A 70966-nucleotide genomic window follows, 5' to 3' on the forward strand; every position below is an offset into this window, starting at 1 on the left:
TGCTATGATGGTATTGATGTGATCTATTCCTCCTACATAGTGTGAAGGTGACAGTGTGCTTGCTATGTTAGTACTTGGTTTAGTCGTATTGATCTTTCTTACACTCTAAGGTTATTTACATATGAACATTGAATTGTGGAGCTTGTTAACTCCGGCATTGAGGGTTTGTGTAATCCTACGCAATGTGTTCATCATCCAACAAGAGAGTGTAGAGTATGCATTTATCTATTCTGTTATGTGATCAAAGTTGAGAGTGTCCACTAGTGAAACTCTGATCCCTAGGCCTTGTTCCTAAATACTGCTATCGTTGCTTGTTTACTGTTTTACTGCGTTACTACTGCTGCGTTACTACTGCTTGTTTACTGTCCTGGGCAAAGCACTCTTCTGGTGCCGTTGCTACTACTCATATATATTTATACCACCTGTATTTCACTATCTCTTCGCCGAACTAGTGCACCTATTAGGTGTGTTGGGGACACAAGAGACTTCTTGCTTTGTGGTTGCAGGGTTGCATGAGAGGGATATCTTTGACCTCTTCCTCCCTGAGTTCGATAAACCTTGGGTGATCCACTTAAGGGAAACTTGCTGCTGTTCTATAAACCTCTGCTCTTGGAGGCCCAACACTGTCTACAGGAAAAGGAGGGGGCGTAGACATCATAGCGCATGACGCCCTGTCGGAGGAACAAGACAAAGCAGAAGTGGTGTCGTGCTTATAAAAGAAGCATCGATACACCTTGGGAAGCAGACCAACAAGCCAACCTAGCAGGTAGTGAGAGTTTCATCCCCATGGATGGAGGAAAGGGTTGGGAAATCTCCCGTGGCGCAGCTTCTTGAAGATGTCGTTGGTGCACACGCCCTACGATATCTTCGGAAGTTGCGCCTCGGGACAATTTTCCTGCAAGCCCGTGAAAGACGCCATCTCCTCTAACAGTGTTGGGGAAAGGATTGGGAAATCTCCCGTGGCGCAACTTCTCGAATTTGTCGTTGGTGCACACGCCCTACATCATCTTCAGAAGTTGCGCCTCGATAAAATTTTCCTGCAAGCCCGTCAAAGACTCCATCTCCTTTAACAGTGTTGGGGAAAGGGTTGGGAAATCTCCCGTGGCGCAACTTCTCGAAGATGTCGTTGGTGCACACGCCCTACGACATCTTCTCCCTATATATATGGTACAAAAGCCAACCATCTCCACTTTTAATATCTTACATACACTTATATGATTACACAAAAACCAGTAGCTCAGGGTAAAAGAGGAGGGATCTCATTATTACATAAATGTAGAGATTGTCTTGGGAACTATTAAGAATACATTATTACATTACCGTGAAGGGTTTTCTTCTGCGCTGTAGCCATGGAGAATCTTCATCATTTAGCAAGATGCTTGGGTAAATTTTCACCGTGAAGGGTGGAATTTCTTTAAACTTATTATAATCTTCTGACATGTCTGTCTTGTCATCCACTCCCACGATGTTTCTCTTCCCCGAAAGAACTATGTGGCGCTTTGGCTCCTTGGTTGATATATTCTTTTGTTGATTTCTTTTTCTCGGTCTGCTAGACATGTCCTTCACGTAGAAAACTTGAGCCACCTCGTTGGCTAGGACGAATGGCTCGTCCATGTACGCAAGATTGTTGAGATCCACTGTTGTCATACCGTACTTATCGTCTACATGTACATTGCTGAGCTTCACCCATTTGTACCGAAACAAAGGGACCTTAAAAGTAGGTCCATAGTCAAGTTCCCATATCTCCTCTATGTACCCATAATATGTGGTGGTCTGCCCATTCTCGTCTTTTGCATCAAAGCGGACACCACTGTTTTGGTTGGCGCTCTTTTTATCTTTTGGGCGATCGTGTAAAATGTATTCCCATTTATCTCGTACCCTTGGAATGTACATATGTTTGAAGATGGTAACCTGGCCAACAATTACAGCCGCTCTACAATAGTGGTGTCATTCATGAGATGTCTTTGCAACCAATTGCCGAAGGTATTCACGTGTTGACGTGTAATCAAGGACTCGGGCTGGCCCGGGTTTATTTCTCGTACAACATTCTTGTATTTCTCGATGTACGGACACACCAAGCTGGAATTGTATAGAACTGTGTAGTGTGCTTGATTCAAACAAAGCTTGTCCCTGCACACTGTTGCTTTCCTTCCTAGTGTGCCTTTTCCAGTCAGCCTCCCCTCACACCGAGATTCAGGAACACCAATCGGCTTAAGGTCAGGAAGAAAGTCAACACAAAACTTAATGACCTCCTCTGTTCCATAACCCTTTGAGATACTTCCTTCTGGCCTAGCGCGGTTATGAACATATTTCTTTAAGACTCCCATGAACCTCTCGAAGGGGAAAATATTGTCTAGAAATACAGGACCGAGAATTCTAATCTCTTCAACTAGGTGAACGAGGATGTGCGTCATAATATTGAAGAAGGATGGTGGGAACAACAAATCGAAGCTGACAAGACATTAGACCACATCAATCTGTAACCCTGACAAAGTTTCTGTATCCATTACCTTCTGAGAAATTGCGTTGAGGAATGCACATATCTTCACAATGGCTAGTCGAACATTTTCTGGTAGAAGTCCCCTCAATGCAACCGGAAGCAATTGTGTCATAAGCACATGGCAGTCATGAGACTTTAGGTTCTGGAATTTTTTCTCCTTCATATTTACTATTCCCTTTATATTCGACAAGAAACTATACGAAACCTTGATACTGAATAGGGCTCCAAAAAATATTTCCTTCTCTTATTTGGTAAGAGCGTAGCTACCAGGCCCTTCAAACTCCCTGGATGATTGCCGTCTCGTCCTTTATGATGTTGCTGGTCCTCTCGTGCTTCTGTTGTATCTTTTGTCTTCCCATACACGCCCAGGAAACCTAGAATATTCACACAAAGATTCTTGGTCAGGTGCATCACGTCGATTGCAGAGCGGACTTCCAGGACTTTCCAATATTCTAGCTCCCCCAAAAATAGATTTCTTCTTCCACATGGGCGTGTGTCCGTCAGCGTCTTTCAGAACAGGTCGACTTCTTGGACCCTTTCCAAAGATAACATTTAAATCCTTGACCATGTCAAATACATCAGCACCACTACGGGAGACAGGCTTCAGACGGTTTCTGCCTCGCCATTGAAATGCTTGCCTTTTTTCCTTAAGGCATGCCTCGCCATTGAAACTCTTGTTCGGTGTGCTCATCCCACACACATACACCTGGTTCGGCCCACAACTCCAAAAGTTCATCAACTAATGGCCTTAGGTACACATCAATGTCGTTGCCGGGTTGCTTTGGGCCTTGGATAAGCACTTGCATCATAATGAACTTCCGCTTCATGCAGAACCAAGGAGGAAGGTTGTAGATACATAGAGTCACGGGCCAGGTGATGTGACTGCAGCTCTGCTCCCCAAAAGGATCCATGTCATCCGTACTTAGACCAAACCATAAGTTCCTTGCCTCACCTGCAAAATCCGAGAACTCTTTCTTGATGTTTCTCCACTGCCAACCATCAGCGGGTGCCTCAACATCGCGTCTTTCTTACGTTCTTCCATGTTCCATCGCAAAAACTTGGCATGCTCTTTGTTTCTGAACAAATGTTTCCACCGTGGTATTATGGGAGCATACCACATCACCTTCGCAGGAACCCTCTTCCTGGGTGGCTCGCCCTCAACATCACCAGGGTCATCTCTTCTATTCTTATACCGCAATGCACCGCATATCGGGCATTTATTCAGATTCTCGTATTTCTCACCGTGGTAGAGGATACAGTCATTAATGCATGCATGTATCTTCTGCACATCTAATCCTAGAGGGCAGACAAACATCTTTGCTTCATACGTACTGGCGGGCAATTCGTTCTTTCTTGGAAGCAACTTCTTTAATATTATCAGCAATTTTTCAAATCCCGAGTCAGTCACACCGGCCTCTGCCTTCCATTTCAGCAATTCCAATATGCTACCCAGCTTTTTCTGCCCATCTTCACAACCTGGGTACAACAATTTTGGTGGTCCTCTAACATCTTGTCGAACTGCAACCTCTCCTTATCTGCGCCACAGTCTCTCCTTGCATCAGAAATGGCCCGACGAAGATCATCATCCACAGGATCATCTGGTGCCCGTTCTTCACCTCCTTCTTCTTTATTGCCTTCCATTGCGGTATCATCGTATTCAGAGAACATAGATCGGTACTGGTCATCGTTATCTTCTTCTTCATCGCTGTCTTCCATCATAACCCCTTATTCTCCGTGCTTTGGTCCAAACATTATAGTCGGACATGAATCCGAACCGAAGTAGGTGGCTCTTAATGTCTCTTGAGAAAGAGTAATCCATCTCATTCTTACATTTCAGACATGGACAACAAATAAAACCTTGCTTCGACTTGTTGGCCTCGGCCACAAGCAGGAAAGATTTCACGCTCTCTCTGAAAGAGGGATTGCATCGGTTACCGTACATTCATGGATGACTCATCTGCACCATAAGTACAATTATGTATCAGATGCAATCACCATGCTAAAATTAGTATTGTGTGTACTATGTATACGAGATAATAGTTGCTAACCTTTTAGGATCAAAAAGAGGAGAAATGTTATCAAATAAAATCAAGTGGCATCCTCACAAACATTTCATCAAACACCTGTTGTGCACATGAAGAGAAAAAGAGCTAGCACATCCACCTTTCACCACCAAGGAAAAAATGTAGGGAGGTGGGGGCTGGCTGTGTATATATAGGCCTGGACCTTTTTCCCTGCCCGTGGCACGACCCGCGACAAAAGGGGTGCCAGCAGGCCCACAGAAAGCCTCAGACCCTTTTGTCGCGGGTCGTGACCTGCGACAAAAGGGTCCTAACAGACCGCGACAAAAGGCCCCGTGCCTCCAGCTGGTTTCGGGGCGATGTGGCCAGGCCATTTGTCCCGGCTCCAGACTGGGCTGGGACAAAAGGCCTGGACGGAAGCCCTATTTTCTACTAGTTTAGTGCCCGCGCATTGTGAGTAGGGTAGGTGACACTGTCGTATAGATCGGCGAAGACCTCCTCGCTATTGGTGGAGTTGAATGTGTTCGTGAATTCAAAGTTGGTGAAGTTTCCGAAAACGCTATCTTGATATAGATCGGTTTCCGTGACCGACCCAAAAGTCATCCCACCGAAGAGATCGGCGAGTTTTCCTCTGTCAACGGGCTTGGTGAAGCGTGATGGCGAAACGTCCTTGTCGCCTGATTCAACGGATGATGTTGACGATCCCGAGTGATCAAGCTCAACCGCCAATGGTCCCGAAAAATTGGTGCCAAAAAACAATGTGATCCTTCTCTCCCGACCGTCATCTCCATTGCTTTTTCCAGGTTGGCATATGCATGCAAACGGGCGGGAGGGTGAGGAACAAAATCGATAGGACCAGATTGGATCTATTTACCTCCGCCCATCGCGTTGCTTGCTACTGATGATGATGATCTTGATGATGCCATCGAGATCAGGACCTTTCAACCTCCAATCCCCACTATCGGCGCCAATTGACGAGGGATTAACTCGTCAATGCCTACTAGCTGTAGGCTTGGGTTTTCGTCGAGAGTTGAGGGCAATTAGATCTCGAAGGTTGTTAGACGAACAAAGGTGTCCAACTCTACAAAACACGGTGGCTAGGTTACACAATGCTTCGATCCCTTTCTTTACCCTCGACTTCCCCTTTACATAGGAGGTGAAGCCGAGGTCTTTCCGTGTCATACAAGTACAAGTTTATCGGGCCGCATTGGGACTTTCCTATATTGATTACAAGTTTCCTGTAATAACCTTACTTTCCTAATCCGAACGTTTTCATCCTTCTGGGTTTCCGAAACTTCGAGTCCATGGGCCTTCCGCTCTAATAATAAACCAGGGGTGTGTATGGGACATGCCCCTTAGGCATGCCTATGTCATCTTGTGCATCAAAGATAATCAACCAAAGCACTACATAGGGCAGTTAGCCGAAGGGCGGCCTAAACCTGGGTAAAAAATGATCATGTGTGCTTTGTGTATGTTTTTGCTTTGCCTGAGAATGATCCTAAGGCGGTGTTGACGCCGAAACGCCTCTATGCCCAATAACCATTAAGAAATGGGGGTGTGTTCATCCCCGGTGTCCGCATATGCGAGACACGACATCTGGTGCGCCAGGTAGGGGGCACTCGTGTTTCGGCATCAATAATCTTCATCATCTTCAACAACACTCGTGAACACCGTCGGCTTCACCACCGTGGTCCTCTTTGGCTGCCTCGACATCAGCCATGGCGCCAGGGAGGAACGCCATGGTAGGGCCCGGTACCACCGCGGCTGGCACGCCCACAGACGGGACTCGATCTCATGGTCCTGCTATGGCAGTAGGCCTGGGAGCTGAGCCCCGCGCTCGGCGCGCTAACACCGTGGGGGATGCCGACCCGCACGCCGGACCAAGTGATGTGGATCCACCTCCACCTCCGCCGCATCCTGCGGCCGAGGCTGGCGCTCGGGTCGGAGGAGGCTCTACCGAGCACGAGGTCCCTCCACCCGACGATGCAAGAGGCGTCGGCAACAATGATCAACTTCCTGGAGGCGCAGGAGGCGCCACCAACCCTGATGCTCCGTCCGGTGGGGCAGGAGGCACCGCCGGCGAGGGTGTCCCTTGTGGAGATGTACCCTCTAGGGCAGCGGGAGGAAGTCCCGTGCCGGGGTCCCGGGCGCGCCCGCAACCATCGGCCGCCCCGGATCCCGCCAGGGGTCGCCAGACCGCTCCTAGTGCTAGCCGCTCGTCCCAGCCCCACCGTTCAGGGAACCGTACTTTGGCGGAGGCCTTGGCTGCCGCTAGTGCCATGACGCGGTACCCTCCACCTCTGGGGACTCAAGAGTACGAGGCCTGGAGGGAGGAGCTACACACTCACTTAGAGTTCGCTAGAGGAGCCGGAGGAGGCTCATATCCGCAGGAGCCACAATGGCGGCGGAGGCGTCATCATCCGTGAGCGGCGCCAGCCATCTCCGCCGCGCCAGCGCGAGTGGACGCCCCCACCGGAGTACAAGGAGGCGGCCTCCATCGTCAAGGCGGAGGATGACCCGGAGGAATTCCCTGGACTGCACCAAGCCCAGCTGGAATCCTTCGCGCCGACGTACGAGTTTGTCGAGGCGTGGAGCGCAGCCAACCACCACCGCATGGAGGAGGAGCGCCGCCGTTTCCTCGGCCTCATCATCAACCTCTGGACGACGACGATGACGTTGGCTAGTCCAGCAGGCCACACGGGAGGCACGGGGACACCGGGCAGGGCTGCGGCTACATGCCACAACCGAAGAAGGAGGATCCCGACGACGACGACGAGGACTACGCGGCAGCGATGTACGCCGCCTAGGGCTAGGCCTGGCAGCGGTTATTAGTTTTAGGGTTTTTTACTATGTTTTTAAATTTGCAAAACTTGGCCAAGGTATGGCCGAACTATCTATGAATATATTTTTTCTTCGAATTTTGTTATATTTGTTTAAATTTGTTTGATATAGGAGCCACGACTGGCTGCAATCCGGCCCTTATTTTAGTTTTACCGTTTTACCGCTGGCGTCTCATGTGGGTCCTAAAAAAACCTATATGGGCGGGGAGATGCTCTCAGACCTAAGGAGTCCAGCTACATCTTCTCGTAGGCTCATCGTGTAACCACACAGGTTGATGGCTACGAGGGTCGAACTCGAGTATGGTGCAGCTGAAAGTAGCATGAAAACCTATTGTATTTGGGCGATTACAGCACTGTTTTTACATGTCAAAGAACTTCTGTGTTTCGGGATTTCTAATCCGGCCTGCAACTTTTTGTCCAGCTATTTTTTTCACTACTAGACAGATCAGACTTTCTAGTCAGATCAGATCAGACTTAGCCCTTATCTTACGCCCTCGTCTAGTCCCGTTCTCAAATACTTAAGTTTTGGACACATAGGTCTTTTAGTTCTACTTAATTAAATTTGATAAACTTTTCTATTACAGAAGAGTAATAAAATTGATTTTGTTATGAAAGTATTTTGGCACAGATCTAGACACATGACTTCCTTACATGCATTAGTGGTCACAGTTTGAAGAGTATGGTGCCTTGGCGATCGTAATAGTATTTGCAGAGCAACACCATAATTAAATAAACCCAATCATAATATCATGAAAATCGTATATAGACAAGAATAATAATAAGGACCAAAGACAGGTACGCCTATGAATTAACTGAAGACTAACACCACCAGTTAAAAGTAGAAGATACTAATATGTCTGAACTATGGAAGAACTGGCTAGTAGTATACGAGTATATATAAGTCTAACATATGCATGTAGCTGAAACTAGAGGACGGACGGCCTTGCGCAGGAGGGTGCGCTAGACGTTGGTGCTGAGGGTTTTGTCGGCGATGGTTGGCAGCTCGACGTTCTTGGCCTTCTTTGGGGTGGACTTGTAGTAGCATCCGTATAGGATGAGCTGGGCGATGCTGAAGAGCACACCGAGGCCATTGGGGATGGTGATGTAGAGGTCGAACTTGATGAGGGCGTAGGCCGTCCAGCAGCCTCCGTTGAGCAATCCGACCAAGGAGAGGTAGAAGGGCATGTACTCGACGCTCTTGGTTTTGATAACTTTGCCCATGACGCTGAGCGGGGCTGCGTACATGCAGGTGTTGGCGATGACGCAGAGGATTCCGACGATCATGGAGCGGCTGTCGTGCGTGTGGGCGCCGAGGAGCACGCCGGTCACGAGGGCGGCCATGAGGACGGCCTCGGCGGCGAGCACGGCGAGCACCCAGAGGCGCTTCCTGTTTGGCGCGTACAGCAAGAAGGTGACGAGGTAGGCGGCCTCGATGGCGAGGCCGATGCCGTTGATGGTGATGACGAGCGTGCTGTTGGGGTGGACCAAGGGGAGGCCGTAGAAGACCCAGAGCATGCAGTTGAAGATGGTGGCGAGGTACGGCACCGGGCTGAACTCCTCCACGTCCTTCTTCTTGATGATCCCCCAGAACGTCGGCACCGGCGACAGGAAGAGCCCGAAGGAGATGACGTTGCCGACGATGCCGACGACGCTCCGGGCCACGTCCGCGGACACCATCTTCAAAGCTTGATTCCGGCGAGTTGCACACGTACGTAGGTGGCTGGCTTGATTTGTGGATAGATCGATCTATCGACTTTTGTGATTTTTGTGATCGCTAGCCCAGCCCTTTATACGCACCCACCCACCTACCCTGAACCCTACCAGGACACACGCACGTACACGCAACGGATTCCTCCTCTTGTTGTCTACGTACAAATACAATTACAAACGGATAGATAGAGATACCGGATCGACTTGCCGCGGCGCTTTGAACACCAACTTCTTGTTGAGTTCGTATATATCCCTAAAATTAACTTGTTCTGTACGTAATTTTCATGAAGATTCGAACTTTGTTTGCGTTGCCAAATCTCGCTTCGTCTGCCGGGGTCACGTACGGCCGCATCCAAGTTACAATGGGTTATCTGGTCACCGGATTCGTTTTGATTTTGAAACAAACATGGATATTATAATGGATATATCCGGATATGAACACAAACTTGTTGAGCACGTACATAATTTCCATGCACATCTTAATGTTTTTTTGGGGGAAACGTTTCGCATCCGGCGACCGATGATCGGTCGTCTGGATCGCTCCCTTGCTTGCCCCATTTTAGACCACCATCCATGCACGTTACAGCCCACCACCATCATGGCTTGCTACGCTGAAGCCTACCACCACTAAAGCTAGCTACGCTGAAGCCCACCACCACCCAGGCACCAAAAATATGTATCCACGTATCTATTATGAAATGATATGGAAAATGCCAGATTTTTCTCGATGTTGCATACCTTTTTTTTTTGTAAATTACGCGCACTAGTTTTGCAGAAAAAGCACATGCAAAATGTTGTAATGTATGTATGGGTGTTTGCCACAAGTTTGTGGATTTTGTTGTAATTGTTTGAGTTTTTCGTTCAAATAGATGGTGACTTTTATTGTCATTCAATTTGTACCAAAATAAAATGTTGTTAACCACTTTTCCATCGCTACAAAAACATATGATTTTTTTGTTGTAAATATCCAAAAAATATTGATATTGCAGTTAACTATTGTTGTAAACATCTAATTTTTTTTCTTTATTTAATTGTTAATAATAATTGCTAATAACTTAATTATTTATTTTTGTTGTAATCAATTGTAATTTTTGTAGAAAGACTTGATAATTTTTTTGTTGTAAATCAATCTGGATAAAAAATATTGTTGGTTAGCTACATTTTTAGTTGCTACAAAATATGTGGTATTTTTGTTGTAAATATTTCTTATTTTTGTAGATTTTACAAGATTTATTTTGTTGTTATCAATCTACAGCAAAATAATTTTTTGTTAAATCATTTTTATAACACTCCCTTTTTTGAAATTTATTGTATTAATTTATTGTAATAGTATATTTTTTTGTATGTAGAGAAACTGATTTTGTTGCAATACTCTGTAGCCTCAGGTATGTCCTTCGCTGTAAATATCTCGAAGGTTCGGGACAAAAAAGATACATACTTTCGGTCATGTGGAGAAGACTAGGACCGCGGGTTGATTCATCAAAATAGAAAGGGGCCAAATGTAAAAGTTTTGTTGTGGCTGATTCTAAGCGTCGGATCGCGATCGATTGGAGAACGACCGATTTTTGCCCAGAAATCCGGCGATCGACGCCTAGCGCTTCCCTTTGTTTTGCATTGCCAAATCTACCCGACAACATCCAGACCGGAACGCACGCAGCACGGGCTTCGCCGGCCGGGTGCAACCAAGGTACAACAGGATTCTCTCTCAGGGTTACGCCATCTCCTGCTGTCCGATGTAAAACTGTCAGTTTTGATACGTTTGGTAGGGCCATAGTCGACAATAAATCATCCGCGCCACCTCTCTTGTCCATTTCTGTCGGTGTTGTAGAAGGGATTGTAACACACGTTGTATTACTTGGGTGCAACGCACACATATATAGGTACAATGGGAGGTCTCCACATCCTCAGAAATAAAAGAGAGGAGGGCTCTAAGCGCTAATGTACTAGACACAATATATATACTCATAGGAGGGCTTAGGGCTCTAAGCGCTAATTTATTGTAATAGTATATTTTTTTGTACGTAGAGAGACTGATTTTGTTGCAATACTCTGTAGCCCAGGTATGTCCTTCGCTGTAAATATCTCGAAGGTTCAGGATAAAAAGGATACATACTTTCGGTCATGTGGAGAAGACTAGGACCGCGGGTTGATTCATCAAAATAGAAAGGGGCCAAATGTAAAAGTTCTGTTGTGGCTGATTCTAAGCGTCGGATCGCGATCGAATGGTCCGGAGAAGGACCGATTTTTGCCCAGAAATCCGGCGATCGACGCCTAGCGCTTCCCTTTGTTTTGCATTGCCAAATCTACCCGACAACATCCAGACCGGAACGCACGCTGCCCGGGCTTCGCCGGCTGGGGTGCAACCAAGGTACAATACGATTCTCGGTTATGCCATCTCCAGCTGCCCGATGTAAAACTATCAGTTTTGATACGTTTGGTAGGGCCCAGTCGACAATAAATCAGCCGCGCCACCTCTCTTGTCCGTTTGTGTCGGCGTTGTAGAAGGGATTGTAACACACGTTGTATTACTTGGGTGCAACGCGCACACATGTAGGTACAATGGGAGGTCTCCACATCCTCAGAAATAAAAGAGAGGAGGGCTCTAAGCGCTAATGTACTAGACACAATATATATACTCATCAACCCCCCCCCCCCCCCCAGTCCAAGCGTCGGCAGAACGGATGCAAAGACTGGATCGAAACTCCTCGAAGGACGTCGTAGGCAGTCCTTTAGTCATGATATCCGCGAACTGCTAAGAGGTGGATACGTGTAGCACATGTATGCGACCAAGAGCCACCTATTCGTCGAGCTCGATATGCTTCGTCCGGCGGTGATGAACGGGGTTGGCGGATAGGTACACAGCGGAGACGTTGTCGCAGTATACCACGATGGACTTGTTGACGGGACAGGAGAGCTCCTGAAGAAGCTGTCGAAGCCAGGAGCACTCGGCGACAGCGTTGGCAAGAACTCGATACTCCGCATCGGCGCTGGAGCGGGAGACCGTGGGCTGCCGCTTGGACGACCATGATATGAGCGAGGGTCCAAGGTAGACGCAATACCCCGAAGTGGAGCGTCGCGTGTGATACGTCTCAAACGTATCTATAATTTCTTATGTTCCATGCTACTTTTATGATGATACTCACATGTTTTATACACATTATATGTCATATTTATGCGTTTTCCGGAACTAACCTATTGACGAGATGCTGAAGGGCCAGTTGCTGTTTTCTGCAGTTTTTGGTTTCAGAAATCCTAGTAAGGAAATATTCTCGGAATCGGACGAAATCAACACCCAGCATCTTAGAATTCCACGAAGCTTCCAGAACACCCGAGAGCCACCAAAGGGGGGCCACAGGGCCACCAGATGATAGGGCGGCGCGGCCCAGGGGGAGCGCGCCCCCCTACTGTGTGGTGGCCCCGTCAGCCTTCCGACTCCGCCTCTTCGCCTATTTAAAGGTCTCTGACCTAAATCTTCGATACGGAAAAGCCACGGTACGAAAAACCTTCCAGAGCCGCCGCCATCGCGAAGCCAAGATCTGGGGGACAGGAGTCTCTGTTCCGGCACGCCGCCGGGATGGGGAAGTGCCCCCGGAAGGCATCTCCATCGACACCACCGCCATCTTCATCAACGCTGCTGTCTCCCATGAGGAGGGAGTAGTTCTCCATCGAGGCTAAGGGCTGTACCGGTAGCTATGTGGTTCATCTCTCTCTCTATGTACTTCAATACAATGATCTCATGAGCTGCCTTACATGATTGAGATCCATATGATGAGCTTGTAATCTAGATGTCATTATGCTATTCAAGTGGATTTTACTTATGTGATCTCCGGAGACTCCTTGTCCCACGTGTGTAAAGGTGACAGTGTGTGCACCGTGTGGGTCTCTTAGGCTATATTTCACAGAATACTTATTCACTGACTTATGATTTGAGTTGGATGTCTCTATGAAATTGTGGTGTGTTAGTACCTCCTATGAATGCTCAAAGTGACAGCGTGGGGTGTTCATTAGTACTTGGGAATACATCTTTAAGGTTTGCCTACATGATGAATTAGTGTTCGTTATCTTGCCAGAGAGTAATTCAGAATAGCATAGTGAAGTGCTTATTTATATTCAATTATGATTGCAATGTTGAGAGTGTCCACTAGTGAAAGTATGATCCCTAGGCCTTGTTTCTAAGCATCGAAACTCCGTTTATTTACTGTTCTGTTGCATGTTTACTCGCTGCCATATTTTATTCAGATTGCTATTACCACTCATATACATCCATACTACTTGTATTTCACTATCTCTTCGCCGAACTAGTGCACCTATACATCTGACAAGTGTATTAGGTGTGTTGGGGACACAAGAGACTTCTTGTATCGTGATTGCAGGGTTACTTGAGAGGGATATCTTTGACCTCTTCCTCCCTGAGTTCGATAAACCTTGGATGATCCACTTAAGGGAAAACTTGCTGCTGTTCTACAAACCTCTGCTCTTGGAGGCCCAACACTGTTTACAGGAATAGAAGCGTGCGTAGACATCAGCATGTCGGGGTAGCCGGCCCAGTCAGCGTCCAAGTAGGCGATGATGTCCGTGTCGGCAGAAGCATGTAGCAAGAGACCAAGGTCCAAAGTGCCACAGATGTAGCCGAGAATCCGCTTCACCGAAGTCCAATGGGCATCACGGGAGCATGCATATGAATGCACGCCTGCTGAACAACGTACTGTAGCTCCGGCCTGGTAAGAGTGAGGTTCTGGAGAGCACCAACAATAGACCGTTAGAGTGAAGCATCAGGGGCCGGAGAACCATCCTTGGCGGAGAGCGTGGTCTTCGTGTAGACAGACGTGGCCACGGGGCTGCAGTTAAGCATCCCAGCGCGGTGGAGGAGCTCATGAGCATACTTCTTCTGATGAAGGAAGAAGCCATCCGATCGACGCACGACCTCAATGCCGAGGAAGTAGTGTAGGGGCCCCAAATCCTTGAGAGCAAACTCAGCACGAAGACGATCGGTAACCCAGAAGCGCATAAGTGCTTGCCGTCAGGATGATGTCGTCGACATAGAGCAGCAGGTACGCTGTGGCGTCTCCCATACGGTAGACGAACAGCGAGGCATCCGAGCGTGTGGAGCGGAAGCCGAGTTGGTGAAGAAATGTTGTGATGCGTTGGTACCACGCGCGGGGCGTCTTCTTGAGCCCATACAATGAGCGCGAGAGCATGCACACATGATCTGGATGAGCGGAGTCGACGAAGCCGGTGGGCTGCTGGCAGAACACTTGCTCCTCAAGATGACCATAGAGGAAGGCGTTGGAGACGTCCATCTAGTGAACGGGCCAGCGGCGAGACACGGCGAGATGGAGCACGGTGCGAATGGTCACGGGCTTGACAATCGGAGCGAACGTGTCAGTGAAGTCGACACCGGCACGCTGATGAAAGCCACGAACGACCCAACGCGCCTTATGTCAGTCGAGGGAGCCATCCGGATGGAACTTGTGCTTAAAGACCCACTTCCCAGTGATGACGTTGGCGTGGCGGGGTCGTGGAACAAGCTGCCATGTCTTGTTGTTATGCTGCAGTGCGTCGAACTCGTCCTACATGGCCGCGAGCCACATCAGCGCTAATGTGCTATACACAATATATATACGCAACAGGCGCTACCCCAGTAGCCCGATGCAAATGTTTTTCATGGCAACTTTTATTGATAGAAAACATAATTTACATAGATTAGAAACTGAAAAACATTGAAATTAGAAAAAAAAAAAAATGTTTGGCTTTAAGGGGAAGAAACCCAAAGCGCTGTGATTTTACTAGAAGTGATTGTGTGTACGACACCAAATTGCGAGTGCGGAGACTCGAACCTGGGCGGGCGGGGATGCATCAGCCCATCCCAACCACCGGGCTATGCCTCGGTTCACAAAAAAAAAAAAAAAAAAAAAAAAAAAAAAAAAAACATTGAAATTAGTGGGCCAAAACCCAGACCTACTCTATTGTAGTCGCCTTCGTCCTAGATGATGTCCACGTCAACATGCAGCTCCCACGGCCAGTTGGGTGCACTGGTTCTATCTACAAATGGCGTGTGTCCTTACCACCAGCCATAGCACCACCACGATCACCGGCTGAAAGACCATCACCACTACTGGCCGTAGCACCACCACCGGCCATAGCACCATTAAACTCATGGCTTCTAAATTTAATCATCATAATGGAAGAACAAGGGAAAAAGTACCTCTATGCAGTTATCCTCGAAAACATTGTGGCCTCCAGTGTAGTTGATGGTAGCATTGGGCACCCCGTCCGGTGTAGGGGGGGTGGAGAAGGCACCAATCCACAAGCCTCGTTTGCCTTATTTGGTTTCTTTAGGCCAATGGAGACCGATTTTGGCCAAGGAGTCCATGAGGTGGCACCGCTGTTGCCGAGTCGTTCCCCGAGACAATATTGGCGGTAGGGAGCCTGGAGGACACGGTCACAAGTGGGCATGCTCCTTGGATGAGGTGGTTGCCCTGCCGCTTCTTTTTTGACATTACGACCGAAGGACTGGGTTGCGCGAGGGGAGCATCGTCCACTGGAGGTGTGGAAATTCGGGGAGGCACGGATTGGGGCAACGCTACCTGGAAGTCGACGGGCGGCTGCTGCAGGAACTCCATGGCAGCCATTAAGCGGTGCATGGAGGTTAGAAGGCATAGCGGAGATCGGTTGCGGCGGCGCTTGAGCGGGAAGGAAGGAGTTGATATGTCCCTCCCTCTAACGAGCGCAATGGGATCCGGGGTACTTAAAATCTAGGTGAGCAGAGGCTCTCTTGGCCTATCCTCCAACTCGCCCCCATACTTCTTGAGAGTCCACCGTCGGTATCACCTCCGCCCGGCGCCTCTGTCCCCCTCCTCCGGCGGCTCGTTCGTTGTGAGCGAGCATGGGCGAGGTAGCCAGGTCTCCTCCGTGTATAGTAGGATTATAAGTTGGTCTTTATGTAGGTTTTCCCTAGTGGAGTCTGGCGTCATGCCGGTTGGGGATTGGTCGCTGGAGCATGCAGGCTGCGTCCGGTGGCTAGCGGTGATGTTCATCCTCGTCATGGTGCTTCGGAGGTTGAAGCTGAAGTTGGGGATGGAAGAAATTGTTGTATTCCCGTTCAATAAGCATGTAGTAAGAGTCCTTGGTGCCCCAGTTCAACTGCTGCTTGATGGGTGCTGGTTGCTCATCAAATCTTCTTGCCGTCGCCATGGTGGTGGAGGTGAGGTGGGAGATGAGCAGCTTTTTGGTAGATCTAAAGGAGATCAGGCAAGTTTTCAATTTCTTGGTTCAACAACATCCACGCCTAATGAAGATCTCTGGCCTTATGTTTCTGAGATTGCGCTCGGGAGAGCTCATCAGCAGCAACGTTTCATCGGAAGCTACGCCGCCCATTGTGGAGGTCGAAGGGCGGCCTTCTCTGGAGGCTACGTCGCCCTCTGCTCTGGTCGATTAGCGGTCTTCCCGCCGTTGTTGCCTCTTCTGGTCGAATGGCGGCCATTCTATTTCCTCCCGGCCAACGAGCCTGAAGGGAGGCAGTGGCTCTTCATCGCGACGTCCATGGTTCTCCATGGAAGCTTCGTCGTCCCAAGTGATGCAGTTCCCGGCGGCGGCAAGGTGCTCGTGAGGGAGAAGCTTTGGACCCGACTGCTTTCTCCATTAGGTTTTAGGGGTCCTCTTTGCAAAAGACAGGGACCATTTTGTAATGTCCTATTTTCTTTGGGTCTTTCTGTAAGATGTACTGAGCTTGTCCTAATAAAGTGTGTTCAGGGCCCTTCGAGGCCCTTCTTATGTTCAAAAAAAAATCTAGGCGTCAACCTTGACTATATCTAGAATTCTGCGGATCATGTCTCGCACCACTTAAATACTCTTGGTCGGGACATTTTAGGGTATATGCGTGAGTCATTTTTTTAGGCCGAAAACTTCTGAAGAATGGTTAGCTTTAAGGGCCAAGCATTTTAAAGGATCTTCTAGAGATGCTATTATCCTCACCGTGTTGTCCATATAGGATATATGGTACAATATACCAATCCTATACGGACTCTCTCTCTAAGCCACGACAGGCCGGGCTTTTCCTGCCTTCTATGAACACGTAACCGAAGCCCCTGATTGGGGCATCGTTCTATCAAACATTGACATGGTATCGAGCCTACCTTTTCAAATCATCTAGCTCCCGATTCTCAGAAAATCGAGATTGATTCGCTACCCCTGATCGATCTGAAACAAGGACGGTGTAGATTTTTCCATACCTTTCGTAAGCGGGACATGATGGTAAAATCACCAAATCTGACATGTACGTACAACCCTATAGAGGCATGTATGGCCCGCATTGTCTTACACGAGCAAATCCCGTACGTATGGCGTGCTTATACCGTCATATGCATTCGTGACGCAATGTTTACTGAAAAGGCACCACATATAAAAAGGTATAGATACCGCATCTATGTAGATAGGTATACATGGGCTGGATATGGGTTTCGGCGGACCTAAAGTAGAAAAAAAAAACAAATATGACCTCTCAACTTCTGTTAGGGGGAGCACTGGAGCAGGGTTCGAGAAGAAGAAAACTCGCTCGCTGATTCCCGATCGGCGCAAAGAGAAAGCAAAGTTTCCTAGCTGATTCCCGATTGGCGACAAGACGAAGAAGTTGCTCACTGGTTCCGATCGGTGAGAGAAGAAAAAGAAGAAAACGTGGAACCTGATTTTGATCGACGTCCTCGACAACCCGCCCTCCTCCCAACGATCATGTCCTCATCATCAGCGACTGCCATGGCGGCTGCCCTCACTAGTAGAAAATGGGGCAACTGTCTAAGCCTTTAGTACCGGTTCCCTTACGAACCGGTACTAAAGGGGTCATTTGTACCGGTTCGGGCACTTAGGCGGGCGAGGAGCTTTCGTACTGGTTCGTTAGGGGCTTTCATACCGGTTCGTGTTAGGAACCGGTACGAAAGGTCTTCGGCCGAATTTCAGACGCGGGGTAGGGCTAGGGCTAGACCTTTGGTAGCGGTTCATCTAAAGAACCGGTACTAAAGGGTGCCTCTATATGATCCCTGCCCCCCACCCGATCCTTTCTCATTTTTTCCTCTCTCTCTCACATTTCTAAAAATTTTGCACCTCTCACACTCCAACAAATCTTCATTTTTTCTCCACCATTTTAACAAGATTAACGACATCTATCTATCCAAGGGTTAGCAATATCATCCTTTCTTCCGGCGTTCCTAATTGAGCTCATTTCTTTGCCAGTTTAACTGGTATTATTTTTCTAGTGCTAGCAAGGTGTTCGATGAAATGCCTAAGTTAGGGATTTTATTTTTTTATATGCAATTTGAGCTGAAATTATAGTATGTTTTGTAGGTTTTAGTATCATCCCCGTCCTCACCGCCGTCGATTGCCAGCGTCGTCCCCTAGCCGGCACCATACCACCTCGGTGAGCCTCTTCTTTTTTATAAAAAAAAACTTAGTTTTATGCGATGAACTTGAATATTAATTAAGTTGGTCACTCATATATCCATGATGTTGTGTAATTATTGATTTTTGATATACATATATAATGCAGATGAGTCGATAATGGATATACGGTGACCGGTGCCATCCCGACTTCATTAATGGCATGCATTATTTTCTCAACGTGGCTGAGGCAAACAGGCGGTCGAATGGTTTCATCTATTGTCCATGTAGTTCCTATAAGAATATGAAGGATTACTCTACCTCAAAGACCCTTCACGTCCACCTGCTGGAGAACGGTTTCATGCCCAGCTATTATTGTTATCTGTTTCGAGAATGAGCTTGTTACCCGTACGTGGGGGAATGGTACCCTCATCACTTACTACCTTTACTCGACTCTATTTAGCGGCAGCCACAACCTTGGTTTTATTTTCTCATATGCACGATTTACTGCATGTTGCCTTCATGTGTTTATATTTTGTACTGCACTGGACCTCCTCGTGAGACGCTTTATCCCTAGCCAATTTTTCACTGCCATCTAGGACGCCAACACAAACCTCTCGGTATGTTTCGGAGCCCCGGCCGGACTCCATCAGGGGTAGTTTAGTGGGGTGGCTCCCCTTAAAACTGGTTGCAGCATTGAAAACGGTGTTGTTGTAAGAATCCGTCTTTCTAAAGCAGGGTTGACCATGCATATGGTTACATCTAGCCAACCTCTGCAGGATATACATCTTGTCGATAAGCACTGTCCGCGATTATGGATGAACCAGAGCACCTATGGCTTGATCATAGAACAAATTACACCTTTATATTGTTGCGAATAATTTGCATAGTAAAATAGCATTACTACAAGAATTATCTAATAAAGTTTATCGATGGTTGAATGCCTTACATTGCTTCTTAGCTATGAGAGTGAAGGGGAGTTGTGTATTTGACTGAGTTATGCATGTATAGTGTCCAGTTGTTACCTTTATGCGCTCTTTTATATTCTCTGACGGATGTTGTAACATCTCTATTGGGTTTTAGTACAAGTTTTGTTGCCGCTAAGTCCACCATATATCCCATCGAGCACAGTTTAGTTCTGGTCTCGCTGAGTACGTGCCTTGGTACTCACTCTGCCTTCTCCCTCTTTTCACAGATATGAGAGGTACGACGGTTAGCAAGGTTACCCTTTTGGCTTGGTCTAGATAAGGTTATGGATGCCACTTGGTTACCTTTAGGACTCTTAGTCCAATTTGTACTTTCGTCCATACTCAAACACATTAATATAGTTTTAGGTATGATTCGAATCTTTGTATTGTATATTTCTACTCTTGAACATTAGAGTCGTTGCTGTAATATATGTTTCTTGTAGGTTCTATTTTAAATCGATAATGTGTGGATTTTAGCGAGATCCCTGGAAACCGAAAAGTAGTGGTGTTGCGACATTACACCAATAACCTTTGAATGTAAAAATAAAATGATGGAGGGTTATAGAGCACATTGTACGGTTGTGGAGACCGTGTGGTGACTTATTGTATGTTCCTCCCCCTCGTTGCTCAGTGTTGTCCTTCGGGTTTAGGCGCTTGGTACGAGCATATGCCCGCACGTCACCTTGTCTTCTTCTCTCTTCTTTTTTTTGCTCAATTTCGAGATGGTACGGGCGTACGGTATGGCGGCGGCCTACCATACTACTGCTCGTTAAACTTGCAGAACATCGAGAAAATATTTCTCGCCCATCGGTACGGGTAGAAGAAATGGGCAGCTCCGCCCATACCGCAGGTCCTTCAACCAATGGTAGGACTTCGAATTTCTGATTATCTTCGTAAGAACGGTATGGCAAGCCATATGGTCAGGGCCAGCCGATACTAGTTAGTTTGTTTAGGTAAGTTAACTCGAATAAGAGAAAGTTACATTAGACCACCTTGTTAGTTTTTTAGGTTAGTTATATAATTGGCATATCGAGTTAGAGTTACTTAAACTCAGAACATGATCCATTGCTTATTAACCTTGAGATTTTTCCGGAATGAAGCATTGCCTCGGCCTCTGCATCCAAAGGATGCACACCGTTTTTCTTTATTAGATTATCCACAAAACCTTACAAGAGGAATACAAAGATCAGTTCAAACCACCTTCCTAGAGACAACTCGCTAAACCTATAAGAACGATGAAGGGGGTGTCCAAGAAAAGAGGCAGTACCCTGACCTCACACCAACACACATCATCTAAAAACCGAGTGTTTGTCCAAGCCGTCCATTGGCGTGTGAGAAGCACAATTAGTCTAGCAGACTCTCACCGCACACCATTGCATACGCCATAGAATCGCCAGCGTCGTCTTCCGCGTACCCATCTCCAAGAGAGATCAACACATTGACCTTGACAGGCCTTCCATAGACGTTGCCACAACGCTAGACGACACCACCATCCTGCGCGCGTCCATCACACTGCGTCCGTCTCTGAGACTCCGCTGCACCATGCTGCAGAGAGTCGACGACACCGGCACAACAGAAACACACCGCTCCACCTCAGCACCACCACCGTCCGTTCTCTTCCCCCAAAAAAATGCCCCCAACAGGTAGAATCATCCTGCGCGTCCATCACACTGTGTCCATCTCCGAGACTCCGCTGCACCATGCTGCAGAGAGTCGATGACGCCAGCACAGCAGAAACACACCGCTCCACCTCAGCACCACCACCGTCCGTTCTCTGCTCCAAAAAACAATGCCCCGACAGGTAGAACGATGATGCGCGCCGCCATCATTCGATTCGGGATACCCGGATCTGGGTTTTCCCCCGAAGTAGCCCAGGGGAGCAGAAAACACAGACTTTAGAGACAATGCCTTCAACAAGGTAGTGACAAACAGGCGCCGCCATTGTCGGCCATGACCGAAGTCAGGGTCGGCTTTCACCGGCAGCCACGCCTCGTCGTCGGGACTAGATGATGGATCGCGAAACCCGCCAAAATAGCCACAAACTAGCCGATCCCCTCCGGTGAAAGAGAAGACCACCACAACCATGGATTCCTCATGTCTCAAGCCAACCACCTCCGGCGGAGGAGATGACACCGCCGCTTCAGAACTCGGCCGTCCTCAGTGATGCGGAGGTAGCCATGGGAAACTCCGCACCGCCGATGGAGAAAGAGGGAGAAAAGCCCGCCCATCCAGGCCTAAACGGACCCATTTAGGGAACCGTCATTAGGAAGTTATTCCCCCGGAGCGACGCCTCCCAGGGAACCGACCTGATCACATCTGTTCCCTCCCTATATATATGTAAAATCTTCATCAATCAATACAAGTGATTCAATCATTGTCTCTCTCGCTCGATCCTCTCTCGATACCTTCAAACATACACAATGGTTTCAAGTCCAATTTGAGAAATTTACGTTTTGTTATTTTTTTTAGGTTGGGTAAATATATTTGGCATATCGGAGAAGAAATAATAAAAGTTGGCTAACATAATATATCCGGATACGGATCTATATCCATTATAATATCCATGTTTGTTTCAAAATCAAAACGAATCCGGTGACCATATAACCCATTGTAACTTGGATGCGGCCGTACGTGACCCCGGCAGACGAAGCGAGATTTGGCAACGCAAACAAAGTTCGAATCTTCATGAAAATTACGTACAGAACAAGTTAATTTTAGGGATATATACGAACTCAACAAGAAGTTGGTGTTCAAAGCGCCGCGGCAAGTCGATCCGGTATCTCTATCTATCCGTTTGTAATTGTATTTGTACGTAGACAACAAGAGGAGGAATCCGTTGCGTGTACGTGCGTGTGTCCTGGTAGGGTTCAAGGTAGGTGGGTGGGTGCGTATAAAGGGCTGGGCTAGCGATCACAAAAATCACAAAAGTCGATAGATCGATCTATCCACAAATCAAGCCAGCCACCTACGTACGTGTGCAACTCGCCGGAATCAAGCTTTGAAGATGGTGTCCGCGGACGTGGCCCGGAGCGTCGTCGGCATCGTCGGCAACGTCATCTCCTTCGGGCTCTTCCTGTCGCCGGTGCCGACGTTCTGGGGGATCATCAAGAAGAAGGACGTGGAGGAGTTCAGCCCGGTGCCGTACCTCGCCACCATCTTCAACTGCATGCTCTGGGTCTTCTACGGCCTTCCCTTGGTCCACCCCAACAGCACGCTCGTCATCACCATCAACGGCATCGGCCTCGCCATCGAGGCCGCCTACCTCGTCACCTTCTTGCTGTACGCGCCAAACAGGAAGCGCCTCTGGGTGCTCGCCGTGCTCGCCGCCGAGGCCGTCCTCATGGCCGCCCTCGTGACCGGCGTGCTCCTCGGCGCCCACACGCACGATAGGAGGTCCATGATCGTCGGAATCCTCTGCGTCATCGCCAACACCTGCATGTACTTAGCCCCGCTCAGCGTCATGGGCAAAGTTATCAAAACCAAGAGCGTCGAGTACATGCCCTTCTACCTCTCCTTCGTCGGATTGCTCAACGGAGGCTGCTGGACGGCCTACGCCCTCATCAAGTTCGACCTCTACATCACCATCCCCAATGGCCTCGGTGTGCTCTTCAGCATCGCCCAGCTCATCCTATACGGATGCTACTACAAGTCCACCCCAAAGAAGGCCAAGAACGTCGAGCTGCCAACCATCGCCGACAAAACCCTCAGCACCAACGTCTAGCGCACCCTCCTGCGCAAGGCCGTCCGTCCTCTAGTTTCAGCTACATGCATATGTTAGACTTATATATACTCGTATACTACTAGCCAGTTCTTCCATAGTTCAGACATATTAGTATCTTCTACTTTTAACTGGTGGTGTTAGTCTTCAGTTAATTCATAGGCGTACCTGTCTTTGGTCCTTATTATTATTCTTGTCTATATACGATTTTCATGATATTATGATTGGGTTTATTTAATTATGGTGTTGCTCTGCAAATACTATTACGATCGCCAAGGCACCATACTCTTCAAACTGTGACCACTAATGCATGTAAGGAAGTCATGTGTCTAGATCTGTGCCAAAATACTTTCATAACAAAATCAATTTTATTATGCTTGGAAATTATTCTGTAATAGAAAGGGTTTGTCAAATTTAAGTAGTACTAGAAGACCTTGGTGTCCAAATCTTCAAGTATTTGAGAACGGGATTAGAGGAGGGCGTAAGATAAGGACTAAAGCCGATTTAATCTGACAAAAAAATCTGAACAATACCTCCTGAGCATAGTGGTGAAAAAAATAAGCTGGACAAAAAATTGCAGGCCGGATTAGAAACCCAAAAACTGGCAAACACAGAGAAGTTCTTTGACATGTAAACCCATTGCTGTAATCGACCAAATACACACATAATATAGTTTTGATGCTACTTTCAGCTGCGCCATATTCGACGTTCTACTCTGGTAGCCATCAACCTGTGTGGTTACACGATGAGCTTCATCCGGAAGATTTAGCTGGAACTCCTTATCATACCAGCACAAACATTCGATTTAATGATATTCATGCATATTTACCAATCTGTGAAATTTACAAATCATACCCAGCACAACAGCTTCATCCTCAACTGTATTCTTAACAGATCTTAGACCATCTCTAACAGCATCCTTAAATTGTGCAATGGTATTGGAAAAGATCCAATTGTTTCTTGAGAATGAGCTAACTTTTAATCAATATAGTACATGAGTGGGGATTTTTTAAAATTCTCCACAAACGTGTACTTCTCTTCTCCGAGAGCATGATTATAGACCAGCCCAGCCAAGACAGTCTTCAGGAAAGTCAGTTGAGTTCATGCGGGTATATGATCCAACAACACACGCTTACATTGATGGGGAAGAGATGGCAGCTAACTACTCATTTCACGCCGTGTATAAAGGGACCTTACTTAGATCTTCTCTAGATAAGAAATTAAGCATGTACCCGGCTACTGTTTGACCGGCCATGATACAATCAAATTGTACTATCATGATTTCACATATTTGCATGCTTATTATCATGTGTCCATTAGTTACACCGTATCACACGTTTTTATTTTATTGTTCAACATTTTCCGAAGAAAGAAATTGGTGATTCTAATCATACAGGAGCGTGACCAAAAGAACAGGGGGGCTGAAGTTTTTTTCGGCCCAAATCAAATCTTTATGCCGGACAGATATAGAGGGCGAATGTCACGCCGCTTCTAGGAGCCGCACAATCTAGCGACGGTGAGGCATTTTTTGCAAAACAAAGTAAAAAAAAAATCGAAGTTGCCAGGGCCTAGGTGAATTTTAACCTCGCAACTTTTATTTTGCATCGCGCCGAGATTTTTTTGAGCAAACTTTTCCCCAACAGAATTTTCCATAGTTTTTACAGTTTCATGCTAATTTTGCTGTAATTTCATTTGTAACATTAGGAGATGATTTTCAAGCTTAAAAATGCACTTAATTTTTTGATTACACGGAAATTTACATAGAGGAAAAATATCTTTTTGGCCGTCGCGGGATTCTTGAATTCGTATGACTGCTTCCTCGAGCGCCGCCGTTCGCCTGCTCCACCACCGCCGTTCTCCACCACGAGATCGAGCGCAGCCGGGCAACTACTCCCCGCGCGGCCAGTGCTCCTCCATCGCGAGTGTGAGCGATATCGGGCCCCTGCCGATCTCCATCGCCAGCTAAAGCGCCGCCGGCCCTTGCCTCCGCACGCGCCGCCGACAGCCTCCATCCCCGTCGCACGACAGACCACGTGCTCCGCGGCGAAGCCCCGTCGCAGGAACGGGGCCGTCGAGGCGGTCGGACCGTCGTCGTGACTCGTGAAAGGTGGAAATTTTTCGGGGAGAGAAAAAGGGGCGTCATGGCGGCCGCGCCGCGCGACCGGCGGCGAAGGGGCCGCGCTCCCGGGCTGCCTCCGCGGCGGCCGCCGAAGACGACGGGGAGGAGCACCACCTCAACCCCTTCCTCTCCGACGAGGCGCCCTCGTCCTCGAGAATCCAGTTCAGGTGCGTGCTCACGTCCCGCGATTTGGTCTGTTCGTGCTGCTGCTGGTGCGCCTGTGGATAGTTTCATCGGGTTCTGTATGGCTTGGGCGCAGGAACGTGGCGTCGCGGGCGCGGTGGGTGGAGGACGCCGGCGAGGCGGAGGTGCTCGACAGCAAGGGGAAGCTCTGGCTGACCACCGGTGTCACCAGGGGCGGCAAGCTCTACTACAACGTCGAGGAGATCGGGTACGCCACCTGTTCGATCAAATGCCGTACCAACGTAGAAAATGCAGCATTTCCCGGATTACTCATACTTGAATAATTTGATTGTGCCTTCCTATAACCTCCACTCTGTACTAGTTAAATGATGCCCCACTAAAAAACTTGAGAACTCATTGCTTGGTGGTTATGCATGAATCGCGTGACATGGCTTATGTTTTCAAATACTTCAACTTTCAGTTTGAGGCTTACTGGCTGATCAAACTATGCAGCTTCTTGGCAGAAAGAGGGGCACTGGTTCTTCTCGACGACGAGGATGAAACGATAGGACTGGAGGAAATCTATAAAAAGATTGCTGGCGGAAATTACGGGTGCTCCTGGGATGCCTTTCAAGCTTACAAGCACTTGAAGGTGCTTGGCTACATCGTTGGACGCTATGGTGTTCCCTGGACAGTGAAGCATAGCGGCACTTGTGAAGTCACCGATCCTCCCAAGAGTATGGCTGACACTGAGCGTTGCTCTGATAGAGCCAATGGTGCCTGCAATGACATCACCAAATTTCTCAAACAAATGCATATAGATGGGATATATCCATCCTTTGAAGTTCATCTACCAAACAGCAAATTTAAAAAGTCATGCCCGGGAGTTCCTACTTTCCTCCTATGTCTGCTAAGGTAATGTTACTTTTCTCAACACTTACAAACCTGTGCATTTACTCTTATAAACCTGTGCATTCATACAGTAGTTCATTGTCCTGTGAACTGTTTAGTACTAGTGTACAGTAGGGCCACATGGTTTAACTTTGTTTAGGATGTACTAGTTGAATCACTAAATTAGTTATCTTTTGACACAAGTGCATAAATTGTTTGTTGGGTGTTTGATATGATTTTAGTTATCTCTTGTTTGAAATGTTTGCTGGATTACTCATATATATTCTGAAACATTTGTACATTTAGGCTTGGTGGATTTATCTATGTGGTGCTATAGGTTGTCTTTCTGTACACATGGATGTCTGTTTTGTGTTGTTAATTGTTTTTCTGTGCACATGGATTTATTTTTGCTTTGTTATATCAGTGGTTATGGTGTTCAAACTATATGAATGGAAGTAATTCAGGGTTGGTAAAGAAGCTGATGGGAAATTGTATTTCTAAGCGGATTTACAGTTAGTTGAGCCCTGTCTTGCAATCAAAATGTACGATCATGATTTCAAATGTTTGCATGCTTATCATGTGTCCATTACTCACTTCTTATCGTATGTTCTCATTTTGTTAACAACATTTTCCCAAAGGAACTAAGGAAGGAATTGTTGATTCTGATCATACAGTAGGTAATGAGATACACCAAGCCACAAAATGTGGAACAAAACTATCATAGAAGTTATATAAGTACCTAAGGAGATTCACACAAGGCTACATTTTTTGGATAAACTTGACAGCACATAAGGCTTAGGTTCGGCAATTTATGGTTTAATTAATGTGCAGAGACAAGCCACCCTCAAGGGATGAACTGGAAACCGTGGAGAACAAGTTTGAAGGCATTCCTCTTAAATTCTGTCAAGTTGATAATGGACGTATCAGCTTTCTCTCCTTCGACAATGTTACACTTCCTAGTTTGCCCTGATAGGTAGCAGTAGGAATGATTGTTAGTTTTCGCCTGTTCTGATACTGTAAGCTATCAGTTCGGTCTACTTCTGTTCTGTTTGTAGTGAACTAATCCTTAATAAGGCTTGTTTGTTTCTTGTTCTGAACCACTACCATAGTGATTAGTGAACCGTCAACTATCTGGATGATGTTCATACGGTGCCACAAATATCACTCGCTCCTACATGACTGGCCAGAAACCACACTCAGTTTTGATTCTCACTATAGTGGCTACCGGAGACGACAAGAAAGGAAGAAGGTGTGGAGGAATACTTCACCACGCAATTTATATGGCATAGAAAGTGCAGGTTAAATCGTGCGCTGATCATGTTAATACCCAAGAGACTGGATGCCATAGAAGTTGGAGATTACAGACCAATAAGCTTGGTGCGCAGTTTGTCCTAGCTGTTCTAAAAAAAAAACTCGTGAACAGTCTGCAATCAAATGTGTGAACTATTCAGCTCTAACCATGCTCTAACCATCCGGCTTTATCAAATTTCTTGCGAGCAAAGGCAGGTGGCGAGGCAGATCAACTCCAGAAGGTGCAACGGTTTGTTTATCAGAATTGATATATCCACCTTTGATTTGCTGTCTTGCCTTATCTTTTTGAAACTCTTTGTTTGCTGGGTTTCTCGGAGCGATGGCTAAGTATGATTGCTGCCCTAAAATTATTGCCAATGGTGTACCGGGCAGCAGGATTCGCCATGTTAGAGCATCTCCACCGGTAGCCTCCAAATAGGCGCCGGCAGGGGCGCCGGCACCTCCGTTTGGGGACGCCGGCACAGCGTCCTCCATTTGGGGGAGCTGCTCCCACACCGGCGCCCCCAAACAGGCGGTCCCGATAGATAATTTGAATTTGAAATCTCAAACACAACCATAGAAATTTGAATAAGTCTACGAATATGAAGTTTGGGCCAACACACGGCCACCAAATACGAATAGGTTTTGGAATAAGAAGTTTGGGCCAACACATGGCCACCAGATCGCCGTTTCCGGCGCAAAAAAAAGGGCTTCCAAGCCATATGATCGCATGATCAAATAAAGGAGGTCACGGGCGGCGCAACCTCGATGACTTCCTCATCGGCGGCCGGCGGTAGCTCCGTCGCTGCAACAGGATCCACGGTCACCGGGGGAGGCATGAACGTCGACGGTGCCTGGGGAGACATGAACGGGGACGGTGACAGTGTAGACATGAACGTGGACGGTGCCGGGGGAGACGCCGACGCAGCTCGCGCCACCATCACCTCTTGGCCGATGCGCTCGCGGTACATCTCGTGCCACGCCCGCGCCAAGGGGTACATCTTCTCCATGTCGGCCATCAAGATCTTCGATTCTTGAGACATTTTGGCCAACGATAGCCGCGTCGCTTCGTTGGTGGCCTTCATGGCAGCGGCGTGAGCTTCCATCTTTGCCGCCTCCACCCTCTCCCTCTCCAACTGGTACTATCGCTTGTTAAACCGGTACTATCGCTTGTTAAAGCGGTACTACCGTTTGCGTCAAAACTGTGTAGAAATCAGGCAAAAATCGAGCCCCGAACCGGCGGTAGTACCGCTGTGTCAAAAACCAAATCAAATCAGAGAGAGAGAGAGGAGAAAGCATGCAGCAGCGGCGGCACAGCAAATGGCAGAGCAGCAGCAGCGCAGGACAGCAGGCATACAAGCGGCAGCGCGCGTGTGTGTGAAAAGGGGGCGAGCGGGAAGTGGGCGTCTGGGCGCAGCATGTGAGGCTGTCGCCTGTCGGGCGCGCGTGGCAGGGGTCAACGACCCAGCGATCGATCTCCCCGCACCACCGACGCGATTTGCACAAAAATAACCCAAAAGTGAAAGAAAAGCACAGACTAACCCTCCGGCGAAACTATTTCACCAATCTAACCCTTTTGTGTGGCGCCCCTTCCACGGGCGCCACACATGCCCATGTGGCTCCCCTCCTGCCGGCGCCACTGACCCAGCCGACGTGGCCCCCTCGCCGCTGAGCTGGTGCGCCCATCCAACGTGGCAGCATGTGTGGCGCCCCTCCCAACGGCGCCACACATGCACTTGGAATTGCCCAAACATACTGTGAGACAAATGCTCTGGGACTTAGCCGTTTTGCGAGGCTCGATGTGTGGCGCCGACTCCACGGGCGCCACACTAGCATGTGTGGCGCCGATGCCACGGGCGCCACACATAGAGGCTCGCGAAAACGGCTAAGGACTTATCGTCCGGAGCCCCTGGATGTTTTCGACCCAATGTTTGATATAAGTTGGCATGTGTGGCGCCGATGCCACGGGCGCCACACAAGCACTTGTGGCGCCAGTTGGAAGGGCGCCACACATTGACTTTTGTTAACAGTTACGAGTACAACATTGGACACAACAAGTAGCAATTTCATGACATACACATATAACACTTCATAGGTCACATTGGAGCACGTAGATTCAAACAACAAGTAGCATTACAGACCATGGTTCGACATGACATAGGGATTTGGTTCACAAATCGATACTTATGAATATAGAGTTCACAACAACACGTGGGCACATCCTAGTAGCGTCCTCGACGGGCCGTCCTCGCGGGCTGCTTCCGGACGGCCATCCTCTTCGTCCGCTGCCGTGGCTGCTCCTGCTGCTGCTCCTGCTGCTGCTCCTGCTCCTGCTCCTCCTCCTCCTCCTCCTCCTCCTCATCCTCCTCCTCCTCCTCCTCTGAAGAGAACGGCTCGTCGTTCCTCATCCTCGACATATCTGATCTCCGCCGCGGCCCCTCATCCTCCTCAGTGACAACCTTCTTTCCTCGGCTGACATAATCTTCCGGAGTGTACCGGTTTGGACCCTTGCCCCTTGGCTTCAACTGGTAAGCTGACCGTGCGGCTTGCTTGGAGGTACGCTTTGGAAGTATGGCTTGACTCAGAATTAGCTCGTCCTCAGGAATCTTCACAAACACGAACACATGAGATTACAAAGTTGAAATTAGGAAGAACATGTTTGACAGCAACAAAATAGTCCATACCTCCCGCTCTTCTGAAGAGGAAGATGTAGCGATTTCGGCTTCCCGGCAACCTAGCAAGCTGGCTAACCGCCGCATCTTTCGTGCAGTGTTCTGCGTCATCCCGTTCATGGTTACAAATCCACCACATCATAGTATCGTACATTCAAAGTTGGTGACCATACCTTAATGAAATACCGCAACGGTCCGACAGGCTTGTCATCTGCCCCGCTCTGCTCCCACATAACCTCGCACTCCTCAGCTGTTTTTTCGATCTCATTCCGCTGTGACAAACATAGCATACACAATTGAAGCGACCACATGGCAATGTAGATGATGTACTAGTTATTGAGAGAATAGAATACCACGAAGTTCAGCTCGGAAGCAATAGAAGTCGATCTCCCTCTGCGAGCAAAGGTGTCGTGCTGGCTTTGCCCAACCTCATCGAACTGGATGGGGTCGTCCAAGATCTCCTCAGGATACGCGTGCTTAACTAACTCGATACGCGTGTTCTCATGGAACCACTCGAGGTAGTTGTTGAAAGCAGCCAAGTTGTGAGGCACAATCTGCTCAGGGCCAGCATTCCGTGCCGCTTCCAAACACTGTTGGAACGCTGCGATGTGGCCGCTATGATGGACTGGCCAATTTGTGATCTTCCTCTGCCGCTGCCTATCAAGCCTGCAAGAATCAACAAGTTAGTTTGTACCTCTTCTATCAAGAATCTTCCATCGCATGATTCCAGAAGTTTACCGATGAAGCGTCTTGTCCGTGTCTTGCCACACTGGTGGGCACTCCTGATACAGCCCAAACTGTCTCATCACTCTTTGCGGCTGGTGGTGTTCAACAAGCCACATGCATATGAGTGGGCAGCGCATACGCCAGAACCGCGCCTCCTCCGTGCACTTGTGGTTGAGGTCAGTCATCGACGCGCCAATACGGTAGTAGCTACCATATGGCTCCCATTCCACTGCAGCATACAAACATCTCGAATTTAGAACATGCCGGTAGAATCAATGAAAACTAGGATTGCAAAAGAGTGATCGGTTACCTGCTCGGCGGTAAGAGTGTCCAACTCCGCAGTTGTACTTGCATGTACATGATCTTTGGATCGCCCGACATCTCCGAGACATTGTCCCAAAGGTATGCCCAAGTGGGCTCCCGATCAGGAAAGTGAGGGTAATGAGGCCATGGCCTCTCGTTGAGTACCCTAGGCCGCCCAACTGATAGGCGGTCCCAGCTCCATACGGAAAGTAGGAGCATGCATCCACCAATACCGCCGCTCCCAGTCCTGCTCCCAGTTCTGCGACAAGCTTCGTCCAACTGCGCACGTAAGACATTTGGTTAGTACTCTGTCTAGCACACTACTATAGGAAAATAATACATAGAGCAAATCATCACCTGCCGGTAGAGGTAGGCAAGTGCCGCTGTTCCCCAACTCCAACGGTTATCCAACACCGTTAGCGCCTTCAGCCAACACCAATGGGCCAGCTTCCCCCCACTGTCAGGAAAGAGAGTCCTCGAAATCATGTACCATAAGTACACGCGGGCGTACGTCCTCCGAGTGTCCTCGTCGGCCTCTTCCGGGCATTCTCCAAAGTTAGTCCTGATCCATTCGAAAGACGCGCCGGCGGGAGCTCTCTTCTTTGGTTCTGTTGGCAGCGGAGGAGCCATGCCAATAAGCACCTGCATCTGCTCGCGCCACCCATCAGAAGCTGTGTTCATACACAGCGGCTCGCCCTGAATAGGTAGTCCAAGGATCATGGAAACATCCTGGAGAGTAGGGGCCATCTCGCCGGCCCTCAAGTGGAAGGTGTGAGTCTCCGGCCTCCACCGGTCGACAAGGGCGGTGAGTGCCGAGGGGTTCATGAGTGGCCCCCCACGGCTTACAAGGGATATGAACGGGAGAAGACCGGTAGGCCGGATGAACTCCGTGTACCTCTCGTCATACGGTATATCCGATGTGCCATGGTAACGAATCTTCAAAGGTTGAAGATCCGTTCCCTTCTCCGTCATATGAACAGCCCGGTGCAACCTGTCGTACTCTTCATCCAGAAGCCACACCATCCTACATGTATGAGCAACACATACAACATATTATGAGCCATTCTATATCAACATATTATGAGCCAAAATATGAGTTATTCCATCACAAATAATAGACATTTCAATACATACATACATAGAATTTGAACACATACATAACCATTTTATATCTACATAGCCAAATCTAGGGTTCATATCCAAATCCACCAACATATCCAAATCTAGGGTTCATATCCAAATCAACTAACATATCTAGGGTTCCTACACATACACATTCAACACTTACATATCCATTTCAACACATACATAGCCATTTCAACACATACATGTAAAATTTCATAATATAGTCAAGAACAACATATCAATGGTTCATATCTAAATCCACCAAAATCTTGCACCAACATATCAATGGTACATATCTAGGGTTCCACCAAATCAATGGTTCATATCCAAATCCACCAAAATCTTGCACTAACATATCAATGGTTCATATCTAAATCCACCAACATCAATTTCCATGTCTAGGGTTCATACCCAAATCTACCAAATCCACCAACAATAGTGGACGAATCAGAGGGAATCGAAGGGGAATACCTTGAGAAATGGAGGAGGAAGGACTTGGCCGGCCTGATCTGACGATTGCTTGGTCGATTTGGTGGGGGGGACGAAGGGGAGTCGGGCGGCGGCGGCGGTTTCCTGGGAGAAGAGAAGAAACAGAGAGAAGAACTGGCTGGGTCGGGCTGGGCGCGGGCGCGGGCGCCACACTTAAGTGGATGTGTGGCGCCCGTGGCATCGGCGCCACACATGCTAGTGTGGCGCCCGTGGCATCGGCGCCACACATCGAGCCTCGCAAAACGGCTAAGTCCCAGAGGTTCCGGAGCCCCTGGATGTTTTCGACCCAAAACTTGATATAAGTTGGCATGTGTGACGCCGTTGGGAGGGGCGCCACACATGCTGCCACGTCGGATGGGCGCACCAGCTCAGCGGCGAGGGGGCCACGTCGGCTGGGTCAGTGGCGCCGGCAGGAGGGGAGCCACATGGGCATGTGTGGCGCCCGTGGAAGGGGCGCCACACAAAAGGGTTAGATTGGTGAAATAGTTTCGCCGGAGGGTCATTCTGTGCTTTTCTTTCACTTTTGGGTTATTTTTGTGCAAATCGCCCACCACCGATCGTGCGTGGTTGGGCCAGGAGCGGCGGCATTGGCCAGTCCTATACACCGACCAGGTCGGTGCCGATGCGGTTGCCGCACACCCTGGTCGGGTATTGGGCCTGGCCCATTTAGCGTTTCGCTTTCGTTTTCTCTTTTTTTTTTTCTTTTTTTTGTTTTTCCGTTTTCTGTTTCATTTTCTTTTCTTTCTGTTTATTTTTTCTTTTGTTCAAATTGAAAAGTCTATATTCGAAAATGTATAAATTCGAAAAATGTTCAAATTTGAGAATTACTAAAACTCTAAATTTTTTCAAATATGAAATTTGTTTAAATTCAAAAATTGTTCAAATATGAAAATCGTTCATATTCGAAATTTGTTCAAATATGAAATTTGTTCAAATTTGAAAATTGTTCTAATATGAAAATCGTTCAGATTCGAAAATTGTTCAAACATAAATTTTGTTCAAATTCAAAAAATTCAAATTCGGAAATTGTTCATAAAAATAATACATTTTTGTTCAAATTAAAAAATGTTCAAATCTGAAAATGTTCAGATTTTTTAAAAAGTGATTGATTTTTAATTTGAATTTTTTTAAATATTTGAAATGTTCAGATTTTTTAAAAAGATTCTTTTAAAAAAGAAAACAAACAACAGAAAAAAAAACGAAAAAGAAAAAACTGGCTTCTTCTTTGGGCTGCGGCCCAGTTAGTAACCCGGGGCTGCGGCCCAGTTAGTAACCCGGGGTGCGGGGTGTGCGGTGACCGCTTCGGCACCGACCAGCTCGGTGGATAGCATTGGCCTGGGGCGAGCGGGAGCGAGCTGACGCGGTGGTGGGCTGGCAGGGTGCTGGGGCGGCGGCCCAGTGCGGGAAGGTGTGGCGCCGGGTGGGGGCAGTGGCCCAGTGCGGGAGCGGGGAGGCCGGCCTGGCTGGGCCGGAGGCATGGCGGCGGCCCAGATGCGGGAGTGGAGGTTGCGGGGAAGAAAAAGAAAATGGGCTGGCCGGTATTTCCGGCATGGTACCGGGCCGGTACCGTATGGGCCCTCCGGTACTACCGGGCCAGTACCGGCCTGGTAGCGCTTGTGATCCAGTATACAAAACTGGGTGTGCGGTATCTGGGCCGGTACCGCTCACGGTAGTACCGCCTGGCCCAACAAGGTTTTACTTTCGTTTTATTTTTCTCTGCAACACGAAAAACGCCAGCTAGGAAACTCCGAAAGACGTGAAACCAATTTTTGCCGGAAAGAGGGCGACAAGAGCTACCTTCTCACATGGTCAAATCATAGAAACAAATAGATTATGATTTTCTTAGGATCATAGAGTTGTAACCTCTCAATATGGTAAATCGGGAAAATCATCACCCTCGAACATGCAACATGCAATGCATCCGAAATCCGTTTCCGATGAGCTAGAGCTTGTCATGAGAATGGACACAAGCTCTAAAACATCTCATGGATAAGAACCAAGAACAACCAAGAAACACGATGCAATGCATGCAAGGTTTGAGCTCTCTCCGATGATGCGACCAACTATCCTACCGAGCACAAACCTAGACCTTACGCGTTCCACTCGAGTCGGCAAGCTCCGTCTTCATCTCTCTTCAACCTTGTACATGCCACCGTCTTCATCCAACATACACGCTACCGTCTTCATCCATCTTCTACGCACGCCACCGTCTTCATCTCTTCTACACCGTCTTTATCTCTCTTCGACACCGTTTTCATCCGTCTTATTCGTTGTACTTGATCTTCTCCATCTTGCAACCTTGAGACCAACACATGGCTATGGACAAGACCCAACATAGATTCTCAATACAACCGTTAGTCCATAGGGATTGTCATCAATTATCAAAACCACACATGAGGGCTCCATGTTCTTTCAACTATTTATCCAAAGGTCTATGAAAGTCAGAAGGATGTTATATTGTGCAAATATAAGAAAAAATGCATACCATACTCGTGTGCACATCAAATTTGTGGCTCATATGCATTATTTCCACCATGAAAAGATCACTTGGTTCATTGCTTTGGTGTATGCATAGGACCTATGGCAGGATAGGGACCATACATAAAATACAGATATGCTAAGCAATTCTGTGGAATGAAGATCTTCATATGAAGCATATATAAAAGAAATTGAACATTGCCACAGTTACAACAATATCAATCAACTGATCAGCCAATCCTTCATACAGCTGCAAAACTAGTGATTTTTTGACAGACAAGCTGGTACTTGAGAGAAGGTGTATGTCTACATTTGTTTACAAATAAACTGGTGAAATAGAGTACAACCACCTTGTCCTAAGAGTTGTTCTTGCTACTATTTTCAAGATCTCCCTCTAAGGTTGATCACCCATAACAATAGACGTCCTGAATGATTCAAGAAATTCAAGAGTTGCCTTCTTGGCAACCTCAAAGCCATCAACCAAAAAACCATGGAACCTGCAAAAATAACAATTGGTTACTATGAACTTATAGCAAGGAGCCAGCTACCATATGAGCATGAGGGCTTTCACTCTACAATTAGAGGTAACATATTACTATATATAATTACAAGCTTTACAGCAAAAGGCCCATATATTTAAGGTTCAGTTTTAGGCTCAGTTGCGCAGGAACCAACTGGGACTCTGGGAGCATGTTCAAAGCACATTAATCTCCACGATATAAACGTAATCATGCTACAAGAGTTGTCTGACTTAGAACTACACAGAATAATACTATTGATACAGCCAATTAGTCCTGCTAGTCACATTCAAGATGCCACACCTACAAACCATTAGCAGTGGCACAGGTCTACAAATATTTCACATCAGTATATTTGTGTACTCACTTCCGTTCACATGTGAAGATTATTGCAAAAATATGTAAAAGTGCTTGATCGCAACCTTAACAAACTAAATAGATGCATTAAGAGTTTAAGATAGAATACTAGCCCATCATTCCCAAAAGATGAGTACTGTCAAGAAAGATTAACACCAAACATTGCACAAGTGTATTGCCTTTACATCTTTAATGAAGAGGATAATCACATTTGATTGTATAGTGCCTATAAGTTTCTCCTAAATGCCTAACAGATACTTTAAAAGGAAGCACCAAATTCCATGCAACAACAATCATATCAACGATTCAATTCAACGAAGCAGATAAGAGGGATGGGTGGATGCATGTTTCCAGACCCTTCGTGGGCTGCTGGGCCGGCTAATGGCGGCGTTGATGTTCTGCGATGTTACTGAAGTTGATTATGGGCTTTGAGATAACTTCAGCCCACAGTAGGATCGCCTGGGCCTGAGTCTCAACGCCCACGGAAGCCCGTACGAGTTTGGCGCGCAGCTTATTTTCAGCTAGGGAAGAACTGTTGAGAGCTGGCTCGTTAGCTGACTGTCTCCTTCAGTTATGCTCGCAACACGTTGTATTTTGCATATTCTATGGACTTGAACAAGCTATGAACAGAAAGTCGTGCCTATCAAGAACACAAAGTCAAAATGAGGCTATAGGTTGGTTGTCAAAATAAATGAATCTTTAGCTAGGTCAGGTCAACTCAAATATTTTTATTCCAGTCGCAAAAAAAGATTTATTCAGTGTTGATACAGTGGCACTTCTTGCCTGGCCTCTTCAAATCAACGGGCCTGCTTGCGGAGACTTTGGGCATTTTGAATCATACCATAATTTCCTATTTTTCTTTCTCTCCAAAGGTACTAAAGAAATGGGAGGCCGGGCAACCTCTCTCTGTTCTGGTCCTGCAGCATTGCCAGCTTCCTGCATCACATTATCTATCTTGTTAACATAATATGGTAATGTCAGCATGTCACAGAACCAGCTCACAAATATAACTCCTTGCTATATCTACATTCTCCTTAATTTAAGTCTGTCAAGGTTTTACAGCCGTAAAGAACAGTAGAATACTAGAAGAAACTGTTTTTAATAAAGGGTAGCATATAAATACTACACTGATATTACTAAACCTGGTTTATGTCAACATACAATCAAAACAATGAGGTTGAACCCGACCAAATTATTTCAAAAAAAAAAAAAGACAGACACCATAGTAGAAGAGAAATTGTCAATTTTTAAACACATTCGAAGAGGGGTCAAAATTTGATGCCTAGCGGCCACGTGCCGACGCCGCGGCATTGGCGTCTTGAGCGGGCACCACGACCATATATAGGAGGTGTCAATGGAGGCAAGTTGCTTAAGTGTACCACCTTCATCTTCTTTGGGCCGACGCCCACCACCTTTGGCCGCCCCCGAGGACACGGCGCCATCGTCAGTTCTTCCGGCGGGGGCCCGACGACGTGGTGGCAGCGGGGTTCGCATGCCGGCATCTGAATTCGGTGGCACCACCGGGCCGACGGCCGTTAGAACCCCAAGAGATGCGTGAGCGGCGGGTGTGGTCGATTAGGGACGCGCAACATACCCAGGGACATGCGATTATTTGGAAGGGCCCATGGCGGCATCTGGGTGAAGCAACGAGGCCGGGAGGTGCATGGGGACGTAGATCGGCGGTGACATGGTAGCGTGCAGATTTTGAGTTGAAATATCTCTCCCGCCAAACTATTTGCGCTTATTCAAGGCACCGGCGATATTGCATCTGAACCAAGGTATCTATGGGCTCTCGCCTTTGATGGGGCCCTTCAAAAGTTTAATGGCCACATGGTTATAAGGTATCTATTTGGCCCTGTTTTTCAGCCAAAACGTTAAAACCCATGGTTATTGGGGCGTCTGCTAGAGTTGCTCTAACGACACAGTTTGCACAAATCAAACTTATTATGTATATCTGAACTTATTTACATGGTGGCAAACTACTTCAGAAAAAACGTTTAGGCGAACAAATTAATTTTGCTATAATAAACATGGATTATTTATACAATTACTTGGAGACCGAGGCTAGCCCAACCTCCACACTAGTAATTGATTATAGCATCTTCAACAGAGAAACGTTAAACAAATTAACAAACTTTTAGTACACTAGAGGCAAAAAGGGTACTCCAACGACATGCTCCATCTCTATTTGATGCCTCAATTTTGTTACATCACAACCAAAAAATTTGCCTCTTATGCTGCATATTTGAAGTACCATCCATATGCGCGCGACGACGATCAACCGCCGACGGCTCCCAACCACTTCCGTGAAATTCTGGCCAAATCGCCCCAAAATTCGTCTGTCGTCGCGTCCCCGTCGAGCCCTAGCCTAGCCCCACTGCGCCCACCTCTTCCGATAGCTTGGTAGGGCCTCCCCAACCCCACCGCTGATGTGAATCTCGATCCATCGCCAACGCGATTTTGGCAGGCCCCTGCCTTCCGCCGATCGATCGCCATGCTGCACGTGGACCTTCAATTTGGTTGTTTAGACTTGCCGCGCGGAAAGTACCACCTAACGCATGCTGACGAGCTCCCACCACACCCACGGCCTTCTTCCCTCTATCACACGCAGTCGAGTAGCGGAGACCCTCCCATCAGCCTTCTTCCCTCTGCCGTGACGGCAAGGTAGCCTCCTACCACCACTGGCCAAGGAGCTTCAAGTTGCACTCAAGGTACTTGACCAATTTGTGGTTAAAGGTAATTGTGCTATTCCTTTTTAGTTTTTTATTCTAAATTTATTGTTGTGATGCAGTAGTAGTTTCACACAATTGTTATTGGATTTTATATGAGTTCGAGTTTGTATTTGTATAATTATTCCTCCTCCGATGACGAAATTGATGTGGGGGAAGATGAAGGCAATACTATGAGTGTTGATTGCACAAGAACAAGTGGCCAAAGCACGGTGGCTCCTTTATCTATCGTGAGAGGCTGCAGAGGGCGAAGGTTGATGGGCACAATAGGTTGATGCTCAACTACTTTTTGGAGAAGCCGGTGTATCCCACCGGTACTTTTGGTGCCGATTTACGATGGGAACCGGGTTGTTCGAACACATTGCGGAGCGTGTGAAGTTGCATGACCAGTTCTTTTAGCAGATGAGGAATTGTGTTAGACATCTTGGAAATAACACAATCCAGAAGGTGATTGGCACATTGCACGTGCTAGCATATGAATTCTATGTTGTATGTGAGATGAATTGTATGTTGTATGTCATGAACTTTGAGTGTTTAAGTACTATTTGTGTTTTATTTGTATTTTGAATCATTTAAATATGGGTTTGATGATATTTGTGTCACATATATTTGCAATTGTGAACATGGGGGCACAAGTTCCCTATTTTACATCATCTCAAATTTTGCTTGTGCCCGTGTTGCATCACCTGCACTGGTGCCCTAAAACCGAAAAAGTGATACCCTGAAAATACTTTATTTTGCGCTATCTTACATCATTAACTGGAGATGCTCTAGCTTATGGCTATCATTAAGCCTGATGCCAATGATGACGATCCATCTGTTGGAGTGACCTTCACGTAAGCGCATGTAGATTTGTCCTTGTATGATTAAAACCAAAAAAAAAACGTACTTGAACATTGATTGCTTGTCACTTGTCACATACGTGCTCCGTACAAGTCTTGGGGTTAGATTACGTGACACTTGCGTTAGATTATGTGCACAATCGGACAAGACCAGCCGGTCTCCTAATTAGGCCAAAAGAGTTGGAGTCAGTGTGTGATTAAAAATAGAAAAAAATAGTGAGGATTAGGTAAGCTAATCGCCACGGGGACACCCCAAGCAGCATATGTGTGCATGCATGTGTCACTTCTTTTTAACAAATAGATCATCCTCGAGTATTCAGAACTAAAAAGATGTGTCTCAGAAAGACGAAAGATGCTCAAATAGAAAATTATATTTCCATTTTTATAATCTACGAAATAAAGTATTCCCTTTAATCTAGAATATATATTTTCATATTTGAACTAAAACTTGATACTTATTATGAATCAGAGGAAGCAACACACATAGGCATCTATAGAAAATCTTATTTTTTAGATTTTTATAATCGACTATATAAACTTAGCACACGGGGTAGCGGCCAAATACACTGGCCGCTATACAGTTTGCGGAGATTGTTTTCAAATTAAAATACAACAAACAATAAAACAACTAAACAAATGTAATAAATAGGGCAAGATCAAGGTGCCGCGGCATTTGCTGATAATCTTTTGATCCTCCCCAAATGCTCAACGAGATCAGCTTGAAGTTGATCATGAACATTGATGTCACGCATCTCTGCGTGCATGGCGAGGAAATCAGCAAAATCTGCAGGCAACTCATGATCAACCAACCTCCGCAAGAGATCCCTCACACTCATAGGGACCAACATGTCTCATTGCTTGATTCTTGCGGTCATCCTCGATGATCATGTTGTGCATGATCACACAAGTCTGCATCACCTTCCACATTTGGTCGTGAGATCATCTTAGAGCAGGGTACCGGACAATTGCAAATTGAGCTTGAAGCACACCAAATGCCCGCTCGACATACTTCCTGCAAGCCTCATGTCGCGCAGCAAAGTGGGAATTCTTCTGACCTGATGGAGCCGAGATTATTTTGACAAAAGTGACCCATTTTGGATATATATCATCGGCTAGATAGTAGCCTTTGGTATATTGGTGGCCATTGATCTCATACTTGCATGGTGGAGCATGCCTTACACTAGTCTGCTGAATACCGGAGACTGCTGCAACACGTTGATGTCATTGTGTGATCCCGCCATGCCAAAGAAAGAATGTCAAATCCACAAGTCATAATTTGCCACAGCTTCAAGCACCACACTGCAATATTCATGACGCCCCTTGTATAGACCTTGCCAAGCAAACGGGCAGTTCTTCCATGACCAGTGCATGCAATCGATGCTTCCAAGCATTCCAGGGAATCCTCTGACAACATTTTGTGCCATGATCCTTGCAGTCTCTTCCTCAGTTGGCTCTCTCAAGTAGTATTTGCGAAACTTTCCCACCACGGCTAGGCAAAACTTGTACATGCACTCAATGGCAGTAGACTCACTCATGCGAAGGTAGTCGTCTTGTGTATCGGCAGGTGCTCCGTATGCAAGCATCCTCATGGCGGCGGTGCACTTCTGAATCCACGAGAACCCGACAATGCCTACAGCGCGTCGCGCTTGAGCTTGAAGTAGGGTCGAACTCTCGAACGCCGTGGAGGATATTCATGAATAGACCCTTGCTCATCCTATACCGGCGCCAAAAATTGTCGGCATGTATTGCGTCATCTACGAAGTAGTCGTTGTGCAGCATGGTATGCCCCACCATCCTCTGTCGGGGCTTTGACTTCTTTCTCCCCGTCCTTGATCCTCCGCGGTGCGGCCTCTTCCTTTTCTCCGCCTCGGTGTCAAGCATGTCCTGGAGGGACGCGATGATCAACAAATGCTCCCTGAGATCGTCGTCGAAGGCTTGCTCGTCCTCCAGCAGTAGGGCAAGCATCTCGTCGTCGTTATCCATGTCTGAAGCAAAATCAATGGTTAAAATTGCGCCGCGGTAGACGAGGCAACGAACTGTGGCCAATCACGCCTACCTGGCAAGTCGTCGAGCACCTTGTGTGCGCACAGGTGGAGCGGAATTGACGTCGCGTTTTGAGACGCGCTGGCGAAGCGGCGGCGGAGAAACGACCGGCGAGAGTGCCAGCCGCGACGACGGTGCCGACTCTCAGAAGAGATCAACCGTCGAAACGGCCGGCAAATCCAGCGGCGGCGAAGGGGTGGGAGGCGCAGGAGAGAATGAGCGACGAGAAAAAAAGGCGCAAACCAACGGTTTATGGAAATAGTCGTCGACATGTGGGAGCCCGCCTCGCTTTTCGTTGTTGTCCGGCGTGCCCGGAGCGTCCCCTGTGGGGCGGGGACGGGCTCGGGACGCCGGACACCGTATCAGATCGCGTCGGACAAAAAATGACTTTGGAAGACGAGGTTGGGAACGTTTTTTTGTCCGGCGCGTCCCAAATCCCTTTGAGGGATGATTTGGGGGACGCGACTGGAGATGCCCTAAATCTCCAAATTAAGTTGAGTAAAGAGATGGATTCGGCCGGTTTAATTCATTCCACTTGGTTTTATAAAATAAAATAAACACGTTTTGTTGAGTTAGTCGCCTAGTCGGTGTGGTCAAATACATGCCATCATCGCCCTTCTTCTATAAAAATGTCAAGTTGGTTAAACTAGTTTTAGAAATTATAAGACGAGAAAGTAATTAATCGAAGAAGAGGGAGTACCACTGAATCGACCCAGTCTGTGAATTGTAGATAGCTAGGCTGTCCAGCAGACTGATGTCAGGTTCAACTCACCGGCAAGAGAAAGTGATGGAGGGAGATTCTCAGCACTACATGAGATTATGATGACGATGACGACGCGTCAAGTCTTCTCAAGAGAAAGTGATGGAGGGAGATTTTAGTAGTGTACGTAGTTCTCTCGCTCTGCCTTAATGAGTCGTTTACTGTTCATATGTTCTTTTCATGTTATAAGAAATCTTATCCTTGATGTGGGCTGTTGGCTTCTTTAAGTTTTGTCTTAATTTTTGTTTTTGAAATGAAGTTGGGCCTTAAAAATTGACATTTCACGATTAAGACAACCAACCTACGCAATCATAAAACACTCGCCGGCATCACCAGGGCCGCACAAAGGATAGTCAACCATGCAGAGCAAAAGTGGTAATAACCTTTTTCGCCGGTTAAATCCAAGAATAATTTTGGGTAAACGCAAACACCAATACTAAGCCTAGGACTTAAATCTAGGTGAGCTGGTTCCACCGCAAGGAACCTAACCAGCGGTAAGCTCAATTTGCAGTTTTTCTATGCCATCCAGAACCAAAATTTGTCATTAATTTGGAGGTAACATCGTTGGGAGACTGCGGCGTGGGACCATGAAAATATTGTGATGTTTACGCTTTGGTCCATGCTGGCAATAGGGAGGACAACAGTGCATCTGCCAGTACTGAAATGTTTGCTGATGCACCCTCCCGTAAACTTGGAATGGGGCATAAAAAATACATTGCTTTACATATGAGGACAAAACATGTCCTTGTTTACACTTTTGATATTTGACACCAAGAGTGTTTCTCGTTTCGTGGAGGCTCTACATTTTTGTCCATTACATGCATGGTATATCGATTTGGCTGCTTTTTTTCGTCAATTCTATATGTGAAATACATTTTATTTACACTAGTATTTACATGTAAATTAGTAAATCATTATCAAATAACAATGCAAATTACATGTATATGATTTGACAATTATATGTCAAAGTTTGACTTCTAATGAAATATGAAACAATCAGATGTCCACATGCCATTTTGGGATGAGAACAAAAATTGACCTATAGCGAACTGAAAAGCAACCGAACGCTAAATAGACCCTTCCTCTTTTTATACTCCAAAAGGTAGAGAATAGGTTCGGCAAAGTATGTTGAATTGAACTTACAATTGTAGATGTATTTAGAAGAATATGATCATTAGTTGCACATGTCAAGATCACTTCACGAAATAATTTATACTAATCATGTCACAAATAGCCATTTCTATTGCGAAATCCGATGTTGGAATGTTTTCTACCCAAAACATTATGCATGAGTATTTTCACAACTTTCAAATACTTTGTAATATCTTTTCGCCAATCTATTAGAAATGTGTTGTATATGTACCTAGGAACAACGAAATTACTTAAATGTTTCACTATTCTAAGAGCATCACACTACATGTTGGTCGATTGGGTGTATCATTAAGCATGACGCAAATGATGACGATCCATATGTTGGAGTGAGGTTCACTAAGTGCATGCATATGGATGGTGTTTCCCTTGTGACTTTTGAAATAAGATAAGTGTCTTAATTTGATCATGGGTTGCATGTCTTGTCATGTACCTCGTATAAGTATATTAATTAGGGCATATACAATGGTTTTATCTTAGCAATATCATGTAGGATAATTGCTAAGTTGGGAGGGGGGAGAGGGAGAAACAAAATAAAAAATGTTTCTTTTTCTTAGATAAGAGATGGTCACTCGGTAAGGTAAGATACAACATTTTTGCCGTTGTATGAGATATATTCTCTTACTCGCATGTTTTTCTTATTTAATACTCCTATTAACAATGCTCTAATTTTAGGAGCATGTAAACAACAATGAAGATCCATTGTATGCTATGTTTTTTCATCTTATCGAAGTGACGTGGACTAAATTAGAAATGACACTATTATCATCCATTATACATGCCCTTAGATGGCTAGACTACCTATCACTTCCGTTATCTATGGTCGGAAAAAAACAAGTCAACCAGTCTCCTAATTAAGACAAAAGATTTAGGTCAGTGTGAGATTGAGAATTCAAATTACATAGGATATAGAGGGTTATGTGACCTAAGCGGGACACCGAAGCAACATATATGTGCATGCATATTTGATTTTCCTAAAAACTGAAAATGAGAAAAGCAAAAGCAAAAATCTACAATTTCCTAATTCTTCTAACTTTTCGTGAAAATATACATGGAAAAGTTTCTACGCAACACCTACATACACGAACATTTTAGTTTTAATTTTCAATAGCTTGAGAGTACGTCTGGCGCTAGGTTTCATTTCTCGATGTATCCACTTCTAAACATCAATAAAGGTAAAAGCTAGGTATGTTTTATCTGGTTTCCATGGGGTGTGAAGTTTATATTTGGTAAAATATTACATGAAACCTTCACATGGTATGAATTCAGTTCTTGCAACCTACCCTTTTCGTAGCCTTAGAATTTTCATAGGCACAAATGATCTTGAACTTGGCACATGGGCAGCAGACCAAATTACAGTTTTATTTTCTGCAAAGAATAAATAAATAAACTGTTGTGTTTGTGTGCCGCGCAAGCGCTTATAAAAGGTTGTTTTACTTTTCGGCTGAGCTCCCTAGTTTATTACACATTACAGCCACCGGGTCAGAGGATAATTTACCAGCGCATAAGACACCAATGAAATGACCCGTGTTTCCCCTAAGCAAGCGCATGTATATTTGGTTTTTTTCTAAAAAGGGAAAAGGGCCATGTCTCTGCATCAATTGATGCATACAATCTTATTAACATGTCTATGTTTGGTTGGCAAATGAATTCAAATTTGCAATTTATGAGCATGGAATGGGGACGGTTGATTACTTTTTAAAAATAATCAAGTTGACGTGGTCAAATCTATGTCATCGTGTCTGCGTGGTCAAATCTATGCCTTCGTTGGCCTTATCCTGTCCACATACTTCTCAAGATAATTAAGAGAATTTGACAAATTAACTATGAGAGGCTGTAATCTAATCAAAGTGGGATTTCCTAATTCTTCTCTAGCATGACAAGTTGTTTGTCAATTGGATAGACACCTATAGGTAGCTAGCTAGGATGGATGTCATGTTCAACTCGCTACCCAGAGAAACAGTCGATGGAGATTCTCTCATGACGTACATTATGATTATGACGATGACGACACGTCAAGTCTTCTCAACAGCTAAATTAATCGCTTTTACTCTAGTCCTCTTGTACTCCATTAATGAGTTCTTAATTATTCAAGTGCACTTTTCATTTTAAGAACTCTTGTCCTTGGCGTAGGTTATTCGGCTGTTCAGTTTGTACGATGTAATTGACATTTTAGATTAAGAGGGCCTAGCTAGGTGTGCAAACTGGTTGTGGATAATGCGAATTATCCGATATTCGTATTTGGAAAGTTGAAAATGGTAATGGTAATCTTAGAATCAGGACTGACATGAAAATAGACATGGTAAATATCCGGGTCTGTTTTATAAATACACAAAAAATAAGGCATTGAATTTTAATCCAAATGTGAGGAGGGAATGGATATATCTTTATCCGAATAAATTATGTTAGCCTACATTGGAGTATTACTTCTACCCTGACATGCAAATTCTTCAACTAAAAGTACTAACAAAGTGTTTGAATGTATTTTTTTTCTATGATTAAAATTGAAAGTATTGTGTATTATATCATTATGTGGTTGACTCACTATAAAGTATGAGTTTATTACTCTGTATTTTGTTATTCATATCCGTTTCAAATTGAGAAAATATCTGACCCGCATATGTATTTGAGTAACATCCGCTTCACATTCCTATTCAACAACATTTCTACTCGCATCCATATTTGTTTTGAAAAATATAAAAATAGATATGGGAAGGGCATTGTGCGATCCGTATCCGACCCATTTCCAATTTTAGACCTAGCTACATCGAAATACCTTTTAAAAATACTACCTCCGTCTGAAGACTTAATGCTTATATTTTTTAAAAAGTCAAACCGAGTAAAGTTTGACCAAACTTTTAGAATAGTCTATCAACAAATATGATATTTTGCGGATACCATATGAAAATATATTTCATTATCTATCTATTGATATTAATTTTGTATTTTTCATGTTAATAATTTTTAATATAAACTTAGATAAATTAGATATAATTTGACTTTTTAAAATAAAATAAACCTTAAGCTTTTGGATGAAGATAGTATATCGGAAAAAAGGATCATGTGCGATACATATGATGCGAGCATGTACATGTCGGCACGTACAAGACGTGGCCGATAATTACATTTACGTGGCCATGAACCACACACATTCATGCCGACTCAAGGCACGTTTCACTGCAGACAAAGACGAAAAATGTCTTCTAGAAATTGAAATTTCCATGGTGGCCGTAATAAACTAAAAATACACTCATGTCGACTCTCTCGCACTCCCAAAACAAGATCACAACACAAATCCATTTTGAGTAACGCGTTTGAAAGCTAAAAAAAGATGGCGTAATTTTAACTCTTCGAACGATCGTCTGGTTTTTCCATGGCTTCGAGAACCAACCAACGAAAGCCGTCGATTTGGATGTGCCCTCTCGATGGGAGGCTGCGGCGTGGGCCCGGGAAAATCTGGCGATAGTTACGCTTTGCGCCTTTGCGTGTTTGCGTGGTGGCAATCGAGAGGACAAAGAGACAAAAGTGCGCCTGCCTGCCAGTGCTGAAACGTTTGCAGATACGTCCTCCAGAGTTACGATGTAACTGAAATGGGGGCTTCTCCGCTACGTTGTTTACATACGAGGACACGACATGGGCATCAATCATATTTCTGCCAAATAACTGTGGCATGCAAATCGAGTGAAATTTTGTGATGGTGTTTTCTTCATAGACGACCATTGTGACGTTGATGCAGCAAGGTGGATAGAGCCAATCGTGTTTGGTGTGGTAATCACGGCTGTACCTTGACTTGGACTTTTTTTAAATGGATGGTTCGAAACAAGTCTGACTTTGAATTAACGAACCCATCAACTAACTAGAAGTTACGCCAAAAATTACAACACACACGCACCAAACGCGCACCCAAACCAACAACAGAAAACAACACAGAAAAAACGTCAAGCCGAAGCGCCAACGTGATCCAGGATAAGGGAGTCTTGTCTCATGTTGCACCGGAGCAATCACAACCATGTCTACACCAACAAACATCGACCTCACCAAAACTACATCCCAAGGGGGAACTCGACGACATTCCGGCAGCCTAGCAGAACTTGAGGATCCAAAGAAGGGAAGTTTTGCGACGGTGCCTCCAAGAAGGTGCATGGCGCGGGAACGCTTCAACATTGTCGGCGGAGACCAAGGTCCTGTAAAGTTCTCACCCAGACCCTTAACCCCCACTCCTAGAGCTCGGGATATGTCCACTCCATGCGCAACATCTTCCCCTGGAGTTGGGCATATACCCACCAGCAACAACTATGGCCAGGCGCCGACCTAGCAAATTCCCCAAAGGCGCTACGTAAGCCACCAACTACTACAACAAAACCGTGTACAAGCATCCAGGACGACGTTGCGCTAGGGCTGCGACACCCGCGAGAGGTCATAGGATGATTCACAGGACACTACGAGAAAGGCTTGCCTGAAGCGAGGCCACCAAGGGCGACAATTTGAGGCGGAGGGACGGAGTCCGTCATTTCAAACTAGGGACATCATCGGGACGCCTTCAACAAGGTAACAACACCCGCAAATGTCGTCATCACCGGCACAGGCCATCGCCGTGTGCAACTTTCGCCGAGGTCCAACCAAGTCAAATCCGGTCACCGTCGAGAGGATGTAGAACAGACAGGACAGAAATCACTGTCGCGCCATTAACTAAAGCTGCACCATGGTCTAACCCCAATTAGACTCATCTGCAGGATGAGCGCAAGAGCTGGCTGGTCAGGCTCGGCCAGACCTGAAACTAGTCCACGCTACCTCAGCGGCGCCACGACAGTTGCACCATCCCAACGCGCCAACACCTGCATACGTGTGCCCAAACTGGTCGGAGGGAAAGCAGATCACAGCAGCGAGAGGAGCTGCAGTACTGAACATGCTGCCAACCCGGCGAGCACGCGCCAGCCCAAGGACCCTGTCCCGGATAGCCAGAAAAAACATAGCCCACCCACAACGATGACAAATCATCCAGAACTCCCCATGGATTCGACACGGCCGAGCAGACTCCAGCCACCGAGCAGTACCAGAAGCGCCCGCTCAGACGACTCCATCAACCACACATGCACAACCAAGATGGAAAGGTACGAGAGGCTACGATGGGACAACAGGGGGTGAAAATGGCCAGGCCCGCCAGGCCTAGATCTAGGCCCACGGGCCAAGATCTTGCCGCCCTCACGAGCACACCCTACAGTGCCGGTGGCGGCGGCCGAAGGCTCCACCACCGCGCCTGGACCCCTAGACAGCAACCATAGCGGGAGCCGTGGCAGCCAGGGCGTCCCTCCCACCACTTGTTCTCTTGCACCATATCTTCTCCCTCTCCCATTCTTCCTCTTCCCTATCCCCACTCTAATTTCTTCCCACTTCGTTGCATGCTCTACTTTCTTCTCACTCTCTCACCACGACCTGAGAGAGAGAGAGGACATGTCGCGGCGGGCACAAGAGAATAACGTTAAATCTTCGAGTTCTATAGGGATATATGGGGCAGCGTTGGATCTACGAGGGAGGAGCTTCGAGCTAGGCCTAGTGATGCGGTGGCATAGGAGGGTGTGACCTGCAAAGCCATGCGGTTTGGCCATTGGTGGTTTGGCAGGTACAATGTCGTAAAATCTAGCAGGTGGAGGCACCGTAGGTGAGGAAGAAGGGCGACTAACTTGTGGATTACCGGTCGGGTGACTTCAGTAAGATCCATCTTAATAAGTTTTTCGTGATCGATCACAAGTCCCTCCATCCATAAAAGGATGTTGAAGGTTTGTTCAAATTTAGATATACCTACTATACACTAAAAAATATCTTGATACATTTGAATTTAGACAAACTTTCAACATCTTTTTTATGGATAGAGATACTGAAACCGATGTTTTTTTTTATGGAAATGAGAAACCGATTCTTGTTAACGCGTGAAGGTACAGCAGCACACACAAACACAACACAAAAGCAATTTCCTCTTGTGGCCCCGTGCGGTCAACCACTAAAATATGGAAACACAAGGGGCCAGAAGGAACACAAGGTGGAACAATAGGGAAAAGTACACAACAAACCACTGCTCCTTCCTTCCTTGATCGTCTCCCTTCCCAATTCACGCGCCCACACCGACGTCCTCCTTCCCAATCCCGCCCGCCGCCACTTTCCATCCTTCGCCGCCGCGCCGCCATCCCAATCCGCCTCGGAGCCGGCCTCGTACGGCCACGCGGCGCCACCATTGTTGTTATAATAATGGACGCCGACGAGCCGCCAGAGCCCACCACCGCACCGTACGCACCCGACCCCCGCCGCTAGCCGTCTAGCCACGGTTCTCCTCCCTCCCCGCATGGGCTGCACCACCTCCCACGACGCCTTCGCGGCCGCCGCGTCCAGGGCGCGGCGCCGCGCGACGGGCCACACCTCCTCCTCCTCCGCGTCGCGGCGGGCGCGGCGGGACCCCGCGGCGGTGTGCCGGGAGCGCGCGGCGCTGATCCGGGCGGCGGCCGACCGGCGCTTCGCGCTCGCCGCGGCGCACGCGGCCTACTTCCGCTCCCTCGCCGCCGTCGGGGGGGCGCTCCGGCGCTTCGCGGCCGCCGCGCTCCTCCCCGCCGACCCCGCCGACCACGCCTCGCCCGTGCTCACCCTCCCGCCGTCCCCCGCCAAGCCGGTCTCCACCCTCCCGCCGTCCCCGTCCGGGTCCTCCTCCACCGTCTCGCCGCTCTCCCACTCCCTCTCCGACTCTTCCTCCGACGACGAGGACCTCCACGCGCTCGACCACTCCAGGCGCTCCCGCAACCGCAACGCGCCGCCGCAGCAGCACCGCCACTACATGCGCAACTCCGCCACCGTGCCCAACGTGGTGTACGCGGACCCCTACGCCGAGTACGCCGAGGCGCAGACCGGCTACGGCGCGTACCCGTACGGGCCCTACGGCGACAGGAGGCCCCCGCCCACGCCGCCGCCTCCGGAGCCGGCGGCCTCGGCCTGGGACTTCTTCGACCCCTTCACGCCCTACGACCAGTTCCTCGAGGACTACTCGCGCGGCAATGGCGGCGGGATCAGCTGGAACTTGCCCGCCAGCAGCCCCAATTACGCCGAGGTCAGGCGGATGGAGGGGATCCCGGAGCTCGAGGACGAGGCCGAGCTGGAGGCCAAGCCTGCCGCTGCGGCTTCCACAACCTCGACCGTTGAAGATGAGAATGTCAAGGGGAAGAGGCCAGTTCCTGCCGCCAATGCCGGTTCCAAGGGCGAGCCTTCTGAGGTGAAGCTGCAGCGCAAGAGATCATCCAGTCCCAATCCCAAGGGCAGGCCATCTGAGGTGAAGAAGGGGCCATCCGGAGCCAATGGTGAGCCTTCTGAGGCGAGGCTGCAGAGCAGGGAATCATCCGGTCCCAAGGGCGGGCCATCTGAGGTGAAGACGCAGAGCAAGGGACTATCCGGTGCCAATGGAGAGGCAGAGAAGCCAGTCTCGGCGCCGAGGAATGCCAGCTCGAAGAGCAAGAAAGGGAGCAGCAGCGATACAGCGAGCTTGAAGGGCATGGGCAGCGGTGACATTGGCAGCGACAACTCCACCGCGAAGAAGAAGGGTGTGGCATTTGATAAGGATGTGTCGACTGTCGATGCATATGGGGAAGGGGGGAGCCACGGCAAGCCAGCGCATCCAGCTATGACTGTGAGCAGCGAGTCCTTCTCGCCGTTGCATAGCGGAGACAGGGATGTCATGGAGGCGATGGAGGAGATCAAAGGGCGTTTCGAGGAGGCGGCGGACTGTGGCGATGATGTCTCCAGGCTCCTTGAGGTGGGGAAGGTGCCTCATCGGGCAACACCCAAAGTTCTTAGATGTGGGTAATGCAGTGCTTTGTTGGAGTAACATCTCTTTTTCTTGTGTGTGATAGATAGTGCATTAGAATGTTGACACATGCTATTTTCTGCAGATTTCTCTTCTACCGTGTCGTCCTCTCACTGCCTCCCCAGGCGACAAAGGAACTCAAGGTTGCCGAGCACGGCGTCTTCGGCCAGTGGTAGAAGAAATCCCGACTTGAATCTGTCGTCGACTCTCGAGAAGTTGTGTCTCTGGGAGAAGAAGCTATACCAGGAGGTTAAGGTACAGACTTGGGCCACATCAACAGACTGCAAGTGCCAATTCATGTTATCTGTTATTTACTGCATGCCAAACATGTGTTGAAAAGGTTAGGTGATTGTTCTAGGATGAAGAGAAGCTGAGGGTCGTGTATGAAAAGAAGTACAGGAGGCTCAAGTCGCTGGACGAGCGAGGAGCACAGCCAGAAGCAATTGACCCCATCAGATTGTCTGTGCGGGACTTGAGGCAAAGGATCAGCATCAACATCAGGACAGCCAAGGCCTTCTCATCAAAGATTGAGAAGATTCGAGATGAAGAACTATACCCTCAGCTTGTTAATCTCATCCAAGGGTATGGAGTTTCCTAGTTTTACTCTTGTTCTGTCTCTTTGTGTTTCTTCAGAACGATAATTTAATCAATTGAATGTTGCTGTTTTTTTGCAAGTATAGATTGCGAAGAATGTGGAAAGCAGTTCTGGAATGTCACGAGAGGCAGCTATCAGCCATAAGAGACAGCCGAATCCACTTGCTCAAGGCTAGGACCATAAGCCAATCCAGTGCTGCTGCAGTGGCCACACTGGAGCTGGAGCGGGAGCTCTCGAAATGGTACCGCTGCTTCAACAAGTGGATCAGCACCCAAAGGGCTTACGTGGAGGCACTGAACGGATGGTTGAGGAAATGGTTCCCCGAGGTACAAGAGGAGCTAGATGCACCAGACGGCGCCCCGCCTTTCTCCCCTGGCAAGCTCGGCGCCCGACCGATATTCATCATATCAAACGACTGGTTCCGAGCGATCGAGCTGGTCCCCAAGAATGACACGCTCAAGTCGATCGACTATTTCTCCAAGCTTGTCCACGAGTTCAGGAGGAGCCAGGAGGATGAGCACCGGCAGAGGAGGAGAGCCGACCACGCCTCCAGGGACTACAAGAGGAAGCGTGAGGTTCTGCAGAGAGAACTAGGAGTAAGTAGCAGTACTGATATGGTTGCCGCGATGGAGCACGCTCCCCCTGGCCATGACGACCGCGTGGTTGAGCTGCAGAAGATGAGGAAGAGGCGGGACGACGAGAGGGCCAGGCACGATGAGGTGATGAAACATGCTCATTTTGCAGCTGAGGCTACTCTGCCGGTTGGTTTCCTCCCTCTGATGGAGCAGATGGTCAGCTTCTTCCAGAGCAATCTGCAAGTCTACATGCGCATCAGAATCAACGGTGCACATCTTGGGTCATCAGCCACACATCTTGGGTAATGGCATGTTTTTGAAGACGACAGTTTTGTGATTGAGGTGGTAGAGGTGAGGTAGTGTTGGAAATTTTGTGTACAGATCATTGGTTCAATTCGGCGGTTTAGGCCTTAATTCCTACAGTTTGGTGGTAGACAGAACGTTAGTGTTTTACAGGAGATTCTTACTGATGATGCTTGACTCGTTGCTCACTAGAGGGTAGCTGCAAATGCTGTAACTGGTTCTAATATGCTCTGTACATGACACTTCACTTACTAATCGATATTCATTTTACCATCGTGTCTGCGTCTGACTGGGATTTAGCAGTTCAGATTGTAGCAGCTATTATGGTACCTTGCTTTACATTTTTGTTTACAATGATAAATTCCAGGACATAAGTGGCATAGTTTTATTGCACTCAAGAATTTGAAAAGATTCTATGTATATCCACATTCAAAAATTATGGTTTCATTGCGTTCCAGAATTTCCAGAGATTCTATATATATATGCACATACAAAAACTTATGGCTCCATTGTGTTCCAGAATTTGAAAAGATTCTATTTATATCCACATACAAAAAATTATGGCTTTGTTGCATTCCAGAATTTGAAAAGATTATATGTATATGTACACACAAAGAGCGTTTGCTCTCCAGCATCAGTTAAACATTAGCGCTCGTGTACATGCGTGCCTACTATACATCATCCTCTATAATCCTTACTGGTCCATCTGTCCCAACTTTCCAATTAAGCTTCATCATCCAAATGCCTGAAACTGCCACATGACCACTACCCTTACGTCAGCTCATCGAAGAAGGCAGGTGTTCAGGTACAGCACATGCATCCTGGCATCTCCTGAACAATTCTTCTGCACTCCAGCTATGCCTGCATTGTCCAGAGAGATTCTATTCCGCTGCCACGCAGATCTCAACTTCTCAAGGGTCCCGGTTCGGTTGCCCGTAGTAGTCACAGGAGAGCGTGCGGTTACGTGGTGGTGGCACTGATATGGACCACTTCATCTGAAGAATCATCTGCCTTGACAGCGGCGGACCTCAGCATGTCTTGCTTTCGCTTGTATTCAGCCATGCGGCGGGTGCTCTCCATCGAAATGAGAAGAACCGTCATGTCGGCTGGGCTCACACCGCCGATTCTGCCTGCCTGGCCTAGAGTTTGCGGCCTTACCTGCAGACGCATCAGCAGAATATGAGTTGTCTCGGATGCAATCGTGAAACTGGGATTGTCAAGTTTTGAACACTCAGAATCTCTATGTATATGATAGAAAAGTTCAGACAAGATGTGGTCAAGCAGTTCAAACTTGTACAGTAGTAACTGAAATTTCAAGATTTGTTGGATAAAAAATGAAGACATAAATCATTGATTTTATCACAGAAACTGAACTGCACACAACATGTGCCTTGCTAAATGTGCTGAAGTGCACAACACCTGGGTCAGTATGTACATGACAAAAAAAGTTCAGACAAGTGGTCAATCAGTTCAAACTTGTAGCAACAGAAACCTTGAGAATTGATGGAAAAAAAGGAAGACATCTTAAGATTTCTAAGTGCACATAAGATGTGTGTTGCTAAATGAAGAACTGAATAATGCATGCTTCTTAAAGGCATCTTATGATGCAAGGCTCCTGAAAATATTCTCAATGCTACTCCCAAAAGAGCAAACATATTGTAGAGGCAGATGCTTCAAATTCACATACCTTGGAAAGTTTCTCACGAGCTTCAAGCGATAGATTTTTCATTGAGTGGTAATCTAAGTCGTCAGGAAGTTTCCTGTGTTCCTGGTTTATAATCTGAAGGGAAAAACATAATTAGGGGTCAGCAGGTTTTTCAAGTAGCAAAACAAGATGGATTAAGTAACTTAAAATCTTAAACTATCAAAGACAATGGAGGTGGTTTTTTCCTTAAGCAGAGGAAGAAAAAAATTGAAACCGATTTCTTTACTACAATGAGGAAAGATAAAGATTCAACTGCTGCTACAAGAGCTAAAACCAAGTTCCTCAAAAGAAAATGAAGAATCCAAATACATAGAACGGCAGATACTTGGACAACACGTCCAATACACAACATTGCCAGACTTCTTAAACAAGTACGTACCATTTTTCTTGCACTTCAAAGAATTTCCCTTCCATATTTAGTTCAGAACAAAAAGGACAAGGCCATAAAGCAAATTACCTGTTGTAATTGACTCTGCTGTCGTGCTATGAAACCTTCATACTTGATATCAATCTCCACGCAGTCTTTCTCTATTCGAGATAAATGCTCATTTCCATATCCATGCTTATCCAGAAGTTTATACTGTACATGCGGTTTTTTCAGTATGGCTTCAAGTGTCGATGACTGCTTTATAGGTTGGTTGGATACCGCAGTAACTTCAGCAGCAAATTCTTCTCCTGCAAATGGAAAACTTAATTACGCAACCAGAAACCATGCTTGTTACTAAACAAAGTGAGCACATGTTAAACAACAATATTTGAAACTTCGCATAAATTCATGTGGTAATTCAGCTTCAAATATGTAAATCTTGCCTGATACTCTTGTATGCTTCAACCGTTCTTTTTCTTCTTTAATGCGGGCTTGCTTTGACTGATAAAGCTCCCAGCGCCTATCATCTATTAAACCGATATCTCTCCCCAAATGGGTCAACCGACTGTCAGCATTATCGGATCGAAATAGTAGACGATGCTCTGAACGACTGAATGTCCACAAGTGCCAACAACAGAAAACGTCAGTCAAACTGTGGTTCAAAGGAGACACACTAAATCAATAAAATGGTAAGCTCCTTGATTCTTTCTAATGGATTATTACAGACAACATCACAGCATTATGGCAGTAAAGGTCTTACCGACTTGCTCCTTAGAAAAACAGGTGATTTTGAAATTATTGCTCCACTTATTCTTCCTAATAAATGAGGAGTGCTCCTGTCCAGTTTCTCGGAAGTCGGTAATATACTTCACTAAACACTTTTGTAACATTTGCCTAATGCCCTGCTCCCCATTTGACTAGCCCTAGCCCTATCTGACAGTCTGGTGAGAATCATGCTTCCTACTCTATAGTACTAGGGGGCTTTAGGCTACTCCATTCGTTGGCACTAAGGATTTGCCGCTCCATATCTCATTGACATCTGACTCCTGAATCCACGTGTCGGTGAAACGTCGATTAGCAAATCCATAAATGCCAACAAATGGAATAGCAAATCTTCAAAATTTGCCATGCATCCTTTCAGAATCACAGGTTCTAGTATTTACATTTGATGCAAATACTCCTTTGACTTAATATATAGTAGCCTACAACTATATTTTTCCCATCGAGCCCTTTAAGCATTGATGCCAAGAGCTGTTATACTGATAACCCATACCTTGTTAACATGCGATAAGGCTCCCTAAGATCCTTTGTAACAAGATCATCGATCAGAGTCCCAATGTAACTGCTTTCCCTCTCAAGAACAATTAGTGACTTTCCATCAGAATGCCTAGCTGCATTGATTCCTGAAACTATACCCTGAATAAAAAGTGAGCAAGATTAGGATCCAGAAAATCAGGTTCAATTAACCATATTCACTGCGATGGAGATATCAGAAACAATGAACAAACCTGAGCTGCCGCCTCTTCATATCCTGTCGTTCCATTAATCTGACCAGAGAAGAATAATCCCTCAAACTTTTTTGTCATAAGTGATCTTGAGCACTGATAAGCTGGCAAATAATCATATTCAACAGCATAAGCTGGCCTTAGCATCACACAGTTCTCCAGTCCTGGTAGTGTTCTCACAAGTGGTAACTGCAACCTCTCAGGAAGACCGGTGGAAAAGCCCTGTATAAGATGTCTAAACAGTCTAAGTTGTAGGTTTTCAGTCAAACAATATTGCAGAAGATATCGTTTATAGAAAATTGTATAGACAAGAACAAGTGATAACAAAGTCTCAGAAAACAATTGGTGAAAAAGGAAAAATGTGCAGAACAGAGAGGAGTGAAGAGAGACCTGTAGATATAGCTCAGGGACATCTCTACCCTCTGGTTCAAGAAAGACTTGATGAGATTCTTTATCTTTGAACCTTACAATCTGCAACAAAGAAATATCTAGTTATATTTAGGATTGTGATTTGCAAATAAATCAGTCTATGTAGGCAAAACTAATTTTTCTTTCCAAGATCTTTGCACAATAGTGTAATACCTTGTCTTCAATTGCTGGGCAGTACCTTGGTCCCTTTGCCTCAACCCAGCCACCATAAGTTGGTGTTTCATCCAAGTTGTCTGTAACAATTTGGTGTGTGTCTTTTGTAGTCCGTGTTAAATAGCAGCACATCTGTTCCCTCTCAACGTGAAATTCAGGATCAAAACTAAACCAGCCTACCTGTTTCAAGAGGTGCCATCAGCTTGAATCTCAAGCTTAACCTTAAGTCACAGTTCATTCAACAAATATAGACTAACCGAAGAGAAACCCAAACCAACTAAACCATCTCAGAAGCCTACTAGTAGTATATGAGAGTACAAAGGTGCACTATTTAATTTGACATACTTATACTATAGATGCCAAGTGGCAACTGGCAAATGATCCCCCACCTCAGCACACCCAAATGCAGATAATCAAGAACACATAATCACAAGGTAAAAATCGTTCAAATGTTCTACACACCTCTTCATCACCATGTTGGGCTTCCAATCTAGAAAAGTCAACTGTCCTGCGATCAATCCGTGGTGGCGTGCCAGTTTTTAAGCGGTCAGTTTCAAAACCGAGATGCTGCAAGTTTTCAGTAAGTCCATGAGAAGCTGACTCTCCAGCTCGCCCTGCTGGCATTGATGTCCTACCAACCCAAATCTTACCACTCATAAATGTCCCGGTGGTAAGTACAACAGATGGTGCATAAAAGTCCATGCCGAAGAAAGTTCGAACACCCTCAACACTATCATTTTTTCCTATCATAACTTCTGTAGCCATTGCCTCTCTAATGAAAAGATTTTGTGTGCTGAAAATAGAATGTGCAGTAATAAGTAAGCAGCATGAAAGATATCAGACGAAAATCTATGCCAGCAGTAACAATAAATATATAGATTAATAAATATCATAACAACCTTCACAATGATTTTTTTTTTTTTTGCAATTGATAGAAAGAAAAATCTGCACAGCGGATCACCTTTACGAATCTGAGAACTAATATGCAGGAAAAAAAATCCATCTACTCAAATATTAGTACCTATATACTCTTTGGTTAGGAGTAACACTACCACATGCCAAATTAGTGAGGTCGCTATGTTTGTGTAGCTTAAACAGTAGCATCATGATTCTGTCAGACCCACCTAATAATTATATGAGAGGCCAACAAAAGGAGCATCCATCTTTAGATACCACAAACTACTTGCGTTGTCAACTAACCAAACATTTTTGGCTAAGTGTGCAAGTTATGGAGTTATGATGCAAGAGTCTCTTTTTGCATATACTGACCTTTCCACAACTTTCCTCATCTCTATTGCATACTCCCTCTTATCAGTCTGAGCACGCAGTGCACGGACAGCAGGGCCTTTTGAGCTGTTCAGCACACGTTTTTGCAAGTAGCACCTGTCAGAAGCATTGCAAGTTTCTCTCAGGGCAATAACCCAGCCACACGTACAAATGACAGAAGAGACAATTCATCTTTTTTATAAAAAAGAACAGAATTAACATCTACCTATCTGCGATTTTTCCAATATCACCGCCAAGGGCATCTACCTCATGGACTAGTTGAGATTTTGCAGGCCCACCCACTGCAGGATTACAAGGCTGCATAACATACCAGAGAAAAAATGAGTCAGCGGAACTGCTCTTTTGGCCTTAGAATATCACGAAGCTGACATACAGGAAACCGCTCCTTGGCTAAGGATAATTCATTAGCTCCTCATAGCATATCAAAATTTGCAGGTACCATATTGGCAGTTTCCTTCCAGCTTCTGTAGATGTGTTATCTCTTCATCAGATATACCACCACATTATGATTTTTTACAAAACCCGTGTACTATGGATACATTAACGTATCAAAGTATCGCATCATTTAAACTCTTATTATGGCACATCTATTTAGCACATGAACTTGGTTGCATATTTCCACAAACTACCATGAATCCATGATACAAAAATCAAAATGTACAGACTATCCAATTTCAGAGGGCATTGCTACACTTTTTTCGAATCATGCAAGAGAACACCATGTGTAATATTAAGACGACGAAGGCCATAAGTGCAGAGTACAAATTACACTAACAAACAAGCTGGGAAAAACAGAAGCAATACAAAGAAAAACCGAAACCTCCAGGACAGGAGGATCGACCACAACCACAGTGACAGGCTATCTCACTTATAAACTACAAAGGCAGCAAGGAAACAGCCCACGAACCACTCTGACTAGGCATTGCTACGATTATAACTGCTGAAATTCATAACTGAAAAATGAGACAGAGAGCTCTGTGTAGACCTACCTGCCATGCGATCCGGTCAATGTTGAGCGTGAGGAGGAGGGTGCGCGCGCCTAGCCGAGCCGACGCAAGCGCCGCCTCGCAGCCGGCGTGACCCCCTCCGACCACAATGACGTCGTACCGCTCCCGCAGCGCGTCCAGCCTCGCTCCCGAATCTAAACGCCACAGCTTAAACCCATCAGCTAGCCATCATTGTTCGGTTTCGGTCGGTTGAAAATGTTGAAACCCATCTCTAAGATGATCCTCGAATCAACGAAGATAGCTGCAAGGTACGAGGCGCAGGGGAGGGTTACCCTTGGGGGAGGAGGTGGCGGCGGCGGAGAGGCGGCGGGCGCGGGGGCGCGGGCGGCAGGACGGCGAGGGGAGGGCGCGGGTGAAGGGGGCGGAGGGGAAGAAGGACGAGAGGTTAGCCGCCGCGGCCGCGGCGCCCGGCGGGCGGAGGCGGAGCAGCATCGCCGTAGACGGGGAGGGGAGGAGGCTGAGCTATCTCTGCTCTTCTCGCGGCTGTGGCTCAGTGGAGATTGAAAAGGGAAAGTTGCAGAAAAGCCCTTCCAACTTGGGAGTTTAATCATCCTCATCCTTCTGTGCTGCATACTACTAAGACTAGCCACAATGGGAGTATCATAGGTAGTATCATACATGCCATGTAAGCAAAAATCTAATGTGGCACATCAATTAATGAGGAGAGAGGTGAGTAGTATCATAGGTAGATACGGTATCATAGCACGTAAAACTAGAAATTTTAGTGGCAAACACATCATGTACACATATTTGCATTGAGATTCTACAAAACATTAAATATGATGGAACTATGATACTAATTCATGATACTATGCATTGTAGGTGTTGTATCATAAACTAGTATCATATGCATGATACTAGTCTATGATACTTCCCATTGTGACTAGTCTAAGGCGCACACGTATTTCAAGACGAACTTTGACCATAAAAATTGAGCAACAAAATCTTGATTATATTATATGTAATTAATATCGTTGGATTCGTATTGAAAAACACTTTTTAATGATATTAATTTTATAGATACAATCTTTATCTATTTAAAGTAATTCTTGGTCAAACAAAAAGCTCGTAAAACGAGGGCGCCTTATTCCTTGAAACGGAGGTAGTATGATACTAGTGATAATTTATTTCAGAAACGCCCTTAGTATTCTGATGTGGACCGAACTGCTAAACAATAGTGGTCTCTAGTGAATTGCCATCCCTAATTTTGCAATTCACATTTTCTTTACAATATAGCCAAAAAATGACTATTACATGACATTCCTGCATCTCTTTTTTCACTATAGTGCAACAATGGCAGATAGTACCTGAACTTTGTGACACATAGTAAATGATGGATGTATCAGGCCGGCAACACGGAGGAGCCAAATCATATTGCAACACAATTGTTGGTATTCCATTCTGATTGCACCAGAAAACACAGTTTCCGACTACTGCCATATCATAGTAATAATACTGTACAAGCAATAGCTGTGACTGAAATTACTCCTCAGCCAATGCAGTTGGTGCTAGACATATGCAATATTATTCACATCTCCTTGTCCTTCCAGATTTTTGCTCTGTTTGCAGAAGTACCAGGCCGGCGCATCATCTTTACGAGTAGAGCCTTACACGCACGGTGATCGGGGCGCGGCACATGGGGCATGTCGATAGTGTTGGACCACATTCCTTGCATGTCTTGGGACAAAAAAGGAGAGTTAGTCAGTTACTCATCCAAGAAGTGAACCACCTGGTTCAGAGTTATGCGTTAATAGAAAACTTGGGTTTGGTCATAACATAAGTTTTTTCAGTGATCAGTCGGTTGGTTACGGTGGACCTACAGCATAGGCTTACCAGATGACCGCATTGGAACGCCATGTCCTTTGGATTCGTCAAGCAGATTGGACATACCTACAAGTTTTACAAAAGGACAGTTAAGGGTCCATAAATGTAAAAAATATGGTGCAGACTATACTGGCCTAAAGTTACCTACCTGTTCATCCGAAACGTTCTTGCCAATGTCGGTCGACCGGGAGGTTGTAGTTGGAGCATGTGAAGCAGCAACAACATTGTCATGTTCAAGAACTTTGTTTGGAGGAGGGAGCATCCTCGGAGGGGTAGCCTTTTGTGCGTGTTTTCTGAGCGACAGTAAATGAGAGATCAGAGAACAAAAAATATGATAAAGAAAGTCAGAATAACTAATGCAGGGCCTCAGAGAATGGAGAAAAGCAAGTACTCTGACGGTCGGAGGCCTTGAGTTGCTTTATATTGAGTGGGTATTTCCATAAGAGCTGCGAGCGCAAATGCAGCCTCTTTTTTTGACATGTCCTTACTTGTTGACATGATATCAGTGAAGTTCACAAACTGCAGCAGTATATTCAAGTGGAGTTATAAGTAAAGCAACAGACGATAGTGCAACACAAATCTGGAACTCTTCTAACCAGAAGGCAATGGCTCACAGTAAATTAGTATCAATGCAATATATCGAAGGTAGTACGGAGTACTGTTTTTGGTGGAGTAGAACAATAAATTTGAAACTGAAGCAACATACTAGTATTGTTAAATCACCTGGAAATTGTCAAATGCTCTGTCGGGAATACAGTCATCAAAATGCTGCATTGCATCCCATGGTCCATCACCCACTCCCACCATCACAATTGAAAGAGGATAAAAGCTAGACACCAAAAAGGCTTTAGTAATACAACAACACCAAGTTACAACAACACCAAGTTGAATTGCAATAGATGAATTATTTACCTAGCATCAACAATTGCTTGTATAGTTGCCTGTTCCTGTGGACTTAATCTCCTGTCACTTGAATTTGTGGTGGTCACCTAATTTTTTGCTCAAGTGAGACACACACTGGAAAGAATGGCTGAAGTTCCATTGAAGAAATTTACTGCTACAATGAACACATTACCTGTCCATCAGCTATGATGACAAGGACATGGTATTGCCAATTACTGCTTTCCACCACAGACATCGCCGCGTAAATAAGAGGTGCAAAAGAAGTTGGGCCTACAGTGACCAGTTGAAACATATTATGACAGAAGCAAAAGATTGGAATACTATTGGTGAAGTATTCAGCTGACCCAAATAGAGATGGTATCATAGATACATTGTTATTCAGTTGAAACTTGAACACAACACATGAGTTATATTTGTCTTAGTCAAGCATCTACCTCATCAAGTTCACAGATTAGATAAGGTATGTAACAATGATGCAATTATAGAAGAAAATAAATCTTATAAACAAGTCAAAATTTCCAGGTGGACCAAATCATTGAATACCGAATATGACTCTTCTCTGTGCTATGGTATGATAATGGACATCGTCAGATAAGTTTTTTCTTGAACAAGCACCAAAATGGCAAAATGTGTGTCACTTTGTCATTTGGGGACATCATGAAATAAGTTACTGAGACAAATAAACTCATGTTTGTCTTTTACGATCTCAGAATTCTCTACTGAAGGAAAATGGGGGACAGACCTTCATTACCTGAAAGGTTCAAATGTGGAACAATTTGTCTATATCTTTCAAGAACCTCCTCAAAACCACGACAAGGACGGTTTTCTTGGTAAAAGCTGAAGACGGAATGATCATGTGTGGAAGCTGCAGGTTGAATAACATTTTATCGAGTCATACAAGAAGTACATGTGTTCCTTGAAACAAAGTTCAAATGGAAAATGAAACAAACAGTGAGTCAATACGTACCATCACCAAATCCAAAACATGGAATCAAGTTATCATCATCAAAAGGTGATAGTGTTCGACCAATTATAGAAATGGCTTGCTCATATGGATTTGGGGTGCCACCAATGGCATGCAGAGATTGTCTTCTGAAGGAATGCCTACCTACAGAACTTCAGCAGAACATGATTAAATTAAGAGAGCGGGATCTTATGTAGAACTGCTGGGATGTAGGAAGCCTAAAAGGAAATAGCAGATAAGACATGAAAGTGATACCGAAGTAGCATTTACCTGACCATTCATTGCTTTTGGTGAAGTCAATCCCAAGAATTAGATTTGATGATTCAAGCCCAGCTTCTCTCAATGCAGCAATGACCTTTCATATGTGGAAATTAGTACAAAACTGTACCGTGGTAGAGAACGCAAACACATGATGACGTGATGCAGATATAATTTATTTATTTTCTTGAAAGAACAAAAGAAGGTTGCTGAAATCACTTGAACAGAAATTAGAAACTGTGGCTCAACAAAGCAGTTTATATTATGCAGATTTGGGGATGTAGCATATGAGGTAGGTGTATTACACACCGTCAGGATTGTTTGGAATTTTCAATGCTTTTTTATCAGGGATATACACTGAAGATTGAACAATAGAGATACAAGAGTTAGGCAATGTGCAAATGTTCTAAGGCCGGGTGAGTAGCTGTATTTGACTAGTGCTGAAGTAACTTATGTTGAACAAACAGTGTTTGGGTTCACAGCAAAGACGTCTATATCAAAGTGGCTGAGAAATATGCCTACACTTGAGAGACATGAAAAAGAGAGGGGCCATCATCAGGATGTTGGCTGCTTGTCACCAACCTCATCCACCGAGCTGTAACTGTCAGCTATAAACTTTGGCTCCTTGGAACTTGCGGAGGGGAAATGAGCGTGATGCTCGTGCCTGTGATGATCATGCTTGTGATGGGTTCCTCCGCCCCACATTATCGGCAACGATCTGCAAAACCACACGATTTTTTGCCTATGCGTTAGCGGCTCACGCGTAGACTGAATGAATCCCTTGCTGAGCTCAGAAACACGCTGGATGTTGTTAGAAATAGGAACAGTATACATGAGAAAACAGGAAGTGAAAAGTTCAGACTAGCACACTGGGAACATGTGGTCTAACACACCGCTTCAGAGTTCAGATGGTTGCCAGTAGCAGTAATAGTAAGTCCCGGAGCAGCATATACAGTACTGGCTGACGGATTCACCGAAACATGAACAGAATTACAGACGGCTCCTGTGATGGGGACATCGAATCGCAACTAAATTCAGCGGAGCTAGCGCTGATTAAATAACTTGGCGTCCTAGCTATTATCCATGAGCAGGACGTGAAGCCACGAAGGACTCGATCAACCGGCGCTACAGTGAAGGCAAATTAGCTGGGAAAAATCCTTCCTACCCAACCCATCAGGGCGTAACCAATATTTCCCCAGCTTCCGACGGAGGGAAGCCGCAAGGTCGCGGCCTCGCGCGCGGGGTACGAGACGAGGAATTCATCCCAACCTGGATCCTGAACCGAAGCGGAAAGCGAATTGAAGGTACGGGGAGAAGAGGGGCGGCGCCGTACGTACCACGGGACCAGGCAGGCGAGCCGGAGAGCCGCACGCGCGCGGGGACCTGGGCAGCGAGCTTCGCCGCGGCGACGGGCGCACCACGAGGACGGCGAGGCGGCGAGGGAGAAGACGACGACGACGACGACGCTGGCCCGCGGAAGAAGCGGCGCGGGACCCTCTTGTAGTACTTGCTAGCCTAGCAGCAGTTTCCGTGGCCTGGCTGTCGGCGTTGAGTAGCTGGCCAAGCTAGCGCACCCACGGTGGCAGCGTGCGTGAAGCAACCGAAAACGACGTGGCGGCGGCGTCGGGCTAACCTTTTCTGCCGGTAAAGTTGGGAGCGGCCGTCTTATTCTTTTGTACTCGTCTTTTTTATCTTTTTGAAATGCTATAGAGAATGGCTGCCGTTGCTTTCGTTCTGATTCACTCCATTCGAAAGATTCACTCGATATATTCAATATGTGCTTTCGTCTATGGAATAAATTCTGCACTAAGACTACTCATAGTGGGAGTAACATAGCTAGTAACATCACACATCTCAAGACATTTTGGTGACATAGCATGCTAATAAATGAAGAAAGAGAGTGCGGTGGTAACTAGCTATGTTACCATAACATCACACATATCAAGGCAAGATGAGTCTACAATATAATAAATGATACAATGCATGACACCACATATAAGTTATTACCCACTATGAATGTAGTAACCTAAACTAGTAACATGGCATATGTTACTAGTCTAAGTTACTCCCCACTATGACCAGCCTAAGACTGATCCAGAATTTATTCGGTTGCTTTTCCACCGAGAGGTATACATTACATCATAGGACTTGAGCAAAGTAAAGAACTGAAGACATGTATGTCTTTCTTCACCTTATTTATTCAGCAACATATACCTATACTATGTCACCAGTCGACCTAGTGAACACTTGGTGGCTTAATTTGTATCTTGACCCGATTTGTAGCCACCTTTTCTAGCCAATTATGACACTTGGCTCAATGCATTGCCGTCCTTTGGACCAAGCTCGCCCAACTAACAGCCACAAACACGTACACTTTATCATATACCTTGTCGAAGAGGCGGAAATAAGCAATCCGCCATGCTTTCTTGAATAAGATGGTGCAGAATACCACCCAAAGACCAACAATGTATCCTACCGCAAGTCCAATGTAGAAGAACATTGCATCTCCACTTGTCTGTTGGACATGATGATCTGGTGCACTGTTGTTTGAGCAGTTATTGGGAAGAGGATGTCCACAAAGAGCGTTATTGCCATAGTACATAGATGGGTATTCTTCATAGAGGGTGTCAAGTTGACCCCCGGATGGTATTGTTCCGCTGAGGTCGTTGTAAGACAAGTCCAAGTAGCTTAAGTATGACAAATTTGATAAACTTTGTGGGATTTCTCCATAGAACCTGTTCCTTGAGAGGTCAAGTGACTCCACCGACTGCATGGCACCAATCTTGTTTGAGATTTTTCCACTCAAGTCGTTCCATGACAAATTAAGACTCAATATTCCATGAAGAGTAACCAATTCTTCTGGAATTCCACCGGTTAAGAAATTTGATGATATGTCAATGATCACCATGTCAAAAATCCTGGCATCCTGGTAATTGAGTTCTTGCCCCTTTGTGAACACAGACATATTCAGAGTTTTAGAGGGGAATACAGTGGGACTATTCCCCATCTGCATACCTATTAAACTTGACAGATTCTGGGGTATGACACCGGACATACTGTTGCTTGCTAGATTCAGATGAACAAGCCTTGTAAGATTGGTAACACTTGCCGGAATACTATGAGAAAACATGTTGTGGCCGAGTCGCAGTACCTTTAGGTTCACCAGCTCTCCAATCCACAAAGGCAATCTTCCAGAGAAATTGTTCCATGATATATCAAGGATGGATGTACTGCTGAAGTTTTGCACAAATGATGGGAACATTCCAGTGAACCTGTTGTTACTCAAAAGTAGAATCCATGGATCTATTGGCTGAGAACATGGAGGAAATTCCCCCTCAAGTTGGTTGTTGCTGAGGTCTAAGATCATGCCTAGGCCTTGCAATCCACAAATAGATTCTGGAATATGGCCGGTGAGAAGATTGGAGTAGAGTTTCAGCTCTTGTATATTTAGAGCTCCAAAATTTGATGGAAACCCTGATAAAGAATTTCTGGAGAGATCCAATATACTCAGTCCTACCGGTAACTGTGGTATTTGACCAGTTAACTGGTTTGAATCCAAATAAAGTCTTCTTAATGATGTCATAACCTTCATGTTTGTTGGTAAGCTACCATTGATTCCATTCTCAGAAATTTTCATTGTTCTTACATTTGCAAATGATGTAGAAAACCAGTCTGGAAGCTTGTCAGTTATACTCGCCCTTGAGATATCGAGGTAAGAGAGATTCACCTGCCATTTCAGCCATCCAGGAAACAAAGGACCCATCTGGCATGAAGCAAAAGATGCCCCTGTCAAACTAAATGGTGGTCGCCACTCGGGATCCACCACAACCTTCAAAGAGTTATCGTCTAAGTATATTTTATGTAAGCTGGTAAGATTGGAAAAAAGTTCTTCCGTGACCACACCTCCAATGTTATTTCCACTCAGGTCCATGTAAGCCAAATTATTCAACATGCCGATCTCAGAAGGAATAGTTCCAGTGAGCTGGTTTTTTTGTGTTTGAGAAGAAGCGAACTGGTTGTTAGAGAGGTCCAGGTAAGCCGTCTTATTCGACCCCCCCGTCTTATTCGACCCCCCCAACGCACTCGTAGCACTAACTGCAAAGATCTCGATTCCATGTGGGGAACCATTGGACAGGTCTAGGTAAGCCAACTTATTCAACATACCGATCTCAGAAGGAATATGCCCAGTGAGCTGGTTGTTGGACATGTCAAGGGTTACAATATTGACGAATTCCCCTATCAATCTTGGCAGGACTCTGACATAATTGTTCTCCAACTGTAGTTCCGTCAACTTGTTAGGCGAACACCGTGGTAACATCTCAAATATATTTCCATGCAGGAAATTGTAGCTGAGGTCTAGGATTTCCAAATTGCAAAGATTTCTCATGCTTGGTGTTATTGTGCCCATGCTACTTCTTGAATAGATAAGGACCTGTAGGTGTTTCAGCCCGCCTAGGGCACTTGGAGGTTGACCGTACAGGTCAGAGTCACCAACGTTGAGGTGCCTAAGGCTCGTTATGTTCCAAAACCAGCAAGATGCACTAGGTTGGACAAAATAGTTTCTTGAGAGGTCGAGGTCTTCAAGGTTTGTGAGGTTATGGTGTGGAAGTGACTGGTTAGCGCTTTGAAGTGAGCACTGAGAGAGGCACAATGTCGTTAAGGAAGGAAGAGTGTTCACCACATGAGCCCAATCAGCAGCCAAGCTGAGGTTTACAGACTGCATGTTGAGGTACCGTAACATAGGCAGACGAGTCAACCACGATATATCCGTGGAGGATAGATGCGCTCCTGGATATAGATACCCAACACCGTTTTGTGAAAGGTCAAGAGACTGCAACCTTGAGAGGTTGCCAAGATGAGGCGGCACCCTGCCGATAAACGGGATGCAGGAGAGGTTAAGATATCTCAGCTTCTTGAAAGACCCTAGAAACTCCGGGACATGACCGGTGGGCCCCTGGAGCTCCTGCACGCTGAGGTCAAGGTGCACCAGGTGCCGCAGGGAGAGCAGAGAAGGACTTATCTGGCCCACCAGAGCAGTTTCCCTGTCGTCGATGAGATGGGTGTTGTTGGCATGCACGTTGCGGAGATGAAGCTCGCGGACGTGGCCCGTGCGCCTGCTGCACTGGACGCCTCTCCAGTGGCAGCAATCCTGCTCGAAATCTCGCTGCCATGAGGCGAGTTGGCCAGTCGGGTCGCTGGTGATTCCTCCCTTGAACTCCAGCAGCGCCTCCCGCTCATGTGACACGCAACGGGCGGCGCTGGTGTTGGTGGCGGTGGCGGCATGGGTGGACGAGGAAAATGCGGTGGCAGCTGCTGCGGCTACGCAGAAGAGGACCCAGAGCTTGGTAGCGGGATGCATTGGTGGGTATATGGGTAGTAGCGCAGAGTGCACGTACGGGTGTAGTGTTCACGGCGGCAAGTACACGGGGCATCCTTCATTTATACGGGGGCTAGTAAACGGTTTGGCCACTTCGTCTACAGTGTAGTTGATCGGAGTGTCGATCTGCGCGGCACAGTTGTTCGGCTGGAGTGCATGCCGTGCGGCTGGCGGCGGTCCATGCACGCCTAACCGGACGGACAGGACACCTGAGTCCTGTAGAAAATACAGTAATAACCGACAAGCTAGACTACTGATCTTTAGTCCTCGATGAATTGCAATCTGAAATTGCGAGGAAGGCCAGTAATAAAATCGAGCACACGAAGTATAGGAACGAGGTCTACACGGCTCACATGCACCAGAGAGCTTTACGCTACACTAGTTTGGCTGGCTGGAGTTCATATGCATGCCGTAATTTCTACTCCGATTGATGTTAGGCCGGGTAACTTCTTCACTTGATCCAAGTCATGACCGTGACGTCACCGTACCCAACGGATAGGAATCGATCATCAGTGTGCAAGTGTTGAGGATGGTTTGCCAGATTTTCGAGCAAGAGAGGGCTAAAAGGAAGATGAGCTAATCGGCGCAGAAAATAAAATAACTGCGCAACAAAAACAAATCACGCCCGGTGGGACTCGAACCCACAATCGCCTGATTAGAAGTCAGACGCCTTATCCATTAGGCCACGGGCGCTCTCGTGGTACAAGAACCTACGGCTATCTATTTATTGGCGATTCACTCAACGCAACAAATCCTTTGTTTATCCTACGGTAAAAATATAGCTAGGGGCTGCCAATCTGATTTGGATACAAAAACACATATATTGAAAAGCTCTGCTCGTCTCAAAGGAATAATAGAGGGAAGAGGATGATCATGCACCTCGGTTTTGATATATCAACTACTCGTAGTTAAATGCGTGAGTTGCCACATGACAATAGACTTAGACAAAAAAAAAGGATTGATAATTCACAAGGTATACGTTACATGTGCCTTCACGCACTCAGTACCATCTTACTCAGACTTTATTCTCAAAAAAAAAAAAATCTTACTCAGACTTTTAATTCTCAACACAATTTTATATTTTTGAATAGGACCGTGAGAGTTGTCTTTTTTTGTGTGTGAAGAATAACGTTATTCTACACCGTGAGAGTCATCGGTGTAGAATAACGTTATGCCGTATAAAATCATATCTAAGACAACAGTTTTAGAATGATGGTTCTATCAAGATCAGAGAACATGAATCCACCAATAATTTGCCTTCTATGTAGTTGTTAAGCTAACAAAGGTACCGTTTGCTAATTTAACATATCACGCCTCAATATTTGGTCTGAATCCAACCTCTCACCTATCAATTTTCAATTTTCAATCCCTGATTCCTTCACTAATGAAAACACCAGACTTTGTTCCAAAGCTAAACAAATCACCGGACCCTTTGCAAGACTCATCATGACATGAACACTTCAGTCGAGGCACAATATTTGGAGTTATTTTGTACACCCCTAATTCTATATCTTCAGAATATACACGATCAATCCAAGCTATATATATAATCAGAAGTTCTCCACTAATCAATATACAAGGATTACTGAAAACTAAATATTGCAATTGGGGATAGGTAAAAAAAAAAAGGTACCATGTTGTTGTAATGAGTGGTAGGTTGAGTTGGTGATGGTAGATTTCACAGAATTTAGGTTTATTTGGGTCGACATGGTGCAGCAGGATTGTAGATAGTGGCGAACCTAGAATTTTAACTTTGGTGTTCAAATATGAACCAACATAAAACATATAAAGGTGAAAAGTGTGCATGAAACACGGTAACATGAATAAAAGTTTGATATTCGGCCTTCTAGCTTGCCCTCGTTTGCTTGGTCCATACCGTTCGGTTGATGGAGAATGGAATGGAGTAGGACTACCGTTTCATGCTTGATGGGATACTTAGGGTACATTGGGAACCAACAACATTTTGGGATTTTCACCATTTTGATGTTTGAGCTTAGTTTGGACGGGAAAACATAATGTGTACGGGTAAAAGAGAACACAAGTGATACATATATCTACTATGTACACTACTTCCTCTGTCCAAAACAATTGAATGTTTCTACGTTTGTCCTAAGTATAACATCTTTATATATAG

The 70966-nt window shown here is 46.1% G+C and overlaps 6 protein-coding genes, 1 non-coding gene and 1 pseudogene across 7 annotated transcripts; 3 read left to right on the forward strand and 5 right to left on the reverse strand.

Moving 5' to 3' along the window:
* Positions 1-8161: 8161 nt before the first annotated feature.
* Positions 8162-9124, reverse strand: LOC127338949 (bidirectional sugar transporter SWEET6a). Its single transcript, XM_051364884.2, has one exon. It carries the CDS (start codon positions 9036-9038, stop codon positions 8322-8324), a length of 717 nt encoding a protein of 238 aa, XP_051220844.1. The 5' UTR covers positions 9039-9124; the 3' UTR covers positions 8162-8321.
* A 13224-nt stretch (positions 9125-22348) lies between these two features.
* LOC127338950 (bidirectional sugar transporter SWEET6a-like) lies at positions 22349-23364 on the forward strand. Its single transcript, XM_051364885.1, has one exon. The coding sequence runs from the start codon at positions 22413-22415 to the stop codon at positions 23127-23129; it is 717 nt and encodes a 238-aa protein (XP_051220845.1). The 5' UTR covers positions 22349-22412; the 3' UTR covers positions 23130-23364.
* A 1545-nt stretch (positions 23365-24909) lies between these two features.
* Positions 24910-27359, forward strand: LOC127345943 (uncharacterized; annotated as a pseudogene).
* A 22436-nt stretch (positions 27360-49795) lies between these two features.
* On the forward strand, positions 49796-53328 carry LOC127345944 (uncharacterized). The gene is made up of 4 exons (XM_051372484.2): positions 49796-51572; positions 51666-51835; positions 51939-52162; positions 52261-53328. Exons 1-4 carry the CDS (start codon positions 50078-50080, stop codon positions 53054-53056), a joined length of 2685 nt encoding a protein of 894 aa, XP_051228444.1. The 5' UTR covers positions 49796-50077; the 3' UTR covers positions 53057-53328.
* Positions 53329-53572: 244 nt separating this feature from the next.
* On the reverse strand, positions 53573-60001 carry LOC127345945 (uncharacterized). Its single transcript, XM_051372485.1, has 13 exons — positions 59779-60001; positions 59489-59640; positions 58705-58796; positions 58482-58595; positions 57675-58005; positions 57213-57392; positions 57021-57101; positions 56634-56852; positions 56399-56541; positions 55569-55735; positions 55216-55433; positions 54741-54833; positions 53573-54211 (listed from the first exon to the last, which is right to left on the reverse strand). The coding sequence occupies exons 1-13, from the start codon at positions 59936-59938 to the stop codon at positions 54014-54016; spliced, it is 2148 nt and encodes a 715-aa protein (XP_051228445.1). The 5' UTR covers positions 59939-60001; the 3' UTR covers positions 53573-54013.
* An 845-nt stretch (positions 60002-60846) lies between these two features.
* Positions 60847-65072, reverse strand: LOC127345946 (E3 ubiquitin-protein ligase RGLG3). Its single transcript, XM_051372486.2, has 12 exons — positions 64793-65072; positions 64038-64173; positions 63468-63552; positions 63201-63341; positions 62985-63098; positions 62406-62503; positions 62243-62319; positions 62054-62159; positions 61722-61849; positions 61479-61623; positions 61340-61396; positions 60847-61183 (listed from the first exon to the last, which is right to left on the reverse strand). Exons 2-12 carry the CDS (start codon positions 64158-64160, stop codon positions 61100-61102), a joined length of 1158 nt encoding a protein of 385 aa, XP_051228446.1. The 5' UTR covers positions 64161-64173; positions 64793-65072; the 3' UTR covers positions 60847-61099.
* A 242-nt stretch (positions 65073-65314) lies between these two features.
* LOC127340481 (receptor-like protein EIX2) lies at positions 65315-68842 on the reverse strand. Its single transcript, XM_051366224.2, has one exon. It carries the CDS (start codon positions 68812-68814, stop codon positions 65770-65772), a length of 3045 nt encoding a protein of 1014 aa, XP_051222184.1. The 5' UTR covers positions 68815-68842; the 3' UTR covers positions 65315-65769.
* Positions 68843-69452: 610 nt separating this feature from the next.
* On the reverse strand, positions 69453-69525 carry TRNAR-UCU (transfer RNA arginine (anticodon UCU)). The gene has a single exon. It is a non-coding gene; the product is annotated as a tRNA-Arg (tRNA).
* Between the last annotated feature and the right edge of the window lie 1441 nt (positions 69526-70966).

This window comes from Lolium perenne, chromosome 3 (genome assembly GCF_019359855.2).
Source record: "Lolium perenne isolate Kyuss_39 chromosome 3, Kyuss_2.0, whole genome shotgun sequence".
Classification (NCBI taxonomy): domain Eukaryota; kingdom Viridiplantae; phylum Streptophyta; class Magnoliopsida; order Poales; family Poaceae; genus Lolium; species Lolium perenne.

Coding starts and splice junctions, on each gene's coding strand:
- LOC127338949 (XM_051364884.2), bottom strand. CDS start 9,038: ATGGTGTCCGCGGACGTGGCCCGGAGCGTCGTCGGCATCGTCGGCAAC.
- LOC127345944 (XM_051372484.2), top strand. CDS start 50,078: ATGGGCTGCACCACCTCCCACGACGCCTTCGCGGCCGCCGCGTCCAGG. Junction 51,573..51,665: donor AACACCCAAAGTTCTTAGAT/GTGGGTAATGCA, acceptor TATTTTCTGCAG/ATTTCTCTTCTACCGTGTCG. Junction 52,163..52,260: donor CTTGTTAATCTCATCCAAGG/GTATGGAGTTTC, acceptor TTGCAAGTATAG/ATTGCGAAGAATGTGGAAAG.
- LOC127340481 (XM_051366224.2), bottom strand. CDS start 68,814: ATGCATCCCGCTACCAAGCTCTGGGTCCTCTTCTGCGTAGCCGCAGCA.
- LOC127345946 (XM_051372486.2), bottom strand. CDS start 64,160: ATGTGGGGCGGAGGAACCCATCACAAGCATGATCATCACAGGCACGAG. Junction 62,504..62,984: donor TCCACATTTGAACCTTTCAG/GTAATGAAGGTC, acceptor TGGTCACTGTAG/GCCCAACTTCTTTTGCACCT. Junction 61,624..61,721: donor CAAGGCCTCCGACCGTCAGA/GTACTTGCTTTT, acceptor ACTGTCGCTCAG/AAAACACGCACAAAAGGCTA.
- LOC127345945 (XM_051372485.1), bottom strand. CDS start 59,938: ATGCTGCTCCGCCTCCGCCCGCCGGGCGCCGCGGCCGCGGCGGCTAAC. Junction 57,393..57,674: donor CCCAACATGGTGATGAAGAG/GTGTGTAGAACA, acceptor CTCTTGAAACAG/GTAGGCTGGTTTAGTTTTGA. Junction 57,102..57,212: donor GCCCAGCAATTGAAGACAAG/GTATTACACTAT, acceptor TCTTTGTTGCAG/ATTGTAAGGTTCAAAGATAA.
- LOC127338950 (XM_051364885.1), top strand. CDS start 22,413: ATGGTGTCCGCGGACGTGGCCCGGAGCGTCGTCGGCATCGTCGGCAAC.